Source organism: Sapajus apella, unplaced genomic scaffold, assembly GCF_009761245.1.
Source record: "Sapajus apella isolate SASKATOON/1434 unplaced genomic scaffold, GSC_monkey_1.0 scaffold254, whole genome shotgun sequence".
Taxonomy (NCBI): domain Eukaryota; kingdom Metazoa; phylum Chordata; class Mammalia; order Primates; family Cebidae; genus Sapajus; species Sapajus apella.
This window is the reverse complement of record NW_022437194.1, coordinates 126439-198527: the sequence shown is the minus strand read 5'-3', so window position 1 is coordinate 198527 and position 72089 is coordinate 126439. Positions and strand designations below refer to the sequence as shown.

Below are 72089 nucleotides of genomic sequence, written 5' to 3'. Positions count from 1 at the left end.
CCATGTCGGCTCACCTCAACTTCCACCTCCTGCGTTCAAGAGACTTTCCTGCCTCAGTCTCCTGAGTGGCTGGGGCTACAGGCGTGCGCCACCATGCCCGGCTAATTATTTTTTTTATTTTTTAGTAGAAACGGAGTTTCATCATATTGGATAGGCTGGTCTCAAACTTCTGACCTCGTGATCCGCCTACCTTGGACTCGCAGTGCTGGGATTACAAGCATGAGCCAGCCCAACCTAAGATTCTTAAAACGACATATCCTTCAAAATAAAATGTGAGCCACATGTAAATTTTAAATTTCCTACTAGCCAAACATTAAAAACAAGAAACACACGAGGCGCACTGGCTCATGCCTGTAATCCCAGCACTTTGGGAGGCTGAGGCAGGCAAGATAATGAGGTTAGGAGATTAAGACCATCCTGGCCACGGTGAAACCCAGTCTCTACTAAAATACAAAAGCTAGCCTAGCGTGGTGGCACATTCCTGTAATCCTAGCTACTCAGGAGGCTGCGGCAAGAGGATTGCTTGAACCCTGGAGGCCAAGGTTGCAGTGAGCGGAGATCCCGCCATTGCACTCCAGTCTAAGCAACAGAATGAGACTCTGTCTCAAAAAAAAGAAAAAGGAAAAAAAAATAATTACATCAGCAGTCTACAATAATTTATTGTAATAACCATAATTATGAGTACTAACATACACTTAGATATATTAGATGTTTGAAATTACTTACAATTTTTAACTATTAATAGTATATTATGTAAATATGAGTTAAGAAGGTTTGGCCGGGCGCAGTGCCTCAAGCCTGTATTCCCAGCACTTTGGGAGGCCAAGGCGAGTGGATCACGAGGTCAAGAGATCGAGACCATCCTGGTCAACACGGTGAAACCCCGTCTGTACTAAAAATACAAAAAATTAGCTGGGCATGCTGGTGCGTGCCTATAATCCCAGCTACTCAGGAGGCTGAGGCAGGAGAATTGCCTGAACCCAGGAGGCAGAGGTTGCGGTGAGCTGAGATCGCGCCATTGCACTCTAGCCTGGGTAACATGAGTGAAACTCCATCTCAAAAAAAAAAAAAAGATGAAGGTCCAACAGTGCCGGGTGCAGTGGCTCACGCCTGTAATCCTAGCACTTTGGGAGGCCGAGGTGGGTGGAGCACCTGAGGTCAGGAGTTCATGACAAGCCTGGCCATCATGGTGAAACCCCATCTTTAAAAAAAAAAAAAGAAGGTCCAACATTATTTTATTGCATTATTATTTACTTTTTTTTGAGATGGAGTCTAACTCTGTTGCCCAAGTTTGAGTGCAGTGGCACTGCTATAGTGAACCCCAAGTTTGTCTTCAAAGAAACAGTATGTCAGTATGTTCAGCTCTCTTATTCTTTAAATCTCTATTTTAAAGCTTAACTTCCAGTAAACAACCTTCTCCACTGGTTCATGAGTAGTTCACATCTGTTCCCCCAGCCCCCCACTCCATCCTGACTCATCCCACTCACCTGATAACCCCTAGCTACTTTATGTGACACCCCCTTAAATCGTTCTTCCCACCAAAACACCCACTCTGCTACTCCAGCTTGGACCCTTGCTCTTTTTAAAATAGTCAATCGGGATTAGTCTAGCTTGTGCAGTCTAACCCTAGCCAATATGGGACGACACAGGACACAGCAGCAGGGACGACCCCCCGTCAGGCATAAGTACCCCGTCCCACCTTGTCCAAATGTGTGGCAGTTATCATTGCTCTGTCCTTGTGCACTGCACCCTCTTATAGAAATAAACTGCCTTGCTGAGAGGACATATCTTTGAGTGCTATTTTCTTTGTGGCATCAAAATTTTACTTATAACAGCACAATCTCGGCTAACTACAACCTTTGCCTCCCTGGTTCAAGTGATTCTCCTGCCTCAGCTTCCCAAGTAGCTGGGACTACAGGCACACACAAACACACCTGGTTATTTATTTATTTATTTTTTTTTCTGGTAGATACAGGGTATCGCCACGTTGGTCAGGCTAGTCTTGGACTCCTTACCACAAGCGATCTGCCTGCTTTGGCCTCCCAAATTGCAATGATAATAGGCATGAGTCACCACACCTGACCCAAACATCATTTTTAATTTGACAATGCTTCCCATCTAATTCAACGTATCAAATACATTTATTTCTTATACATTTAGATGCCGCATTGTCCCTCTGTGGCATCCAAAACTTAGGGGTCAAAAACAAAAGACAACTTATTTTTTTTGAAACAGACTCTCACTCTGTCTCCCAGGCAGGGGGTGCAGTGGTGCAATTTCAGCTCACTGCAGCCTCCACCTCCTGAGCTCAAGCGATTCTCCTTCCTCAGCCTCCCAAGTAGCTGGGAGTACAGGCGCCCATCACCAACCCCCGCTGATTTTTGTATTTTTAGTAGTGACAAGGTTTCACATGTTGGCCAGGCTGGTTTTAAACTCCTGACCTTAAATAATCTGCCCAACTTGACTTCCCAAAGTGCTGGGATTACAGGTATGAACCACTGTGCCCGGCCTTTTTTTTTTTTGATATAGACTCTCCCTGTTTTGCACATGCTGGAGTGTGGTTGAACAGTCTCAGCTCACTACAAACACTGTTCACTGCCTGGATTCAAGTGATTCTCCTGCCTCATCCTCCTGAGTAGCTGGGACTACAGGTGTCTGCCTCCACACCTCGCTAATTTTTTGTAGTTTTAGTAGAGATGGGTTTTCACTATGTTGGCCAGGCTGGTCTTGAACTTCTCACCTTGTGATCCGCCTGCCTCAGCCTCCCAAAGTTCTGGGATTACAGGTGTAAACCACATCATGCAACAAAAGAAGACAATTTTTAAGGTGAAATTTGATATCGGGAAGTCTGTCAAATATGTCAAAGGGTTAAAAATACTTTTTGGACCAGGCATGATGGCTCACCCCTGTAATCCCAGCACTTTGGGAGGCCAAGGCGGGCAGATAACGAGTTCAGAAGATCAAGGCCATCCTGGCTAACATGGTGAAAGCCTGTCTCTATTAAAAACACAAAAAATTAGCCAGGCATGGTGGTGGGCACCTTTAGTCCCAGCTACTTGGGAGGCTAAGGCAGGAGAATCACTTGAACCCAAAAGGCAGAGGTTGCAGTGAGTCGAGATCACACCACTGCACTCCAGCCTGGGTGACAGAGTAAGACTCTGTCTCAAAAAAATAAATAAATAAAAACTTTTTGACAGCCAGGCATGGTGACTCATGCCTGTAATCCTAGCAATTTGGGAGGCTGAGGTGGTCAGATTACCTGAGTGGTAGGGACAAGCTGTGAAGGCTGGACCCCTTCACCCCTCTGATTGCTCTGCAACTGCACTCCTGAACCTCTACCTAGGAACCACACCAAGGCTGCCAGATGGGTGGCAATTATGCAAAGCCTGATTACAGCCATCTGGGCAGCTCAGGGGAGAACAGGGAAAACATGTGTTGGTTATCCATACTTGTAAATTCCTGTTTGACATATATCTGTAAAAAATCCTGGTTTCTGTCTTTTTTTTTTTTTTTTTTTTTGGTTTTTTAAAAAATTTTTTTTTTTTTTCAAAAAATTTCATGGTTTTTCATGGTAGATGTCTTAGATAATCCTTTGAAGATCCTTTAGTCCAACTTAATGAAACCTACATCCTTCGCGTACTGACGGAAACACTGGCGGCACATATTGAGACCATATTGCCGGTTTGAACAGACTCAACAAGAGCGAGAACCCTGGCCGAATTTTCGCGGGTTTCTCCAGTACAGCTGCTGGTGACCCATCTTGCTCTCAGAAAGGCAACGAGGTAAAAGGAAGGAGCTACCTCTGTCTTTTTTTTAAAGACCGCCATTACAAAAGTCACAGGATGATGTATTGTAGGTCTGTTACAAGTTAACAGACTATCTCTGTGCCTGTTACCAGTAAATAGATTAAGCCCCTCTCATCCACAAACCCCTCCTAAGCTCAGGGATGCCTCCTCTGACTGTTACTGAGCAGCCTGGCAGGTAAATAAAACTTTTTTTACCTGACTTTGTGTCTATTCTCATTTCTCTCGGCTACCCTTACACTGAGTTCAGGTGTTCAAGACCAGCCTGACCAACATGGTAAAACTCCATCTCTAGTGAAAATACAAACATAAGCTGGGTGTGGTGGTGGGCACCTGCAATCCCAGCTACTCTGAAGGCTGAGACAGGAGAATCATTTGAACCTGGAAGGCTGAGGTGGCAGCGAGCCGTGCCACTGCACTCCAGCCTGCATGACAGAATGAGACTGTCTAAATAAATAAAAATGAAAATACTTTTTTTTTTTTTTTTTAAATAAAGACAGGGTTTCACCATGTTGGTCAGGCTGTTCTTGAACTCCCGACCTCAGGTGATCCACCCGCCTTGCCCTCCAAAGTGCTTGGATTACAGGCGTGAGCCACTACACCCGGCCGCAAATACTTTTTTTATATTTGTGGGCTGTTTATGATTTCCAACACTGACTAAACATAGTGTGCCTGAACAAATGTCTTACCTTGATGTCAAGCGACTATAGACAGATATGCTCTGAAGACATTTTATTTATATCTTTTCTTTTCTTTTTCTTTTTGAGAGTGAGTCTCACTGTCACTCAGGCTGGAATGCAGTGATGTGATCTCGGCTCACTGCAACCTCAGCCTCCTGCGTTCAAGCAATTCTCCAGCCTCAGCCTCTTGAACAGCCAGAATTATAGGCGCATGCATGCCACTGCATCCAGCTAATTTTTGCCTTTTTAGTAGACTCGGGGTTTCACCATGTTGGCCAGGCTGGTCTCCAACTTCTGTCCTCAGTTGATCCACCTGCCTCAGCCTCCCAAAGTGCTGCGATTACAGGTGTGAGCCACGGTGCCCAGCCAGAAGACATTTCATTCTGCTACAATTTAGCAAAATATTTGAGTATATCTTGAAGTTGTCTTTTGATTTCTTTTTTTCTTTTCTTTTTTTTTTTTTTTTTTTTTTTTAGACATAGTCTTGCTTTGTCTTTCATGCTGAAATGCAGTGGCGTAATCTCAACTCTCTGCAAACTCAGCTTCCTGGGTTCAAGAGATTCTGGTGTCTCAGCCTCTCAAGTAGCTGAGAATAGAGGCCTATGCCACCACATCCAACTGACTTTTCTATTTTTAGTAGATATGGAATTTTGCCATGTTTGCCAAGCTGGTCTCAAACTCCCGACCTCAGGTCATCTGCCCACCTTGGCCTCCAGAAGTGTTGGGATTATAGGCATAAGCCACCACCTGGCCTATATTTTAATTTTTAAAAAGGCAGAGCACAGTCAAGCGCTATGACTCACGCCTGTAATCCCAACACTTTAGGAGCCCAAGGTAGACAGGTCATCTGAGGTCAGGAGTTCAAGACCAGCCTTGCAAACATGGCAAAACCCTGTCTCTACTAAAAATAGAAAAATCAGCTGGGCGTGGTGGTAGGTGCCTGTACTCCCAGCTCCTTGGGAGGCTGAGGCAGTAGAATCGCTTGAGCTTGGGAGGCAGAGGCTGCTTTGAGCCAAGACCTCACCACATCACTGCAGCCTGGGAGACAGAGGAAGATTCTGTCTCTAAAACAGTTTTTTTTTGACCCCTAACTTTTGGATGCTACAGAGGGCCAATTCAGCATCTAAAAGTATGATAAAAACATGATATATAAGTGTATTTGATATGTTGAATTAGATGGGAAGCATTGTCAAATTAAAAATGATATATGAGTCAGGTGTGGTGACTCACGCTTGTAATCCTAGCACTTTGGGAGTCCAAAGCAAGGAGATCACTTGGGGTCAGGAATTTGAGACCAACCTGACCAACATGGTGAAACCCTGTCTCCACTACAAATACAAAAAGTAGCCAAGTGTGGTGGCGGGCGCCTATAATCCCAGCTACTCGGGAGGCTGAGGCAGGGAGAATCGCTTGAACCCAGGAGACAGAGGTTGCCATGAACCAAGATAGTGCCATTGCACTCCAGCCTGGGCCACAGAGTGAGACTCGGTCTCAAAAAAAACAAAAGAAAACAAACAAACAAAAAGCAGCTCATGTATTATCTGCTTCTGAAGTGTAGTATTACTAAATGCAGAAAAGCTTTCATGCATTACAGCAAAGCATGTTTTACCAGGTAAAGAAAGCCTTTAATAGTCTGCTTACTGAAGACAGTAAAACACTTTATAATCTAGAACACAAACTGAGTCTTCTTGCCATTTACACTGAAGCAAGACTTCAAGATTTGAGCATTGGGTTGATAGTCTCACAATTCAGAAGGGACCATCCAAACCCTTGCAATTGTAAACCCATAGGAGATCTTAAGACAATGCTAACCAGGAAAGTTTCTCCTCAAAGGAGATGACAATCTTGATGTAGACAGCTTTTTTTCCCCACAAGATTAAAAATCAAGACTGTCTGATATCATGACAGTCTTAGTTCACAATTTTCTAATGGCTCTATAAACAACAGATATAAAAAAGGGGGTCTCGTGTGCCCTCATGAAATATAATTGTATGTAGAGAATTTTGCAGCCAACATTATCTAAATGAAACTTTTTTTTAAAAATTTTTCTTCTTTATTTAAAGGCAAGAGCTGGATTTTTTTTTTTTTTTTTTTTTTGAGATGGAGTCTCTCTTTGTCACTCAAGCTGGAGTGCAGTGACAGTATCTCGGCTCACTGAAACCTTTTGCATCCTGAGCTCAAGTGATTCTCCTGCCTCAGTCTACCAAGTAGCTGGGATTACAGTCGCCCGCCAGCACGCCCAGCTAATTTTTGCATTTTTATTAGAGACGGGGGTTTCACTTGAGGTTAGGAGTTCAAGACCAGTCTTGGCCAGGCTGGTGTTGAACTCCTAACCTCAGGTGATTCGACTGCCTCAGCCTCTTAAAGTGCTGGGATTACAGGTGTGAGCCACTGCACACAGCTGGCTAGTAGAAAATTTCAAATTCACATGTGGCTCACATTGTATTTCCAAAGACTGTGTCCTTTTTTTTTTTTTTTTTTTTTTTTTTTGTATTTTTTTTACACTCTCAGCAAGAAAGGATTGTGTCCTTTAAAAATCTCAGGTTGGCCAGGCGCAATGGCTCACGCCTGTAATCCCAGCACTTTAGGTGGTGGAGGTGGGTGGATCACAGGATCAGAAGTTCGAGACCAGCCTGGCCAAGACGGTGAAACCGCTCTCTACTAAAAACACAAAAAAAGTAGCCCAGCCTAGTGGCGGGCGCCTGTAATCCCAGCTACTCGGGAGGCTGAGGCAGAGGATTGCTTGAATGCTTAAGGCGCAAGTTGCACTAAGCCGAGATTGTGCCACTGCACTCCAGCCTGAGTGACAAAAAGAGACTCAGTCTCCAAAAAAAAAAAAAAAAAGTCTCAGGTTAGCTGAGGGCGGTAGCTCACGCCTGTAATTCCAGCACTTTGGCTGAGGTGGGCGGATCGCCTGAGGTCAGGAGTTCGAGACCAGCCTGGCCGACATCGTCATCTCTACTAAATGCAAAAAAAATTAGCCAGGCATGGTGGTGTATGCCTGTAATCCCAGCTACTTGGCAGGAGAATCACTGGAACCCGGGAGGTGGAGATTGCAATGAGTTGAGATGGCTCCATTGCACTCCAGCCTGGGCGACAAAGCAGGGCTCCGTCTCAAAACCAAACCAAACCAAACAATCTCAGGCTCTCTGCTCAAAGGACCAGGAGGCTGGAAGGTTATAAAAGCTGAAATTTGGGCTGGGCGCGGTGGCTCACGCCTGTAATCCCAGCACTTTGGGAGGCGGAGACAGGTGGATCACCTGAGATCAAGGGTTCAAGACCAGCCTGGCCAACAAGGTGAAACCCTGTCTCTAAAACAAAAACAAACACAAAAGCTGAAATTTGAAAATAATTGTTATTCTATTATTTCCATGTGTGAGCAGCCATATAGTATATTATTACAAATACACAAGACCTTACACGCAAGGCTAAAGGCAAACACCCTCTGAAGTAACCCTAGCTCAGCTCACGGAGCAAGCCCTGCCTGAAAAGGCTGCACCTTCAGCTGTCACTCTACAAAATCAGCCAGCCTTTGGCCTTCTGTCACTCAGGGCCCTAGGGGCCAGGAGTCTTAAACCTTATCCAATCAGCGACGCTGCCCTGGGAACCGTCCAATCAGGCACTCAGCTGGAGCGGAAAGGGCGGCTTCGGGGATGTGGCGGCGGCTTTGTCTGTTGCTGCAGCCGAAGTTACGGGTCTAGTCTTCGCTGTTATGTGTCCCCTGCTGGTAGAGGCCCAGTCTCGGTGGTTTTCTGATCTGTTGGTACTGGAGATCCACAGCTAAGAAGTCAGGATCCCCTGGAAACCTAGAAATGATGTGAGTGCTGGATCCGACCTCCGGAGAGAAGGGAAGGGTCTTGTTGGAACTGGTGGGAAGTGGCTGCGGCGGACTCAGGCCTCCCCGTAGTCATCTCCACAATCTGTGGCCCGAGTTCTCCTTGCCCAGCTCAGCCTCAGTCCCCTTCAGCAATAAGATGGCGTCTGCTCAGTGACGGTGCCCTGGCCTGGAGCCCTCTCTGGGCAGATCTGCAGCCGCAGCGTAGCTTGTCTTCCAGATTGTCTCTCCCAGGGACCACGGTGGGGTGGGGGGGGCGGGGAGAATCCTGACTCGGGGTGCGGGATGGAAAGATCTTTGGTTTGGTTTATGGGGTTCTCAGTTTCTCTTTTTTTTTTTTTTCTATTAAATATTTATGGAAGTTATTGCGAGAATGTTTTTTATGACTGGGTGATTTCGAGCAGAATTCCAAGGCTTCACTTTTAAAATGCTACCAAGAAAAACAATAGCAAAAATCTCTCCTGAATTTTGGCTGTAGAGAATGAATACATTTCCAATCAGGCACAGTAGCTCACGCTGTAATCCTAGCACTTTGAGAAGCCAAGGCCGTTGGATCACCTGAGGTTGGGAATTTGAGACCAGTCTGGCTAACGTGGTGAAACCCCTTCTCTAGTAAAAATACAATAATTAGCCGGGCGTGGTGGTGGGCATCTATAATCCCAGCTACTGGGGAGGCTGAGGCTGGAGAATCCCTTGAATCTGAGAGGTGGAGGTTGCAATGATCCAAGAACACACCATTGCACTCTAGCCTGGGTGACAGAGTAAGACTTTGTCTCAAAGAATAATAATAATAACAACTAAGTAACTAAATAAATAAATTCCAATAGAGTATTGCAACAGAAGGAAATACCTACTATAAGATCTATATAGATTGCAAAGTTCAGGCCAACAAGGGCTTTCTTTTATAGGAAAGAAACAAGATTGCAAAGAAGGTGGAAGGAAAATGGCAAATGGGAGGTAAAAAAAATTAGATTCTAGATTAATATTTTACCCTGTAATTAGCATGTCCTTAGGAAGGACATAAAACGGGGTTGTATTTTGACTCAGATGGAGTGTAGTCCAATGTTCAGGAGCCTGTGGGCAGGAGATAAACTTAAGTGAAGTTTGATTTAAAAGTATTTTATTTTGACCACTGAAGAAAAATTCAGCTGATTTTTAAAAATGAGAACAAGGAGAAAATGTGCAGTCTATCTCTGGCTATGTGATAGGTAAGAAAAAAGAGCACCAGCTAAGTCATAATTGAAAGCATGTTTTTTCCATAAACTGTTTCTGGAGAACACAAAGGATAGAGAATTTTATTAATCACAGCTATTTACCAGGATTATCTATGTGCTTCATCTTTCCCCATTTTTTTCTTTCTCTCTCTCTCTCTCTTCCCTCCCTCCCCTGCATCCTTCCTTCCCTCCCTCCCCCCCTTTTCCCCTCCCTCCCCATACCACATCCAGCTAATTTTTGTGTTTTTAATAGAGACTGGGTTTCTCCGGTTTGCTCAGGCTGGTCTCAAACTCCTGACCTCAGGTGATCCACCCGCCTTGGCCTCCCAAAGTGCTGGGATTACAGGCCTGAGCCACCATGCCAGGCCACATTTCCTACATTTGATTTTTTCTGGGTTTTATTTTTTCACAGTAAGCTGGTAAATGTAGCTACAGTGTTTTGCTGAGTTGTGTGACTAGTTTATCAGATTATGAAACTTGAGGGAAGCTACAGGAGTCCACAGTTTTTACAGAGTAGCTCAGAGCATAGATAGGCCTATGGGGATTGTGACTGAGATCTGGCATTAGGACAATGTTGTGAGACTGAGCCCTGAATCAGGGTCTGTGCTGACCCTGGATGCTGTCAGAGTTCAAATTCAAATGTTAGTCAATGAGTTAGTGTTGGAGAATGGCTTGGTGTTCAAGAAACTCTACAGATTTGGTCCAAAAAAAAAAAAAAAAAAAAAAGATATCCTAGAAGCCTGGCCTGCAAAACTCTGATTGTCTGGGAATGGAAGTCTCTGCTCTCCTATACACAGGCTGTCACACTGCTCATTGTCCTCTGATTCCAGGTCTCCTCCCAGGGTGAGAGAGGATAAAAACTTAGAGGAAAGAAACTCCGATAGCTGACCCCCTTTCTCACAGCTGTCACCACAGGATTCCCACTCGTTTACAGGCATACCTACTGGATATTAACATGTCCACACCTTTCCCAGGACTAGACACCACCCTGAGACATTTTACAACAGCATTTTTGATTCTAGTGTTTCTTGGCAAAAACCTACAAAATGTCTACAAGTCTCCTGGCATATCCCCACCCCCAGACACTGAATCTGGAACAGCAACCCGTTTTCCTTACCAACTGGGTCCTGGACCACCTGTTCTTAATCTCATCTGCTTGCATAAACAGGAAAATACATCAGAGTATACCTTCACCTGAGCCGCTATCTGTAGCACAAACAAGTTCTTTCACCTACGTTGTGCTGTTTCCCCGTCACAGATTATTATTTGTTTAACTTTTATTTTTGGCTCAGGGGTATACATGCAGGTTTTTTATATAGCTAAAATTGTGTCATGGGGATTTAGTGTGCAGATTATTTTGTCACTGAGATACTAAGCATAGCACCAAACGTCCTTTTTCTCATCCTCTTTGCCCTCCCATTTTCCAACCTCAACTAGGTCTCAGTGTCTGTTGTTCACATCTATGTTCCTGTGTTCTTATTATTCAGCTCTTACTTAGAAATAACATGCATTTGGTTTTCTGCTGCAGCATTAGTTTTCTCAGAATGGTTTGCAGCTTCATCCATGTTGCTTCCAAGGGTGTGTGTGTGTGTGTGTGTGTGTGTGTGCATGCAGTTGTGTTTTAATGACCACACAGTATTCTATGATATTTATGTGCCATATTTTATTTTATTAGAACTATTGTTTTATTGTATTTTTGAAGACACGGCCTCCCTTTGTTGCCCAGGCTGGAGTGCAGTGACATGATCCCAACTTACTGCAGCCTGATTCTCTGGGGCTCAAGCAAACCTCTTCTACTTTAGCCCCCGAAGTAGCTGGGACTCCAGGTGCACACCAACAGGCCTGGCTAATTTTTTTGTTTTTGTATTTTTTGTAGAAACGGGGTCTTGCTATGTTAACCTGGCTGGTCTCAAACTTTTGAGCTCAGGCAATTTACCTGCCACGATCTCCCAAAGTGCCAGGATTACAGGTGTGAACCACCATGCCCAACCATACCATATTTTCTTTATCCAGTATACAGTTGATAAGCATTTAGATTGATTCCATATCTTCGCTATTGTGAATAGTGCTGCAATAAACATGCATATGTCTTTAGAATAATTTATATTTTGCTGGGTACTTGCTCAAGTATGAGGTTTCTGTGTCAAATGTAATTCTGTTTTTAGTTCTGTGAGGAATCATCACATTGCTTTTCAGAATGGTTGAGTTCATTTACATTCCCACCAGCAGTGTGTAAGCATACCAGTTTCTCTGTAACCTTGGCAGCATCTTTTATCATTTGACTTTTTAATACTAGCCATTCTCACTGGTAGGGGGTGATATTCATTGTGATTTTTCTTTGAATTTCTCTAATAATTAGTGATGAGCATTTTTTACATGCTTGTTAGACCCATGGATATCTTCTTTAAAAAAAAATCTTTTTTGTGTTTTGTGTCTACTTTTTATTGAGGTCTTTTTTTTTTTTCTATAAACTTAAGTTTCTTATAAGTTATGGGTATTGGACCTTTGTCAAAAGCATAGTTTGCAAATATTTTCTTTTATTCTGTGTATTGTTTACTGTGTTGATGGTTTCCTTTGCTGTGAAGAAGCTTTTTAGCTGAATTAGGTTCCATTTGTCAATTACTGTTTTTGTTGCAATTGCTTTTGGAATCTTTATTTTAAAATTTTTTCTAGTTTCTATTTCTAGAATGGTATTTTCTATGTTATCTCACTTTTTTTTTAATTTTTAAGTTTTCCATTTAAATGCTTAATTTATCTTGAGTTGATTTTTGTATATGGTTTAATGAAAGCTTCCAAGTTCAATCTTCTACATAGTGCTACATAGTTATTCCAGCACCATTTGTTAAATAGGGAATTCTTCCCAGATTCCTTTTGTTAGCTTTGTCAAACACCAGATGTTGTAGGTATGTGGCATTATTTCTGGGCTCTCCATACTGTTGCAGTAGTCTATGAGTTTGTTTTCGTACCAGTATGGTGTTGCTTTGTTTACTGTAGCCCTGTAGAATAGTTTGAATTCAGGTAATGTAATGACTTAAACTTTGTTCTTTTGCTTGTGATTGCCTTGGCTATTTGGGCTTTTTTTTAGTTCCACATAAATTTTAACATATATATTTAGTTCTGTTAAGAAATACTTTCTGTATTTTGATAAAAATAGCATTAAATCTGTAATTTCTTTGGCAATATTACTATTTTGATAATATTGATCTTGGCCGGGTGTGGTGGCTCATGCTTATAATCACGAGGTCAGGAGATCAAGATCATCCTGGTTAACATGGTGAAACCTCGTCTCTAAAAAAATAAATAAATAAACAATAAACAAAAAAAGAAAAAATAATAATAATATTGATCTTTTCTATCCATTCCATTTGTTTGTTTTATTTCTGACTTTTTTTTTTTTTTGATAGAGACGGAGTTCACCTGATCTTGAACTCCTGACCTTTTGATCTACCTGCCTCGGCCTCCCAAAGTGCTGGGATTACAGGTGTGAGCCACCATGCACAGCCTCATCTCTTACTTCTTTAAGCAGTGTTTTGTCAGTTTTGTCATAAAGATATTTCACCTCTCCTGTTAGCTGTGTTCCTAGATTATTTTATTCTCTTTTTAGTGATTGTGAATGGGATTTCAAGATTTGGGCTGTAGCTTGCCTGTTTTTGATTTACAGAGATGCTACTAATTGTTGTACATTTATTTTGTATTCTGAAATTGTAGTGAAGTTTTTTTGTCAGTTTAGAAAGCTTTTCCGCTGAGATTATAGGGATTTTCAGATACAGCATTATGTCATCTGCAAACAGAAATAAGTTTGATTTCTTCTTTTCCTGTTTGCATGCCATTTATTTTTTTATTTTGCCTAATTGCTCTGGCCAGGACCTCCAATTTTATGTTGAATAGATATGTTAATAGAAGGCATCCTTTTCTTGTTCCAGTTAAAAAAAAAAAAGGCTGGGAGTGGTGGCTCACGCCTGTAATCCCAACACTTTGGGAGGCTGAGGTGGGCGGATCACCTGAGGTCAGGAGTTTGAGACCAGCCTGACCAATATGGTGAAACCCCATCTTTAAAAAAAAAAAAAAAAAAAAGATTTCAGGCTATGTATATTCAGCATGTTGGCTGTGGGTTTGTGATATATAACTCATTATTTTGAAGTATACACCGTCCATGCCTGGCTTGTTGAGGGTTTTTTTAACATAAACATGTAAAATGTTATTGAAAGCGTTTTCTGGGCTGGGCGTGGTGGCTCAGCCTGTAATCCAAGCACTTTGGAGGCCAAGGCGGGCAGATCACCTGAGGTCAGAGTTCAAGACCAGCCTGACCAACATGGTGAAACTCCGTCTTAAAAAAAAAGAAAGAAAGCCTTTTCTGTATCTATTGACATAATTTTATGGTTTCTGTCTTTAGTTCTGTTTATGTGATAAATCACATTTATTCATGTGCGTTTTTGTTTTTGGTTTTGGTTTTGTTTTTGTTTTGAGACAGAGTCTCTGTTGCCCGGGCTGGAGTGCAGTGGCGCCATCTCAGCTCACTGCAACCTCCGCCTCCCAGGTTCAAGCGATACCTCCTGCCTCAGCCTTTCAAGCAGCTGGATTATAGGTGTTCACTAACATGCACGGCTAATTTTTGTTTTGGTTTTTTTTTTTTTGAGACAGAGTTTCGCTCTTGTTACCCAGGCTGGAATGCAATGGCGTGATCTCGGCTCACCGCAACCTCCGCCTCCTGGGTTCAGGCAATTCTCCTGCCTCAGCCTCCTGAGTAGCTGGGATTACAGGCACGCGCCACCATGCCCAGCTAATTTTTTGTAATTTTAGTAGAGACAGGGTTTCACCATGTTGACCAGGATGGTCTCGATCTCTTGACCTCGTGATCCACCCGCCTCGGCCTCCCAAAGTGCTAGGATTACAGGCGTGAGCCACCGCGCCTGGCTATTTTGGTATTTTTAGTAGAGACAGGGTTTTGCCGTGTTGGCCAGGTTGTCCTTGACCTCCTAACCTCAGATGATCTGCCTGCCTTAGCCTCTCAAAGTGCTGGGATGATAAGCGTGAGCCACAGTGCCCCACCTCATGTATGTCAAATTAACTTTACATCCCAGAAATAAACGCTGTTTGATCAGAGTCTTTAAGCTTTTTGATGTCCTGATCAATTTGCTTTGTCAATATTTTGTTGAGAATTTTTGCATCTCTGTTCATCAAGAATATTTGTCTATTTCTAGACACAGGTCCATGAAAAGAAAAAAAAGAAAAAAATGAAAAAGAAAGAATACTGGTCTAAAGTTTTCTTCTTTTGTTTTCTCTGTGAAGTTTTGGTATCAGAATAGTACTCTTTTTAATTTTTTGGGATAGTTTTAGTGGAAATGGTACCAGCTCTCCTTTGTACATCTAGTAGATTTCAGCTGTGAATCTGTATGGTCCTGTGCTGTTTTGGTTGGTAGGCTACTTATTACTAATTCAATTTTCAAGCTTGTTATTGATCTATTAAGGGCTTTGATTTCCTTTTTGTTCTGTCTTGAGAGGATGTATGTGTTTAAGAATTTGTCCGTTTCTTCTAAATTTTCAAATATGTGCATAGAGGTGTTCATAGTAGACTTTAGTATACTTTTTCAGGGTCAGTGGTTATGTCTCTTTTGTCATTTTTAATTTTGTTTATTTGGATCTTTTTCTTTTTGTTCATTAATCTTGTTAATGACTTATTTATTTATTTTTTCTGGGACAAGTGTTGAGAAATGTTATTATTTTATTTTTAAAAAATTTTTACTCCTGCAATTCTTGATCATTTGTATAGCTTTTCATGTCAAAATCTCCTTCCGTTCAGAAATGATTTTGGTTATTTCTTGTCTTCTGCTAGCTTAGGGGGTGATTTGCTCTTCATTCTCTCAGTCTTTTATTTATGATGTCAGCTTGTTAAACTGTTTGTTTGTTTGTTTGTTTGTTTGTTCGTTTGTTTTGAGCCAGTGTGATCTCAACTTACTGCAACCTCCACCTCCCGGGTTCAAGCGATTATACTTCTCAGCCTCCTGAGTAGCTGGGATTACAGGCGCCTGCCACTATGCACAGGTAATGTTTTGCATTTTCAGTAGAGACGAGGTTTCACCATATCGGCCAGTCTGGTTTCACATTCATAACCTAAACTGAGATCTTTCTAAATTTTCGATGTAAGCATTTAATGCTATAATTTTTTCTCCTAACACAGCTGTAGCTGTGTTGCAAAAATTCTGGTATGTTGTATCTTTGTTTTCAGTTGTTTCAAAGAATTTTGTGGTTCCTGCCTTAATTTCATTATTTACCCAAAAGTAATTCAAGTGTAGCTTGTTTAATTTCCATATAATTGTATGATTCACCTGGTGTTTTTGTATTGAATTACATTTTTATCAAAACCTGTGGGTGTTGTAGTCCCCCATTGTTATGTTGTCAGTATCTCATTCTCTTAATAGGTTTCTAACAACTTGATTTATTTATGTGCACCCATCAATTTACTATAATACTTTTCTGTCTTCTGCTTTTTTACCGTAAATATTCTTTCAGGTTTACAATTCAGATGTCCAAGAGTTCAAACATGTCCAGTGACCTGGTTGTTTTAGGAGAAAATATAAATTAAAAATAAGAGACTTTATTCACATATGTGAAAATAGGGGAGGACGTTTTGTTCATCTTGGTTTTATTAAAGCATTTAGATTATATGTAGATTTTTTCTTCTATTGCATTGTTTTTGCTTTGGCAAAGGTTTAAGGTAGAGTAAAAGCAATACAGAATCATAAAGACTAAAAGATACAGAGTAAGTTCCTTTGACAGAAACATGATTATGTAAGGTAATTATTTCCAGGCTGAAGTACTTACAATGCACAAGCAAGAATAGTTCAGTGTGTAAACTTGTTGTATTTGACCGGAGCGTAGAAAGTTACCACAAGACAAAAGTATGCCAGATTGCAGGGTCATTTATTATGCCGGCGACCACAGAGGACTCATGTCTCTCCAACCTGTGGTGCCAAAAGGAGTGTGCCATGATTTTTTATACCCGAAAAACCACCTTGGGAGTGGGGGTGAGGGGCGGGGATGGGGATGAAAAGGCTTCAGACATTCCGAGGGCTAGTGGATTCTGTAAATTACCTCCTGGGCAGAGATGAGGGTGGGGGTCTCCGGACATTCCAAGGGCCAGGGGACTTTTGTCATTCCGTTTGTTACTTAAGTGGTTTACAGAAGTCAAGATAAACATTTGTTTACACATTATCTGGTTAAGGTGGAAATCACAGACCTTAGTTACTTATTACAAGTCACAGGAGCCAGGATGGAACTAGCTTGGGCTGCTTAGTCTGGCAATTGCCGGTAAGCAAAGGCTAGCAATTCTGGCAGTTACTGATAAGAAAAGGTAAGCAGCTTTACATAGTTTTGAAGAACAAACTAGCAGTTCTATTTACAGAGGCCAAGGACAGTAGTTATTGTAAGGAGAATGGGGCAGCCATTTCAACTTATCTAAAAACAGTTTTGCATTTTATAAAATAGTTTTGCTCCGGTTCTGGCTCTAGGCCAGCACAATATCACAAACTGAATGGTGAAGTCTGTAGTTTTATGTTTTTTCTGTTTATTACTTTAGAACAATTAGCATAGTTATGCATACTGTTTTTAGACAACCTGCATTTATATACATTAAACAGTATATTCTACAATAGTATGAATATTTGACAACCATATTTACTTTGAATAATTCCCTTAGTTTTTTAAATATTGTTACTCATACTTTTGAAACATAAAGTGTTTTAACTGTATTATAGTTATAATTTTTCAAAATCCTACATAAAGATAATTATAGATAAGCATAATTTTCGTATCTTATATTTTACTAAATTGAAATGCTGCTTTTTGTTTTGTTTTGTTTTTAAGATGGAGTCTCACTCTGTCGTCCAGGCTGGAGGGCAGTGGTGTGATCTTTTAGCTCACTGCAACCTCCACCTCCTGGGTTCACGCAATTCTCCTGCCTCAGCCTCTAGAGTCTCTGAGATTACTGATGCCCACCATCATGCCTGGCTAAGTATTGTATTTTTAGTAGAGACGAGGTTTCACCATGTTGGCCAGGCTGGTCTCAAACTTCTGACCTCTGGTGATCTGTTCACCTTAGCCTCCAAAAGTGCTGGGATTACAGGCATGAGCCACCTCACCTGGCTTGGAATACTGCTATTACAGGACAGATAGGTCATGTGGTCACGCAAAAACAATAATAGCTCTTCAGTTAGCTATGATGCAAGCTCTAATGATTTCTACTCTATAAACAGTCAGATTTCAATTACTCATCAAAAAGTGCTGGTGGATGCACATGCATTTAAAAGACTTAAGTAGTGCAAAAGGTTGCCTTTGTTTTTTGAATCTCCTGACAAGTTCTCTAGTAACCCAAAGGTGTGAAAAAGAAAGCAGCTGCCTCACCACCCAGACATTGATTTGTTCAGATGTTTCAATGCTTCATGATACAATAAAACCACAAAAATTTTCTTAACAAACAAAAAGTGTCAGTGGAAATTGTGAGATGCATTCCAATATAGATCCCCATTCAATGGCTAGGAGATAAGAGAGGAGCAGACATGAAAGAAACATCTTATAAAATTCTTATGAGAATATGCCCCCTTTCTTCATAATGTTAATGCTTTTTGTTTGTTTTTTGAGACGGAGTCTCGCTCTGTCACCCAGGCTGGAGTGTAGTGGTGCAATCTTGACTCACTGCAACTTCTGCCTCCCAGGTTCAAGCGATTCTCCTGTCTCATCTTCCTGAGTAGCTGGGATTACAGGCACTTGCCACCACGCCTGGCTAATTTTTTTTTATTTTTCGTAGAGACGGTGTCTCACTATGTTGGCCAGGCTGGTCTCGAACTCCTGACCTCCAATGATCCACCCACCCTGGCCTTCCAAAGTGCTGGGATTACAGGCATGAGCCACAGTGCCTGGCACATTAATGTTTTTAATGCTGATAGTAGCTGTTCATTTTGAGTGGTTAGAGAACAATTTTTTTATAGAGATATATTTTCTGGCCGAATTGATCAATTTTATATCTAATCTGAGTTTTTTCTTAAGATGCTTTTAACTTTTTTTCTCTCAATGTAATCTTTCTCCAGATGAGAGCTGTTTTTTGCCCAGGCTGGAGTGCAGTGGCACAGTCTTGGCCCAGTGCAACCTCCGGCTCCCAGACTCAAGTGATTCTCATGCCTCAGCCTCCCCAGTAGCTGGGATTACAGGTGCCTACCACCATGCCTGGCTAATTTTTGTGGGTTTTTTTGTTTTTTTTTTTTGAGACGGAGGTTAGCTCTGGTTACCCAGGCTAGAGTGCAATGGCCCGATCTCGGCTCACCGTAATCTCCGCCTCCTGGGTTCAAGCAATTCTCCTGCCTCCGCCTCCCGAGTAGCTGGGGACTAGAGGCGTGCGCCACCATGCCCAGCTAATTTTTGTATTTCTAGTAGAGACGGCGTTTCACCTTGTTGACCAGGATGGTCTTGATCTCTTGACCTGGTGATCCACCCTCCTTGGCCTCCCAAAGTGCTGGGATTATAGGGGTGAGCCACCGCGCCTGGCCTAATTTTTGTATTTTTAATAGAGACAGGGTTTGCCATGTTGGCCAGGCTGATCTTGAAGTCCTGACCTCAAGTGACCCTTTCGGTGACCAGCCCTGACGCAGACCGTGGGGGTTGCAAGGTATGGTGGAGACAAAGAAATGAGAAAAGACAAGTTAAGAGGGCATAAAGTGGGGACCAGGGGGCCAATGCGAGTATGGAGGTGCGAAGGCCCGGAGCTCTGGAGACCCACACCATTTATTGGTGTACAACACAAAGCACTAATGTATTAGGGGTGTGAGGGGAGATTGCTAGGTTGGTTTGGCATTTCCTTTGAAACATGTAGAATAAATTATTCTCTAGATTTAATCGTTAAACAGCTAGAGAGGTCTTAGAGAGGAGCCAGCAATTCTGGTTGAATTCTTGTGCTTCCAAGAGTCGTTCCTCCCTTGAGCACAGAGCCTGGAGAACAGCGTTCCATATGCTCTTTTTTTCTGCATCAGATAAGCAGGTCATACCAGGACCTTCCTTCCAGCATGTCACCCTTTTTTCTTTTGCAAAATCTTCATAGCCATCACTGCTTGTTCTCTGTGGTTGAACTCTCTACAGGCTTGCCACTTGCATCTGCAGACTATGTGAAGACAAAGAAAACAATGATCAATACAAACTTTTTTTTTTTTTTTTTGAGACGGAGTTTCGCTCTTGTTATCCAGGCTGGACTGCAATGGAGCGATCTCGGCTCACCGCAACCTCCGCCTCCTGGGTTGAAGCAATTCTCCTGCCTCAGCCTCCCGAGTAGCTGGGACTACAGGCGTGCGCCACCATGCCCAGCTAATTTTGTTTTGTTTTGTTTTGTTTTGTTTTGTTTTGTTTTGTTTTGTTTTGTTTTGTTTTAGTAGAGACGGGGTTTCGCCTTGTTGACCAGGATGGTCTCTATCTTTTGACCTCATGATCCAGCCGCCTCGGCCTCCCAAAGTGCTGGGATTATAGGCGTGAGCCACCTCGCCCAACATCAATACAAACTTTTTAAGAGCTGATCCTCCAATGGCTTTTATTCATCTCATGGGATTGAGAGAGGACAGCCCATCTGCTGCTTTTTGTAGAATGTCAGCCCCAGGCTTTATTGTTAGGTGTGCCTGGGAGGCTTCAAGAACTTGTTCTTTTAACCTTGCAATGTCCAGAGTTAAATTTTTCTCTCTTCTAAATGGCATCTAATCTTTTCCCATTTATGTTCAGTCTCATTATAACTATGAGGAGTGACACAAAAGTCAGAAATATTCCAATCACATTGCATCTGAATTCTATATTCCAAACTCATAATTTGATATTTCTTCCATATTATCATCTGATGAAGGTCATTTATTTGATTTACTATTTTATGATCAATTTTAGTCTGAGAATTTTATAGTTTTGTGGAGTTTTTCTGCCAATTATCAACAAATTCAGCTGTTTGAACAGAAGAGTGTAGAGCCAATCCAGCTACTGCAGCTGTAGTTGTGAGTGCAATTAATCCTATAATGGCAAAAATAAGAGTGATTATAAATCTCTTTGACCTGCTAAGAAGCTTTCTAAGAACATCTATGACAATATGGATAGATGGAGATGCTTCCTAAGGCTGATTTAAAGACACTGGGAATCCATACTCCCTTTCTAGCTCTTATAAGCAATATAGTATTTTTTTTTAAGTGGAATTTATACAAGTAAATAAACCACAGTTCTGGCAAGGTGATAGATTTTGCTATATAATCAATGTTTACATCTTCCACAGCCAACATAAAAGGTGGCTGAACGCAACTCTATATCCAAATTATTCTATTAGACACAAAAGTGAGTATTTCTCACCAGACCCTTTAATACTGTATTTTATTATATTTTTCCTTCCCATATATATAGAGGATCTTGGGCCACACTTAGTTTTCATTGTTCAGAATGTTCATTACTTACAGTGGGAAATATTAACTTTGGACGAAGGAATACGATTCCTCCGTTAGCCCAGATTAGGGGACATTTACTTCTGTTTGAGAGTGATGGCTTTAATTAACTTTCCATTGTTTCCAGTAACTTATTATACTTGGAATGCAGTTAGACCTGCCAGTACAATTTGTTTTAAAAATTTCCTTGGGTGACCAATCTATAATTGTACCATATAAATTGTTTAGTAACACTTTAGCTTGGTTTGATATGCATTGTTCCCATTCCCAAAGGTCAGCATGTTCATGCCATATTTTGTTTGCATACAGACCTGTCAGGACAAAGATTGTTTATTTTAAGGTTCAAGCTATTATGCCTCATGCTTTGTCCCATGACCACATGTAATGTGGCCAAGGATTGATTTGTTTTGTGACAATTTTTAGCCATGCCTGAGGTCCAGTTTTCAGGCAACCTTCAGCAGGTCCAAGACATATAGGAGGATCTTTAAATTCTAATGACATGGTCATTTTCATTCTTTCTTCTTCGGGATGTAATGGCCCCCTATCATCTGTAAGTTCAGGCATCCAAGCACTGTCATTAGCATATATTTCCATAGGTGGGTCTGTCCAACCGACAGACTGGACAAAAGGGGGAAAAGAAACGTAAGACCAATAAGTATAATTTGGGCCTGCTTCTGAGTATTTGGACCTTTTGTGGCCTAATACTGCTGTTGTCTACTCTCATTCCTAGATACTGAATTTGAGTAGTAGTTTGGATTTTATCTGGGACGATGATTAAGCTCACCTTTCTCAGCGGGGAGACTCATAAGGGGAGACTCATCGCTGAGGAGAGTACCACAATCATAGCTACCATTAGATTACTAGTAGTCATAGGTCTCTGCAACAGTCTCAGGGTTTCTTCAGCCATTTGTGCAAGCTTCTTAATCTGAACCCAGGTCAGAGGGGTGACTTGGCGAGTGTTGTGGGTTCTCTTTTGGTCTTCTGACAGAGTTATCCTTGCCATCACTTGAGTCGAGAGATCCACCTCCTGTTCCCAGAATAAAAATGGCTTCCTCTTTCGATTGGGCAGGCTTATTGTAGATTTTTAGGTGCTTAGTTGGCACCCACACCAGTAACTGGTTTTTACCTGGGGAGACACAAGCAAAACCTCTTCCCCATGTAATAATTTCCCCTTTTGCCCAATTCTTTGTCTGAGAATCTTTCTACTATACTAATTGTCCTGCTCTATTATTTATTTCCTGTCCTGTAAAATGTGGTTCAGCTGCTGTAGTTTTTTGTTCCTTTTGTAAATTCAAAATATTTAAAGCTAATAGAGCTAAGTTCAGTTGCATATGTGAAGTCTTATATTTCTGATGTCCTACCTTTAATTTTTGCAACTGGCATTTAAGGGTAAGATTAGCTCTTTCTACTATTACTTGTCCTTGTGAATTACAATGAATTTCTGTAAGATGTGTGATATTCCATCAAAGAAAAGCTTTTTCATAGCATGACTTGTGTATCCTGGTCCACTGTCTGTTTAATCAGGAATGCGCATAACCACAATACAGGACAATACGTGTGTTTTTACATGAGCTGTTGCTTCTCCTGTTTGGCAGCTGGCCCACACATAAGTGTCTACTAAAACATGCACAAAAGATAATGTTTTGTCAAATGGCATTTGGTGATGAGCCTCTAGAGTTTACTCCAGCCCCCTGGTGTGGTAGTTGTAAAACTTGACAAGCTGGACAGTGCTGGATTATGTGCTTGGCTTGTTTCCAAAATGAGTTGTATCTTTGTCTTAAGCCTGCAGGGTTATGATGAGTGAGATTATGGAAAGCTTGTGCATCAGCAAAAGCTGCAGTTATCAAGACATTTGCTTGATGATTAGATTTAGTTAAAGGTCCTGGAAGTATGGTATGTGCTCTGATATGAGTAATGTAAAAAGGGAATTGCCTTTGTTGTATGCCCTGCTGTAAAGAATGAAATAAGAAATTTAGCTGGCTGTCTGTTATTTATTAAAGCACATTCCATGCTTTGAGCAGCCTGTACCACATAGGCAGAGTCAGAAACTTTATTTAATGGCTCTGTAAATTCTTTTTTTTTTTTTTTTTTTTTTTTTTGAGACGGAGTTTCACTCTTGCTACCCAGGCTGGAGTGCAATGGCGCGATCTCGGCTCACCGCAACCTCCGCCTCCTGGGTTCTGGCAATTCTCCTGCCTCAACCTCCTGAGTAGCTGGGATTACAGGCACGCGCCACCATGCCCAGCTAATGTTTTTGTATTTTTAGTAGAGACGGGGTTTCACCGTGTTGACCAGGATGGTCTCGATCTCTTGACCTCGTGATCCACCCGCCTCGGCCTCCCAAAGTGCTGGGATTATAGGCTTGAGCCACCGCACCCGGCTGTAAATTCTTTTAAAGCCTCAGTAACTGCCTCTAATTCTGCTCTCTGAGCTGAAAAATAGCCTGTTTGCCATACTTTTTGTCGTGGCCCTACAAAAGCAGCTTTTCCATTGCTCAAGCTATCCGTAAAGGCTGTTACAGCTCCTTCAATTCAAGCTGTTCGATTAATAGAAGGCAAGATCCAAGTAGTCCATTTTAGAAACTGAAATAATTTATTTTTTGGATAATGATTGTCAAGTATTCCAGTAAAGTCTGCTAAATTAATTTGCTAATTTTGAGAATTAACGTAGGCCTGATGAATTTGATTTTTGTCCATAGGTACAACAATTTTGTTAGGATCATACCCATGTAATTTTGTTGTTCTAAGCCTTGCCTGTCCAATAAGTATAGCAATTTGGTCTAGATAAATGGTCATTTTTTGTGTGTGTTTTGAGGCAAAAACAGCCATTCTACCAGATCTTTGTTTTGAACAATTACTCCAGTAGGAGAATGTTTAGTGGGAAAAATTAAAAACTGTAAAGATTGTTGAGGATTCACACATTGAACTTGAGCTTGTTGAATTTCTTATTCAACCAAATTAATTTTCTCCAATGTCTCCCTAGATAAAGAACAGTCACTGTTCAAATTTGGATTATCTCTTAGGGTAGAGAACAGATGAGACATGACATAAGTAGGTATCTCCAAAGTGAGTCTAATTCAATTAATAGTTCCTAATAATTTTTGAAAGTCATTTAAGGTTTTTAAATTATCTCTGAGTATTTGGACCTTTTGTGGCCTAATACTGCTGTTGTCTACTCTCATTCCTAGATACTGAATTTGAGTAGTAGTTTGGATTTTATCTGGGACGATGATTAAGCCCACCTCCCTCATTGAATGCAGTAATAATTTAAACATTGTAACCGCTTTTTTTTTTTTTGTGACAGCTCTTCTTATGTTTCTGTGGCACACAAAATGTGTATATAATGTATGATATAGCAGTTTTTAAAATGGTCCCTGACTGGTTGGATTTCTTTTACAACAAAGGTCTGACAAATTGTAGGGCTGTTTAACATGCCCTGTGGGAATATCTTCCAATGATATCACTCAGCTGGTTCTATGTTATTAATTGCTGTGACAGTAAAAGCATATTTGTCATAACTCTGGGTGGCCAAAGGAATAATAAAAAGGCAATCTTTAAGATCAACTACTGTGAGAGGCCAGGTTCTTGTAATCATAGTAGGAGAAGGGAGTCCAGGCTGTAAAGCCCCCATAGGCTGAATTACTGCATTTACTGTCTCAAGTCTGTTAATATCCTCCATTTTCCTAGTTTCTTTTCTTTTTCTTTCTTTCTTTTTTTTTTTTGAAACGTAGTCTCACTCTGTCACCCAGGCTGGAGTACAATGGTGCAATCTCGGCTCACTACAACCTCTGACTCCCTGTTTCAAGTGATTCTCCAGCCTCAGCCTCCCAAGTAGCTGGGACTATAGGCACACACCACCACGCCCAACTAAGTTTTTGTATCTTCAGTGGAGACGGGGTTTCACCATGTTAGCCAGGATGGTCTTGATCTCCTAACCTTGTGATCTGCCCACCTCGGCCTCCCAAAGTGCTGAGATTACGGGCGTCAGCAACTGTGCCCGTCAGCAACTGTGCCCAGACTGATTTTTTTTTTTTTAATGACAAACACAGGTGAATTTCAGGGAAAAAAGGTAGGCTCTATATGTCCCTTTCACAGTTGCTTCTGAAGAAGTTCCTTTAAGGCCTCCAGCTTATCTTGTTTCAGTGGCCACTGTTCTGCCTAAACCAGTTTGGTTGTTAACCACTTTAGTGAAATGGGAGCTGAAGACTCAATAATGGCTGTTCCTAAAAATGATAATCTAGGCATGCCTGCCTTGTTCATTCCTAAATGTTTAAAGCTTCTGTTATGCCATTCTCATATTTTCCCAGTCCTTTTCCAGGAATATATCTCCTATTTTATATTATCTGCTGACTAGAACTGCTATATTGGGCTAGCAGGATAGAAATTTTCATGCCCTGGTGTCGCGTGCCTGTAATCCCAGCTACTCAGGAGGCTGAGGCAGGAGAATTGCCTGAACCCAGGAGGCGGAGGTTGCGGTGAGCCGAGATCGCGCCATTGCACTCCAGCCTGGGTAACAAAAGCGAAACTCCATCTCAAAAAAAAAAAAAGAAGAAATTTTCATGCCCCATTGCTGAGACAGTTCTCTTCTCCATAAAGTAACAGGCAAATGAGTAATTATTACACACTTTATACTGAGTACCATTATATAGCCAGGTTCCCTTCTGTGTCCCTTTACATTCTTAATAACTGTCGAGCAAAAGAATAGCAGTAACTTTGCATCCTACCTCAGTAACCTAGTGTATACCCCAAGAGCATTCTCCAAAATCAGTTAATGTCCCTGCTGCATAAGTCCAAATATTAAGAGGAATAAGTCCCATGATGAGTTTCCTCATGCTTCGGCTATGTGTGGACCAGTCAGCTTCCAGGATGTGGCTGGAACAAGGCTTGTTGTCCTTCTTAAGGTGATTCTGCAGTGGTTGTCTGGATCTGGTCTAGCTTCCCACGTTTCAGCTGCTGCAGGCTTTACACAGCTGTGATGGATCCAGGCTGGAATTCCCTCTACCTTTATGGCTGTGGGAGTGGTCAGGATCATGGTCTTGGGTCCTTTCCACCGTGGCTTGAGAGTCTACATTACAGTTCTTTTTTTTTTTTTAATGCAGTTTATAAAATTTAATAAACTAAACACAGTAAGTTATTTTATCAAATCTCTTTAAGTTTTTAAAGCCACATTTCTGTTTCTGTACTCTTAAACAGTACAAAAGAAAATCTTAATGCATATAGTGACATTCTGCAGGCAAGGCATTTTTTTAAAAATCAGCATTATTGTGATATAACTGACACCTAAAATTGTATATACTTAATGTGTACAATGTGATGATTAGATATACATACACAGTATGAAGTGAATACCATAATAAAGTTCATTAACAACAATCCCCACGCATAGTTACTTTCTAAAAAGTTTTGGTGAGAATGCTTAAGATCTACTTTCATATGAACATTCAAATAAAACATACAGTATTGTCAACTATAGTCACAACATGATGTGCATCAGATCTTTGGAATGTATTCATTTTATAACTGAAATTTTGTACAGTCTGACCAACATCTCTCTATTCCCCCACTTTAGTTCCTGGTAACTACAATTCTTTTTTTTTTTTTTTTTTATTGCATTGTAGGTTTTGGGGTACATGTGAAGAACATGCAAGATTGTTGCATAGGTACACAAATGGCAGTGTGATGTGCTGCCTTCCTCCCAATCACCTATATCTGGCATTTCTCCCCATGCTATCTCTCCCCAACTCCCTACCCCTCGCTGTCCCTCCCCTATTTTCCCGCTACAGACCCCAGTGTGTGATGCTCCCCTCCCCGTGTCCATGTGTTGTCATTGTTCAACACCCACATATGAGTGAGAACATGTGGTGTTTGATTTTCTGTTCTCGTGTCAGTTTTCTGAGAATGATGGTTTCCAGGTTCATCCACGTCCCTACAAAGGATACTTCCAGGTTCATCCACGTCCCTAGAAAGGATACTAGCTCGTCGTTTTTGATGGCTGCGTAATATTCCATGGTGTTTATGTGTCACATTTTCCCTGTCCAGTCTATCATCGATGGGCATTTGGGTTGGTTCCAGCTCTTTGCTATTGTAAACAGTGCCGCAATGAACATGTATGTGCGTGTGTCCTTATAGTAGAACAATTTATAATCCTTTGGATATATACCCAGTAATGGGATTGCTGGGTCAAATGGAATTTCTATTTCTAGGTCCTTGAGGAATCGCCACACTGTCTTCCACAACGGTTGAACTAATTTACACTCCCACCAACAGTGTAAAAGTGTTCTTATTTCTCCACATCCTCTCCAGCATCTGTTGTCTCCAGATTTTTTAATGATCACCATTCTAACTGGCATGAGATGGTATCTCAATGTAGTTTTGATTTGCATTTCTCTAATGACCAGTGATGATGCGCATTTTTTCATATGTTTGTTGACCTCATGTATGTCTTCTTTTGTAAAGTGTCTGCTCATATCCTTTGCCCACTTTTGAATGGGCTTGTTTGTTTTTTTCTTGTAAATCTGTTTTAGTTCTTTGTAGATTCTGGATATCAGCCCTTTGTCAGATGGGTAGACTGCAAAAATGTTTTCCTATTCTGTTGGTTGCTGATTCACTCTAATGACTGTTTCTTTTGCCATGCAGAAGCTGTGGAGTTGGATTAGGTCCCATTTGTCTATTTTGGCTTTTGTTGCCAATGTTTTTGCTGTTTTGGTCATGAAGTCCTTGCCTACGCCTATGTCCTGAATGGTTTTGCATAGGTTTTCTTCTAGGATTTTTATGGTGTTAGGTCTTATGTTTAAGACTTTAATCCATCTGGAGTTAATTTTAGTGTAAGGTGTCAGGAAGGGGTCCAGTTTCTGCTTTCTGCACATGGTTAGCCAGTTTTCCCAACACCATTTATTAAACAGGGAATCCTTTCCCCATTGCTTGTTTTTGTCAGGTTTGTCAAAGATCAGATGGTTGTAGATATGTTGTGTTGCCTCCGAGGCCTCTGTTCTGTTCCATTGGTATATATCTCTGTTTTGGTACCAGTACCATGCTGTTTTGATTACTGTAGCCTTGTAGTATAGTTTAAAGTTCGGTAGTGTGATGCCTCCCGCTTTGTTCTTTTTGCTTAGAATTGACTTGGCTATGTGGGCTCTCTTTTGGTTCCATATGAAGTTTAAGGGGTTTTTTTCCACTTCTGTGAAGAAGGTCATTGGTAGCTTGATGGGGATAGCGTTGAATCTGTAAATTACTTTGGGCAGTATGGCCATTTTCATGATATTGATTCTTCTTAACCATGAACATAGAATGTTTCTCCATCTGTTTGTGTCCTCTCTTATTTCGTTGAGCAATGGCTTGTAGTTCTCCTTGAAGAGGTCCTTTATGTTCCTTGTTAGTTGTATTCCTAGGTATTTTATTCTCTTTGTAGCAATTGTGAATGGCAGTTCTTTCTTGATTTGGCTCTCTTTTAAGTCTGTTATTGGTGTATAGGAATGCTTGTGAATTTGGGGTCCAAGCAGTGTTTTGTGCCCTATGTGAATCAGATACCACCTCCTCAAGCTCCTCTATAAAACCTGTAAATCCAGCACTTTGAAAGACTGAGGCCACTTGAGGTCAGAAGTTCAAGATCCGTCCGGCCATCATGGTGAAACCCATCTCAACTCAAAATACAAAAATAAGCTGGGGATGATGGCAGGTGCCTATAATCCCAGCTACTTGAGAGGCTGAGGCAGGAGAATCGTTTGAACGAGGGAGGCAGAAGTTGCAGTGAGCCAAGATAGCACCACTGCACTTCATCCTGGGAGACAGAGCAAGACTGTCTAAAATTAAAACAAAAAACCTTCATTCACTGCAGACGTGGCAACCCATTTTCTCCCGGACTCCTGACTGCACAGAGAGCTCTTCTCTTTCTTTTGCCCATTACACTTCTGCTCTTAATTTCACTCTGGAGTGTCTGTATTTAGTTTTCTGTGGCCTTGGGACAATGAACTTGAGGTTTCACCCCATACAACAACACTGCTTCACAAATACAACTTCAAAACCCATTTTTGGCTGGACACGGTGGCTCATGCCTGTAATCTCAGCACTTTGGGAGGCAAAAGGGGGCAGATCACCTGAGTCACGAGTTTGACACCAGCCTGACCAACATGGAGAAACTCTGCCTCTACTGAAAATACAGAATTAGCTGGGCATTGTGAGGTGCTGGTTTTCAAAGGCAGGGATAAATTCAGGAAAGCAGAAGCTACAGGTAAAATCGTGAAGCTGGCCAGACATGGTGGCTCATGCCTGTAATCCCAGCACTTTGGGAGGCCCAGGTGGGAGGATCCCTTGGGGCCAGGAGTTCCAGACCAGGCTGGGCAACAAAGCAAGACCCCCGTCTCTACAAAAAACTACAAACATTGGCCGGGCATGGTGGTGCTTACCTGTAGTCCCAGTTGCTTGGGAGGCTGAGGTGGGAGGATTGCTAGAGCCCAGGAATTGGAGGCTGCAGTGAACTATGATCGTGCTAAAAAGAAGGATATCAGAAAAATGTTGGATGGCTGGTTGGGTGCAATGGCTCTCGCCTGTAATCCCAGCACTTTGGGAGGCCAAGGTGGGAGGAGCACCTGAGGTCAGGAGTTTGAGTCAAGCCTGGCCAATATGGTCAAACCTCGTCTCTACTGAAAATACAAAAATTATCTAGCGTGGTGGTGTGTGCCTATACTCCCTAGCTACTCAGGAGGCTGAGTCAGGAGAATTGCCTGAATCTGGGAAATGGACATAGCAGTGAGCTGAGATGGTATCACTGCTCTCCAGCCTGGGCAATAGAGCAAGGCTCCGTCTCAAAAAAAAAAAAAAAGGAAAGAAAATGTTGGATAGCATCTACATCTTTGAAAAAGGAACAGATCAGCAGGCTGATGAATAAGATCTAAAAGTCTATGAATAAGACCTACAGAAATAAGAAGATAGATGCCAAATGATTCGAGACTTCTTCATAATATTTTTTAAACGCAATAAAATACGTCTTGTGTTGACCAAAAGGTACAATGTTAGAGTTAGATGGGAGGAGCGGGTTTTTGAGATCTATTGCCTAGCAAGAGTATTATTCATTAGGAACCATAGTTACTAATAATGTATATTTCAAAATTACTTAAAAAGTAGATTTTGGTTGGGCCCAGTGCCTCACACCTGTAATCTCAACTGTTTGAGAGGCTGAGGAGGGCAGATCACTTGAGGCTAGGAGTTTGAGACTGGCCTGGCCAACATGGCAAAACCCCTGTCTCTGTAAAATTACAAAAGTGGCTGGGTATGGTGTCTCACGCCTGTAATCCCAGGACTTTGGGAGTCCAAGGTGGGTGGATCACGAAGTCAGGAGTTTGAGACCAGCCTGGCCAGCTTGGTGAAACCCATCTCTACTAAAAATACAAAAAAAAAAAAAAAAAATTAGCTGAGCATAGTGGTGCGTTCCTGTAATCCCAGCTACTCAGGAGGCTGAGGCAGAAGAATCACCTGAACCCAGGAGGTGAAGGCTGCAGTGAGCAGAGGTCTCACCATTGCACCCCAGCTTGGATGACAGAGTGAGAATCCTTCTCAATTAAAAAAAAAAAATAGCCAGGTATGGTGGTGGTTGCCTGTAGTCCCATCTACTCGGGAGGCTCTCTTGAGCCTGGGAGTTGAGGCTGCTGTGAGCTGTGATTGTGCCACTGCACTCCAACCTGGGCAACAAAGCAAGACTGTCTAAAGAAGTACATTTGGGGCCAGGCACAGTGGCTTAGTGGCTTACGCTGTAATCTTAGCACTTTGGGAGGCCGAGGCTGGTGGATCACCAGGTCAGGAGATCAAGACCATTGTGGCTAACATGGTGAAACCCCATCTCTACTAAAAATACAAAAGATTAGTTGGGCGTGGTGGCACATGCCTGTATTCCCAGCTACTCGGGAGGCTGAGGCAGGTGAATCAGTTGAACCTGGGAAGCAGAGGTTGCAGTGAGCTGAGACTCTGCCATTGCATTCCAGCCTGGGCGAGAAAGCCACACTCAATCTCAAAAAAAAAAAAGGTACATTTTATTTTATTTTATATTTTGTATTTTTTTGAGACAGAGTTGCCCTCTGTTGCTGAGGCTGCAATGCAATGGCACAATCTCGGCTCACTGCAACCTCTGCCTCCATGGTTCAAGTGATTTTCCTGCCTCAGCCTCCTGAGTAGCTAGGATTATAGGTGTGCGCCACCTTGCCCAGCTGATTTTTGTATTTTTAGAAGTGGGGTTTCATTATGTTGGCCCAGCTGGTCTTGAACTCAGCCTCAGGTGATTCGCCAGCATCAGCCTCCTAAACTATTGTCATTACAGGCTTAAGCCACTGTGACTGGCAAAAAGTAGACTTTAAATGTTCTCACGACAGAAAAATGGTACATTTGTGAGATGGTGGATATGTTAATTACCCTCATATAATCATTCCACAATATATACGTAGATCAAAATGTCACACTAAGCCCCACAAACATACACAATTATTATATCTGTTAAAATAATTAAGTTTATCTCTTCAAAAACATTAATAAGAAGTCCCAGCTGGGCTTGGTGGCTCACGCCTGTTATTCCAACACTTTGGGAGACTGAGGTGAGCAGATCACAAGGTCAGGAGTTCAAGACCATGCTAACCAACATGGTGAAACCTCGTCTCTACTAAAAATACAAAAAAAGTTAGCCAGGCATGGTCGTATGCACCTGTAGATCCCAGCTACTCAGGAGACTGAGGCAGGAGAATTCCCTGAACCCAGGAGGCAGAGGTTGCAGTGAGCCAAGATCACGCCACTGTACTCCAGCTTGGACATCAGAGTGAGACTCCATCCAAAGAAATATAAAAAAAAATCTCAAACTTGTAATTTTACCTCTTGGAGCCTCAACTTCTCAAATTTGAGATGAGGTTTTACCATGTGGGTCAGGCCAGTCTTGAAGTCATGACCTCGGTGATCCACCCGCCTTGGCCTCCCAAAATGCTGGGACGTCAGGACTGAGCCATTGCTGCTGGCTATCCATCACTTAGGCCTTTGCCTAGCTCAGGGACTCTGCATTTTTCCAGCAGAGGAAGCAATCAGATATACACTTGTCTCAGATGAGCAGAAGGATGACTTAGAGTTCAGTAAGTTCTCGGTGCCCACAAGGAATTTCCTAGCAGGCAAATTGGGTGAGAGACACATAGCTCTTTTTTGTTTTGTTTTGTTTTGTTTTGAGTTGGAGTCCCACTCTGTTGATTAGGCTGGAGTGCAGCGGCACTATCTTGGCTCACTGCAACCTCTGCCTCCTGGGTTGAAGCAATTCTCTTGTCTCAGCCTCCCAAGTAGCTGGGATCACAGGAAACTGCCACCATGCCCAGCTAATTTTTTGTACTTTTAGTAGAGACAGGGTTTCACCATGTGGACCAGGCTGGTCTTGAACTCCTGCCCTCAGGTGATCCATCTGCTTTGGCCTCCCAAAGTGATGGGATTACAGGTGTGAGCCGCTACAGCCAGAACTTACAGTTTCCCAGGATGGTCTCTGAATGCCATGAAACTTTTATTTGTTGTTAAAAAATTTTTTTTGACACAGGGTCTCGCTCTGTTGCTCAGGCTAAAGTGCTGTGGCACAATCATAGCTCACTGTAGCCTCTAACTCCTGGGCTCAAGCAATCCTCCTGCCTCAGTCTCCGAAGTAGTTGGAACACAGGTGCCAGCCACCACACCTGGCTAATTTGTTTATTTTTTATTTTTTTAAATATAGATGGGGTCTTGCTCTGTTGCCCACACTGGTTTTGAACTCCTGGCAAGCAATCTTCCTCCCTTGGCCAACCAAAGTGCTGGAATTACAAGCACAAACCACTGTGCACAGCCGAGATTTTTTTGACTTAGTCTTTTTGTACATATGATATTTTATTCATAGAATCCATAAATGGTAGAGAAATTTCTGAGTTGAAGGAAATATATATGATACAAAACTTGATATATAGACTAGAGTTTCATAGCTCAACTGGAGGGACTAGTTTTAGGTAATCCATGGACTCCCTGAAATTGGGGACACCATTGGAAATATGTGTGAGCTCATGGACAGTTTCCTTTGATTTTCAGTCCTCAGAATGTCTCTTGGACTCAAAATGCCTTAGGGCAGAGGATGCATGTACCCCTAGTACAGAATCTCGGACAGTGAATGTCAGGAAACATTCAGCAGAAAAGCTTTGCCAAATGGAGTGCTTTGATGTAACTTTTTCATCAAGTCAGTGTACCTGGGATCTCTTGTACATGTTAGTCTCACTCTTGTAAGGTTTCATCGTTTCTGCTTTCCCTACTTTTCTTTGCCACCCTGCTCCCTCTCCCACCAGACAGGACTCTGAAATGCGCATGTCCAGATGAGACCCCAGCATGATTCAGCCTTTGATTTGAGAGGATACAGCCTCTGCTGGGACAGGAAACAAGGGTTGCGGAGTCCCTGAAGATGCTTTAGGACAATGGTCTGAGGTTGGGACGGTGGCAGGAGATTCACTTCGGGTCTCCAGGACAGGAGCTCAGGCTGGCAGTTACATGTGTTTTTCTTCAAACTGGTTGCCAGGTTGGAATGACCGATGACATCAGAGAGTCCAGCCTTCCTGATTGGAGGGACTGAACTCTGTGGGCACTTTGAAACTCAGGTGGACAACAGTATCTTCTCAGAGCTGTTCTCCAATCCTGACTTCTTCCCAGCCTTGAGAATAGATAACACATTCTTCTGGGTCCTAGTGGAGAGTGGAAGAAGGCTTTGGCCACAACAGGAACTAGCTTCCCTGGGAGGGAACAGAGTTTGGGGGAGATCGTGGCCAGCCATCAATGGCAACCCCAGGTTGAGGAGTAGAGCCCCCAGCCTAGCACCTCGGGGTACTCCCTCCTGGAGGTGGTGGATGATGAAGTTCTGGGACTGTCAGGTGAGGGGACTAGAGGAAGAAGAGATGAGAGAGGATTGACTAACAACAGGGGTAGGGGGTGGGTGGCTCATGCCTGTAATCCCAGCACTGGGAGGCTGAGGTGGTCGGATCACCTGAGGTCAGGAGTTTGAGATAGTCTGCCCAACATGGTGAAACCCCATCTCTACTAAAAAAACAAAAATTAGCTGGGTGGTAGTGGTATGTGCCTATAACCCCAGCTACTTGGGATACTGAGGCAGGAAAATTGCTTAAGCCTGAGAGGCGAAGGTTGCAGTGAGCCGAGATCCTGCCACTGCACTGCAGTCTGGGTGAGACAGTGAGACCCTCTCTCAAAAAAAAAAAAAAAAAAAAAAAAAAAAGATAAAGCAAGGGCCCAGAAGTCAGGAAGGAGCACTTGAGGAGGGTATATGAGAAGAAAGGAGGGACTCGGCCAGGCGCAGTGGCTCACACTTATAATCCCAACACTTTGGGAGGCCGAGGCAGATCACGTGAGGCCAGGAGTTTGAGACCAGCCTGGCCAACACGGTGAAACCCCATCTCTACTAAAAATACAAGAATGAGCTGGGCATTATGGCAGGCACCTATAATCCTACGACATGGGAGGCTGAGGCAGAAGAATCACTAGAACCCGGGAGATGGAGGTTGGGATGCAGTGATACGAGACCATACCACTACATTCCAGCCTAGGCAACAAAGCAAGATTCTGTCTTAAAAAAGATAAAAAGGGGGAATGCAGAGAGCCAGGGACCAGAAAAAGAAATGAGACCAACCCAGTCATCAGGAAGGAGCACTGAGGGAGTGTGTGGGGGAAGCAAGGAGGGACTCAGGCCAGGTGCAGTGGCTCACACCTCCAACCCCAGGTCTTTGGGAGGCCAAGGCATGAGGGTCACCTGAGGGCTAGGAGTATGAGACCAGCCTGGCCAACGTGGTGAAACCTTGTCTCTAAAGTACAACAATGAGCTGGGTGTTATGGTGGGCACCTGTAATCCCAGCTACTTGGGAGGTTGAGGCAGGAGAATCACTAGAACTTGGGAGGTGGAGGTTGCAGTGATAGGAGATTGCACCACTACACTCCAGCCTGGGCAACAAAGTGAAAAAAAAAAAAATGAGACTCAGAAAGCCGGGACCAGAAAAGGAAATGATGCATTCTGTGGACAGAGAGATGGAAGAATGGGGAGGAGAAGGAGAGGCACATGGCGGTTTACAAAGGAGAAAGACGGAAAGATGGCTTGCAGAAGCCAACAGTCTGCGGGGCTGGGGAGGATGGAGAGTGGTTTGGGGTTTGGTTTCAGGGTTTAAGGTGATCAGTTGCAGAAGCATTACACGGTGGCCTGTTCTTTTTTACTCAACCCCTTGGGTAGATCGCAACCCCCCACTTAGGTTTCTGTACTGGAAATGGAAGAGGGACTGGTCGGACGAATCAGAGGAGGAGCCAGAGAAGGTGCTCGTCCCTGATGCTGAGGAGACCTGCGTGGTGGAGACCCTGTGTGGTCTCAAGGTGAAGCTGAAGCGACGGCTAGTGTCGCCCATGCTCCCTGAGCACCACGAGGTCTTCAACAGGCTGCTTGGTAGGAGGACACCCCAGAGAGCACCTCCAATCCTGTTCTTTTCAAAAAGAGGAAAGTTCCCATAACCATACTTTTCCCATGAGAAGAATGTGCCCCCCTAGTGGGTGAGCTCTCCATGCAGGAGGACTCAGAAGTGATCACTCCTGAGGGATGCTTAGGAGGCCATAGAGGATTCAGCTAGATTTGATGAAGGTCTGATCGGGATAAGAAAGCTTGGTTTCAGGCCAGGCGCCGTGGCTTATGCCCGAGATCCCAGCACTTTAGGAGGCTGAGGCAAGAGGATTGCTTGAACTCAGGACTTTGAGGCTGCAGTGAGCTATGATTGTACCACCGCACTCCAGCCTGGATGACAGAGCAAAACCCTGTCTCAGAAGAAAAACCAAGGCCAGGCATAGTAGATCATGCCTATAATCTGAGCACTTTGGGAGGCCGAGGTGGGTGAATCACCTGAGGTCAGAAGTTTGAGACCAGCCTGACCAACATGGTGAAACCCTGTCTCTACTAAAAATGCAAAAAATACTGGGAGTGGCTGTGCATGCCTGTAATCCCCACTACTCAGGAGGCTGAGACAGGAGAATTGCTTGAACTTGGGAGGTGGAGGTTGCAGGTGAGCTGAGATCATGCCATTGCATTCCAGCCTGGGCAACAGAGTGAGACTCCATCTCCAATCAATCAATCAATTGAAATAAAAACAAAATCAAAGAAAGAGGTTTCAGCTGTGCCCTCTGAAACTTACTGTTTCTTGCTGACTTTGTTTTTTTTTTTTTGAGACAAAGTTTTTTCCTGTTGTCCAGGCTGGAGTGCAATGGCACAATCTCGGCTCACTGCAGCCTCCTCCACCTCCTGAGTTCAAGCGATTCTCCTGCCCCAGCCTCCCGAATAGCTGGGATTGAAGCCACATACCACCACACCCTGCTAATTTTTTGTATCTTTAGTAGAGATGGGGTTTCACCATGTTGGCCAGGCTAGTCCCAAACTCCTGACCTTGTAATTTACCCATCTCGGCCTCCCAAAGTGCTGGGATTACTGTCGTAAGTCAATGTGGCCTGCCTCTGCTGACTTTTCTAAACTTAACTGTCTCCATCCCTAGAGGGAGATACCAAAGCCATGGTCACACCCTGATGTGACCGTCTCATGAGGAAATGACTGGAATTACTTTATGACTCTGCAGTTGTCCCTGTGTGTCTGCAGGGAGGGCATCCTGGCTTCTTCCCAGCTCTCCATCCCATAGATTCCCACACCCAGGGCCTCCTTCAGCCACTTCTCAGGGTAGCCTCAGAGCAGGAGCTCTCCCTTGCCCAGTGAAAGTCATTCTTTCCTGTCCCATCCACCTCACCCAAGCCACCATCCTGAGGCTTTCCCCAGGGAGGCGCACTTCTCCTCGCTGTCCTGTTGCTCCCAGGGAAACTGTTCTGCTTCTCACACTAGCATGCTCTCTAATCACAGAGGATCCTGTCGTTAAAAGATTCCTGGCCTGGGACAAAGATCTGAGGGTGTCGGACAAGGTAAGGTTGTTCTCCAGGTAACTGTGTTTCTGTTCCAACACATAGCCAGGGAGAGGGCGCAGCCTCCACACCCACAGTTCCCCTCTCTCTCCCTTCACCATCACCCACCTGATGCTCCACCTCCACAGTGTTTTTTTTTTCCTGAGATAGAGTCTTGCTCTGTTGCCCAGGCTGGAAAGCTGGAGGGCAGTGTCATGAAATTGACTCACTGCAGCCTCCACCTCCAGGGTTGAAATGATTCTCTGTCTCAGCCTCCAAAGTAGCTGGGATTACAGGTGTGCACCGCCACACCTGGCTAATTTTTGTGTTTTTAGTAGAGAGAGGGTTTTCCTCTGCTGGCCAGGCTGGTCTTGAACAACTGACCTCAGGTGATCTGCCCGCCTTACCCTCCCAAAGTGCTGGGATTACAGATGTGAGCCACTGTGCCCGGCCACCTCCCAAGGTCTTCAGTTTTGGTGCCCACCATTTTTTTTTTGAGACAGAATCTTGCTTTGCTCCCCAGAATAGAGTGCAGTGGCATGATCATAGCTCACGGCAGCCTTTAATTTCCTGGGCTCAAGCAATCCTCCTGCCTCCGCCTCCTGAATAGCTGAGACTACAGGCACAGGTCACCTTGCTCCACTAATTTCTGTAATTTTTGTAGAAAGAGGGGCCTGCTGTGTTGCCCAGGTTGTTCTTGAACTGTTGGGCTCACTTGATCCTCCTGTCTCCGCCTGTCAAAGTACTGGGGTCACAGGCTTGAGCCAATACTCCTGGCTATTCCTGGTCTTTTGATGATTTATCAGCATTTCCGTTGGATCTCTGCTGGTCTCTTGCAGAGTGACTGAGCGGCCCCTCCCTCTCCTACAGGTCCTTTGAGATCTGAGCCCTGGGCTGCAGTCTGGCCGCAGCCCTGAAGCTCCTGGCCTCTCTACTCCTAGCACTTTGGGAAAGTTCTCTGCCTGGCACAGAAAAGACCCTCCTGATGCCAGCCAATGTAGACACGCTCCCTGCAAAGATCCCATTGGAGCTCACCATCCTGGGCACATCACCCACATCCCTTCCTCTGGCTCCTCAGACTTGCATCCCACCATCAAATACCCCTCTACCCCACAGATTCCGAATAAGCACAGTCACCCCAACACTGAGGTCCCTCTGATAGACAACCCCTCCCCAGCCCCCCATTGCCCTATCTCCAGGATCTTCCTCTTCCAAGATGTGACCTCTCTCTCTGTGTTCCTTTCAGTACCTGCTAGCTATGGTCATAGCATATGTTAGCCGTGCCAGCCTCTTCTCCTGGCAGTACCAACATATTCATTTCTTCCTGGCCCTGTGAGTGGCTTGCTTCCTCCTATTCATCAATGTCCAACACCTTGGGACAGCGCGGGGGGGGAGTGGGATTCCAATCTTTCATTTATTATTTCACCTATTTGTCCTCCTTACTCTGTATTGAAAAGATAGCATTATGCCATGGTGTTTTTAGACTGTTTTATCTAAAAACAAACTCAGGCCAGGTGCAGACTCACGCCTATAATTCCAGCACTTTGGGAGGCTGAGGTGGGCAGATCTCAGCCTGAGGTCAGGAGATCGAGACCAGCCTGGCCAACATGTCGAAACCCTGTCTCTACTACAAAAGTACAAAAATTAGCCACGCACAGTGATGTGCACCTGTAATCCCAGCTGCTCCGGACGCTGAGGCAAGACTTGGTTTATGTCTTGTGCAGCTAACCGCGTTGAGGACCCAGCATGAGACTTAACCATTAGGAAGTGGGATTACAGATCAGGCTTCTGGACTGGTGGTTTGTGATGTTGTCATATGAGAAACACAGCTAGCATGGTTACAAGTTTAGATCTTAAGTGACACAAAAGGCCCCAGGTGCAATGAAGTCCAAAGCCACATTCTCTGAGGGTGCTCTACTCTCTGGGCAGACCCACCCAAAGTCATGGCTATGAAGCAGATCACTGGGGCTGGCCTTGGGTGTATTAATGTGGGAAGTGAATAACCTACCTGTCTAGAAAACTGCCTCCTTGAAGTGTGACATCCTCGCTCTCACTTCCAGAACACTGGGCCCAGGGGAGATGCAGATTTTCAGCAGGAAGCTTATTCCAATGCTAATGGAAGACACTGGGAAGGAAGAGAGGAACCATTTGTGCAGATCATCTGGAAGAACCTAGAAGAACCTGGACTGTTCTAGAAGGAGCTGAATAGAGTGATCATGCTGTCCTCCTAGGAGTGGTAGGTGGGAGGTACTTCTGGGCGTCCATGTAGGACAGTGAGAAACCAGCGGTGTTTCTTGTTCCACCCCTTCCTGCGGCACTACCTCCCTTTTTAGATTGCTGTATTCAACCTCTCTGGGGTGGAACTTGGAGGTCCTGCTTCCTATGGACTTGGTTGCCATAGTCCGGGAGCATTTGAAGGCACAGTGCAGGTGCTCAGATTGGCACAGAATTATTTGTAAAATATGAGTGCCACAGGATTGTAACAGATAGCTTCATGCGTACTATGCATTTTGTTGGTTTGTTTGGAAAATGTTGGCCATTGAATTATGAGTACATTTATTTCAGATAGTTTGGAAAGTGTTATACTTTTGAAGACATGCTGTTCCTGTAGAGTTTTTTGATGAGAGTTATAGCTGTTACATATACATAAGTATAATTTTCTTTCCATTTTTAATAAATAATTTTGTTTATCCTAAATCTTTTATTATCTATTATTAGATGTGCTCCTTAAGTAAACACTCTTATCTATGATGCTTAGATAATAATCTAGTATATTTATATCTGTTAGGTAGTTCTCATAAATTCTTGTACTAGAAATTTTTATTTGCTGTTTCATGTTTGTTACTGAATTGTGAGAATCTAGTTGTGATTTTTAACATATCTTAGGTCTATATTAATAGGTCTAATATATACTATACATTTTATTGGTTTATTTTGAAAAGGTGGGCATAGAATTCTTACTATATTTATTTTAAATCATTTGGAAATCCTGGTATTTTGAAAAGATATTGTTCCTATAAAGTTGCATGTTGGGTATTATAGCTGTTATATACACATAAATATAATTTTGTTTTCTTTTTTAAGAGAGGATTCTTTTTATCCTAAGTCTTTTATCTTTAAATCTTTGTATATATTATTACATGTGGTGCTGAAGGAATGACACTTTTTTTCTATGATACTTAACATATCTATTACCTTTATAGCTACGTGGTAGTTCCCCTAAATTCCTGTAAAAATAAATTTTCATTTGATGTTAAGTGTATGTTTTTGAAATGTGAGAATTCAGATGTGATTTTTTACCTCATATTGACATGTTTATATGTTACTTTAAAGAGGATGTATGTGACAAGCCCTGAGGAGAGATGTGAGGACTCTGGACACTGGGTTCAGAATTGTACTGCTTCCTCACTTGCTCAGTCAGCTATGCTCTATGCTCGCATCCTACACATACGCTGAGCCTGATGCAAAAACTAACACTGTGAAAAAAAAAAAAACATGAATACATTAATGTAATTTTGACATTACACTGACATAGTTCACGTTTTACCAAATGTGTGTCAGCTAATTCACATTTGAGAGTCTCATATTGTAGCAGAACAGACTTTAAGAGCTAAGAGATTTGTCTCACAGTGTCTTTTAATAAATAGTTAATTCCTTCCTTAAAAAAAAAAAAAGAGGATGCGTGTTTTAAAGGAGGACATGCACTGTGTGTTTTCAAGAGAACAGTGCAGTGCATGTCTTGGGGACATGTAATAAAGATGAAGTTTTTTCACCTTTACAGAGTATGATCATATTGCTCTGGATTGCTTATTTGCTATCAAGTGACTTTTTTCCTTAATGGGGTTGTGGTTATTTGAACATATTTATTAGCTCTGGAAGATAATCCTGTATTATTTTTCATGTAGAAAAAAACATAAAGCTGGGTGCAATGCTCACACCTATAATCCCAGCACTTTTAAAGTCATGGCAGGAGGATCACTTGACACCAGGAGTTTGAGACCAGCCAGGATAACATAGCATCTACATCTATTTTTTAAAAATATTTTTAAAAAGAAAAAAAAATAGAGGCCAATCCCATGCTAGAGGTTTTTGTTTGTTTGTTTTGGTTTTTTTTGAGACGGAGTCTCGCTCTGTTGTTCAGGCTCGAGTGCAGTAGTGCAATCTTGGCTTACTGCAACCTCCACCACCTGTGTTCTAACCATTCTTCTGCCACAGCGTCCCAAGAAGCTGGGACTACAGGTGTGTGCCACCACGCTGAGGTAATGTTTGTATTTTTAGTAGAGACAGGGTTACACCATATTAGCCAGGCTGATCTCAAACTCCTGACCTCAAGTGATCCACCCACACTGGCCTTTCAAATTGTTGGGATTACAGGCATAAACTACCATGCCCAGCCCCTAAGCTAGAGTTTTAAAGCAGGAAATGAGGGAAAGATATTGAGAGAATAAAACCAGGTGGTAAAAAAACTTTAGGTTTTTATTTTTTCGTTTCCAAAGTGGCTCACACCTGTGATTCCAGCAGGAGTTCCAGACCAGCCTGGCCAACATGGTGAAACCCCATCTCTATTAAAAACAGAAAAATTAGTGGGGGATGGTGGTGCCCGCCTGTAGTCCTAGCCATTCGGGAGGCTGAGGCAGGAAAATCACTTGATCCTGGAAATTGGAGGTAGCAGTCGAGCAGAGATTGTGCCACTGCACTTCAGCCTGGGTGTCAGAGCGAGACTCTGTCTTCCAAAAAAAAAAAGAAGGAAAGAAAGTTCCTGCAACATTTGAGCCATTAAAGACAGGCACTATGCCATGCAATTCTTTTTTGTTTTATTTTTTATTTTTGGAGTTGGGGTCTTGCTCTGTCACCCAGGCTGGGATGCAGTGGTGTGGTCATAGCTCACTGTAGCCTCAGACTCAAGCTCAAGTGACCCTCTTACCTTGCCTCCCAAAGTGCTGGGATTACAAGCAGGAGCCATGACAGCTGGCCTGTGTGACACAATTCTGATGTCAACTCCCTGTTGTTAATGTCAAATGCCACAGGTTAAGGCCACAAGCCCCCATTAGGCTGCCCACACTTTAGATGCAAGCTGCAAGTTTGGGTGTCCTTAGACCACATGTACTTCTCACCAACTGGCTACAAATTCAAAGGTTCTCACAGTGTCCTCAGGTTTGATAATTTCTCTGTAACAACTCAAAGAATTCAGAAAAGCAAGATACTTTTTTTTTGAGATGAAGTCTCACTCTGTTAAGCAAAAGTGCAATGGCACAATCTCAGTTTACTGCAACCTCTGACTCCCAGGTTCAAGCGATTCTATTGCCTCAGTCTCCCGAGTAGCTGGGATTACAGGTGGACGCCATCATACCTGGCTAATTTTTGTATTTTTGGTAGAGAGGGTTTCACTGGGTTGGCCAGGTTGGTCTCGAACTTCCAAACACAGGTGATCTGCCTGCCTCAACTTTCCAAAGTGCTGGGATTACAGGCATGAGCTACTGTGCCCGGCCAAGCACATTTTCATTACAGTTTTATGTAAGAAAAACTGACAAAAGTTGACACCAGCCAAAAGCAGAGACACATAGTATAAACTCCGAGAGGGTCCTGAAGATGACATTTCTGCGTCCTCAGGATGCATCATCGTCTCAGCACACTGATGTGTATCACCAACCAGGGAAGGTCACCCTGGCTTCTATGTCCAGGGGTTTTATTACATCAGGCGGTTTGATGCAATCATTGGCCAGGCAGTTGAGTCCATCTCCAGCCCCCCAGTTCCTTTCTGGAGGTCGGGCTGACATCATGTGGCTCAAAGTCGCAACCTTCAAATCACATGGTTGGTCTTTCTGGTGTGGTTGGCCCCCTGGCCAAGTCATCTGGTTAGCATGCACTCAGGTGTGACCCTGGGGCAGCCACCATGAGTAACAGACACACCTATCATTCAAGAAATTCCATGGATTTAGAGGCTGGCTACCTCCAGGAATCGGAGACCAGACCAGAACCAACAGGGAAAAGAAGACCAGGGAAGTGTCAGAACAGCAAAGAAATAAATTCCTTTTTATTTGTGTATATATAATGTATATAAAATATACATTTAATGAATCAATGTATTAAATATGTAGATTTATAAATAGAAATATGTCATTTTCATATAACATATATAAACATCATACATATTTAGAGAAATATATGTTTCTCCCTTTATTTATGAGTTGAGTTGGAGTTTCACTCTGTCACCCAGGCTGGAATACAGTGGCATGATCTCAGCTCACTGCAACCCAGCAGAACAGGATTGGAGCACGGGGTTGGGGGAGTGGGGCACGGAGGGGACCCAGGAGGACCGCGGGGGAGGAGGCGGGAGGAGCGGGAAGTGCCCCTGCCGAGCCCCCTCCCTAGGCGAAGGCTGAACCCGGGCAGTGTCCTTTTTTATTTTATGTTTATTTTTAATTTTTAAAACATTTTTTGAGACTGGGCTTGGCCATGTTGCCCAGGCTGGAGCGCAGTGGTGCAATCCTAACTTCCGAGCTCAAGCGATCCTCCCGCCGCAGCCTTGCAAGTTAGCTGGGGCCTCCACGCCTGGTTAATTTAAAAAAAAAAAAATTTTTTTTTAGATATAGGGTCTCACTTCTTTGCCCAGGCTGGTCTTGAACTCCTGGCCTCAAGCCATCATTTTATGTTGACCTTCCAAAGCACTGATTACAGGCATGAGCCACCCAGACACTCCTCCCCCTAGTCAGGCCAGAGCGGCTTGCGCGGCACAGAGCTGGACCCGGGGATGGGGAGGAGGGGACAGTTTAGACATCCTGAGGTCATTCTGCCAAGGCAGGAATGTACCTTGGCCCCAGACCTGTTTGGGGGCCTAGGAGCTAAGCTCTGCCCTTCCCTCCACAGTCTGGACCCACCCTGGACATGCAGGTTCTCTCCAGCCTCAAGAACATCTGCCAGGACTGGCAGCTGTGGCATTTTGTCAGCTGGGTGTGGTACAAACGGGAAGTGACCCTGCCGGAGTGGTGGACCCAGGACCTGCACACAAGAGTGGTGCTGAGGATTGGTAGTGCCCACTCCAATGCCATTGTGGTGAGTGCAGCCAGGAACAGGTAGGGCAGGTGGGTGGGCGTGGCTGCTGAACAGCATGGGAGTCCCAGGTGCCCCCCACAGCCTGGTGCCTGGGATGGGATGGTGGGGGGCCCTTCCTTGCTCTGCCCTGGAGGCTGTGCCCTGTGTACGGGGATAGGTGGCCTACCCTACCCCATTGGGATGCCATTCTTCCCATCTGGCTGGCAGGCCTCAGCTCTATGCTGCAGGTTATGAGGGAGTGCCTGATAGCAGGGCCCCTCCTCACATGCTGACCTGCCACCCCCTCCCCATATCTCCAGTGTCTGCAGTGGGTGAACGTGGTCGATGCGCTAGAGCATGGGGGTTACCTCCCCTTCAAGGCCAACATCAGCAGCCTGGTCCAGGTGGGGCCCCTGCCCTCCCGCCTCCCCATCACTATTGCCATCAACAACACACTCCCTCCACTCGATCACCAGGGATCATCCGCTACATGACTGACACCTGCAAGTGGGTACCATCCTGCCTCCACCACACACCTGCACCTTCCCGCCCCACCCCATGGTCTTCCTGCTAGGGACAGGTTTGCCTTCGCAGAGTGGAGGGGCCTGGATCTGGGGAGGCCACAGACATATGAGCTTAGTTTAAACAACCCACAGCAAGGGTCCAGCAAACCACAATTCTCCCACCCTAGATATCCCAAGGGTTACTTTGTCCAGAACACAGACTTTGACTTCAGTTCAGCGGGACTATAGTGGTCTGAGCGTCTGTTCACGACACCCATCAACTGCATCGATGACATCACCATCACCACCAGCGTGGAGCAAAACAGTGGTGAGGGCTTCCGATAGGATCCTTTCTCAGCGGGGCCCAGGGTTGCTCTGTTTGTTTCCTGTTTGGAAAACTCTCGCAGGAAAAAGGTTCTCTCAGCATCTCTAAACCTCACAGGTTCCCAACCACCTACGAAGCTAAAATCCAGACTGTCCGAGCGGGCATTCTCTCCCAAAATCACCTGTGTGGTTGACCTGGCTTGGAGAAGAGGGGTCTTGCCTAAGGTCACACAGCTTAGGGTGGCAATCCTGTCCCTTGCCCATGGAGCTGCCCTCACTCCAACTCCCCCTGGGACACATCGTGCTCAAGGAACAGGCAGCTTACCAGGTACTCCTCGAGGCCCAAGGCCCCAGGCTCCCACCAAATCCCTGAGCAAATAATAAAGTGTTGCCAGTCTGTGGTTTCATGTTGAGCTAATTATATACTCAAGTGCTGCTTAACTGTGTGCCTTGATGATTGCCTGTCCCCATCCTTTAATGACCCCTGATGCCCACATGGCTCATGAGTGAAGGTGTCCCCACCCAAGATGCCCCCTCCCAGGGTGTGCTTCCAGGACTCAGCTCCTGGACAGGGACATTCAGCTATGAGGGATAGGGTGGGACCAGGGCAGGGGCTCTCCTGGCTCCTGATGTCTGCTCACCTGACCCCCAGCATTGCTGCCACCTGCTATAGGTGACTGAGAAGTGGGCCCTGGGCACCTTCAGACTCAGTCCCAATGATGAGGACATCCACACAGCCAGCGAGTGCCACCTGAAGGTACGACGCTTGCAGCCCCACTGCTTTCCTGGCCTCCAGTTTCCACCTGGCCCTGGGCCACTTTGAGCATTAGCACCATCATTCTGTTTACTTCGCCATTGGCAGACAGCAGTGGAGACCTCAGGACATGGGCCAGTTGTGGTGGCTCATGCCTATAATCCTAGCACTTGGGGAGGCTGACGTGGGAGGATCACTTGAGGCCAAGAGTTTGAGACCAGCCTGGGCAAGATAACAAGTTTCCATAACTACAAAAAATTGGAGAAAAAAAAAAAGGGCTAAGCAGAAATGGTGAGAGATTTAGGCAAGACCCGGGGCCCTGGGGTAGAGAGGGAGGTTGGCAGGGCTGATGAACGCTGCCCTGCCTGGATTGACTCCTCTGGGCATATAGACTGTGACCCTGGGCCTCCCTTCACCTCCAAGAGCTCATTGGCAAACTGCTGGGAAGCTGCACACGGGATGCAGCGAGAATGACCAGGTGCCTCTAGCCCCTCCATCTCACTCCTCCATGCTGTCCCAGCCTTGGGGAGCCCAGGGGGCAGTCAGAGCTCAGCAGGGTCCTGGCTCCCCAGGGAATCAGCTCGTCGGCCTCCCTGAGCGTCACCTCCTGCTTGCACAGGTGGTCATGGACCTTAGACTATGGATGCGGCTCCATGCTCTCCGGCCTCCTCTGGGAGCTCATCAGGACCATGGTGCATCCAACAGAGATATGAGTTCCCATATATCTAGGACACCTAGGGGGCAGAGAGAGGTGTGATGGCAGCCTGAACAGCAGACTAAGTGGCAGGGGTGAACAGGGTGGGGGTGCCAGGCCCTGGGGGACAGGGGTATTGCAGAACTCCGGGATGGAGGCAGAGCAGCCAGGAGTGGGGCATTTCCTGCAGGCCCCAATGCTCCCATGCCAGTCTAGCTCAGCAGGCAGGGAAGACTCACCTTTTGTGGGGCCTGGTGTGGTGGCTCATGACTGTAATCCCAGCACTTTGGGAGGCAGAGGCTGGTGGATCACCTGAAGTCAGGAGTTTGAGACCAGCCTGGCCAACATGGTAAAACCCTGTCTCTACTAAAAATACAAAAATTAGCCAGACATGGTGGTGTCCACTTGTAATCATAGCTACTTGGGAGGAGGAGCTGCTGAGGAGTCTCCACGTGTTGTCAGAAACCCCTCCTCTTCGTCAACTCCCTGTGATCCCTGTTTCTCAGACTTGGAGGGAAATAAGGGCACACAAATTGTTACCATGGAGGTGGGGCAAGGCTGCTAGGAGGAACAGGGAGTGTCTGCTACTGAGTTCAGGGTTTCTTTAATTTACTTTTTTTTTTTTTTTTTTTTTTTGAGACAAGGTATTGCTCTGTCGCTTAGTCTGGAGTGCAGTGGTGCAATCTCTCCTACCTGCAAACTTTGCCTCCCTGGTTCAAGTGATTCTCGTGCCTCAGCCTCCCAAGTAGCTGGGATTACAGGTGTGTGCCACCACATGCAGCTAATTTTTGTATTTTTTTTTCAATAGAGATGGGTTTTACCATGTTGGCCAGGCTGGTCTCTTGAACTCTTGAGCTCAGGTGATCTACCTGCTTTGGCCTGCCAAAGTGCTGATATTACAGGTATAAGCCACTGCGCAGACCTAAATTTTAAATTTTTAACTGTTTTTTTTTTGAGACAGAGTTTTGCTCTTGTCACCCAGGCTGAAGTGCAGTAGCACTTGGCTCAGTGCAACCTCTGCCTCCAGGATTCAAGCAATTCTCCTGCCTCAGCCTCAACAGTAGCTAGGACTACAGGTACGTGTCACGCCCAGCTAATTTCTGTATTTTTTAGTAGAGACAGGGGATTACCGTGTTGGCCAAGGTGTTCTCAATCTCCTGATCTTGTGGTCCACCCACGTTGGCCTCCCAAAGTGCTGGGATTACAGGCTTGAGCCACCGTGCCCTGCCACATTTTTTCTTTTTAAATTGTCTTTAGAGACGAGCTCTTGCTCTGTCACCTAGGCTGAAGTGCAGTGGCTCAGTAATAGCTCACTGTAGCCTCAAACTCCTGAACTCAAATGATCCTCCCACCTCAGCTTTCTGAGTAGATAAGACCACAGGTGTGCACCACACCCTGCGAAGTTTTTACATTTTTTGTAGTAATGGGTTCTCACTATGTGGCCCAGTCTGGTTGAACTCCCGGCCTCAAGTGATCCTACCCTTTTGGCATCCCAAAGTGCTGGGATTATAGGCTTGAGCCGCCGTGCCTGGCCTTGAGTACAGAATTTCTTTAGGGGGTGACGAAAATGTTCTAAAATTGGTGATGGATGTACACTAAAGTGTAAACTTCAAATGGGTAAATTGTATGTGAATGATATCTTAGCAAAATTGGTTTATTTAAAACAACAACAGGCTGGGTGAAGTGGCTCATGCCTGTATTCCCAGCACTTCAGGAGGCTGAGATGGGTGGATCATCTGAGGTCAGGAGTTCGAGGCCAGCCTGGCCAACATAGTCAAACCTTGTTTATACTAAAAATACAAAAAAATTAGTAACTTGAATGAGGGGCAGGGCATCCCGCTTGCTCTGAGCAGCTCTTTATGAGCCCTGGCTATTTCTGAGGTCCTCAAACGAAACCCCCCAAGTCATACCAGGTCATACCCAACATGGGCCTCCTCCCCTGTTCTAGCCCCCGCTGGGAGATGCTGAGTGACAGAGGCTCAGGCTTTCGGTGTTCCTGGCAAAGCCTCACCCCAGGAGCCCCACAGCTTAGGCCCAGTCCGTGGTTCACACGGCCCCATTTCATCCTTTTTCCCTTGAGAGCAATTTGTCCCTGGGAGATCCTGGATCCCTCATTCAGGTGCAGTGCTGCAGGGCAACACTTCTTCCCAGGAGTGACCCAGTTCTGCAGGGTCCCAGTGTCACCGGGAGGACTTGACCCGGCCTCCACCCGAGCCCCTGCTCCTCCTCTCCCACAGGGAACATGACGTCCTCTTCCCAGGGTACACCCACCTGCGGAGGGCCCAGCCCCTTCACTGGAGCTGCTGGTTTCTGAGGTGAGCTGGATGAGGTACAGGGGCCATGCTGGAGGGCAGGACCCTGGCTGCCCTGACCCTCCTGCCCCTGGCTTCCCACAACCATGCCATGGTGCTGACCCTAGACTCTGAGCGGCTGCTGGACGTGTGGAAGCTGATCGGTGTCCTACTCCTGGGGAGGTGGGTGAGGCTCCAATGCCCTAAGGGCCTGGTGGGGGTGGCTGCTGCATAGCCTTAGGGATTCACACATGAGCTGGGAAGGGCAGAGAGGGATAGAAAATCCGGTTATCTGCTCAGAGGGGGACCCTGCATGGAGCCCCAGCTCTTGCTAAGGTGGGGATGTCCAAGCCAGTGAATGTGTCTGAGCAGGGCTGGAGCTCTTCAGTGAGGCTCCTAGTGTGTCCAGCCCACTGCCCTCAGCCTGACATATGGGGACATGTGTCAGGAGACAAGGGTCCTGCACCCAAGGCTATCCAGTGCTTGGGAATAAGTGTTCTAGGGGCATTAGGGGACAAGTGTTGTGCACCCAAGGCAACTGGGCCAGGGAAGAGGCTGAGCTCCAGGCGGTTGTGCTGGCAACTAGGATTTTGTTCTCTTCTGTGTGTGTTTGTGTCTGTCTGTCTGTCTGTCAGGGCTGCCTGACAGGAGCATTGGTCACCATGAATCCCTGTCCCTGCAGCGGGGCCATGTCGGGCAATCTCCTGGGTGTGGACGGAGAACTGCTCTGAGCAGGTCAGATACCCTGCCCCTCCTCCCTAGGGAGAGTCACACTCAGCACCTGCCAGGACACGCAGACACACCAGAGGGAAGGGGCCTGTGGCCTCTGGTGAAACCATCATTCATTGCCTATGGGCGCTGAGCTTATCCAGGCCAGAGGTCACCCATGGCAGGGGTGCCTGGTACTGAGAGACTCAGGGCTCCTACCTCCCTCCTGAGACTGTACAAAAGATCCCTCCCCCCAGCTCCCACCCCGCCCTGATCCTCTTTCCATGGAGAGGGGTCAGGCAACCTGGTTGGGGGAGAGGAGGCTACTCCCTGTGGTCCAGCCCAGCCCTGCTTCCCCCAACCCCCGGAACTCAACTTTGGGGCCATCACTATTTTCAGCATGGATATCACCAGTGAGCGTGACTTCGTGGGTGAGTCTGGAGGAGCCAGTCCCCTGCCCTGTGCCTCACTTCTGTCCCCCAGCCCGGCTTCTCTCCAGTCTTCTCCTACCCCTGTATGGTCAGACTGCTTGTGGTGATGATTGTAAACTAAAGTGTAAACTTTAAATAAGTAAATTGGGCGGGGCACCGTGGCTCACACCTATAATCCCAGCACTGACCAACATGGTGAAACCCCATTTCTACTAAGAATACAAAAGTTAACTGGGTGTGATGGTGGGTGCCTGTAGCTACTTGGGAAGCTGAGGCAGGAGAATCGCTTGAACCCAGGAGGCCAAGGTTTCAGTGAACTAAGATCACACCGGTACACTCCAGCCTGGGCGACACGAGTGAAACTTTATCTCCAAAAATAAAATAAAATAAAAATAAATAAATGGGTAGATTGTATGTGAATGATACCTCAGTAAGGCTGGTTTATCTTGTTTTTTGTTTTGTTTTGCTCTGTTGCCAGGCTTGAGTGCAGTGGTATGATCTCGGCTCACTGCAACCTTCGCCTCCTGGGTTCAAGTGATTCTGGCTCAGCCTCCCAAGTAGCTGGGACTACTGGTGCACGCCACCACACTCAGGTAATATTTTTGTATTTTTAGTAGAGATGGGATTTCACCATGTTGGCCAAGATGGTCTGAATCTCCTGACTTCATGATCTGCCCACCTTGGCCTCCCAAAGTGCTGGGATTACAGGAGTGAGCCATCACACGCAGCCAAAGCTTGTTTATTTAAAACGACAACAATAACAAAAAACAGGCTAGGTGCAGTGGCCCACATTTGTAATTCCAGCACTTTGGTAGGCCAAGGCAGGAAGACTGCTTAAGCCCAGGTGTTTTAGGCCAGCTTGGGCACCATAGCAAGACCCCATCTTTACTCAAAATGAAAATTTAGGTTGGGCACAGTGGCTCACACCTCTAATCGAGAACTTTGGGAGGCCAAGGCCGGTGGATCACAAGGTCAAGAGACCAAGACCACCCTGGCCAACATGGTGAAATCCCGTCTCTAATAAAAATAGAAAAATTAGCTGGCCATGATGCCACCTACTCAGGAGGCTGAAGCAGGAGAATTGCTAGAACCTGGGAGGTGGAGACTGCAGTGAGCCGAGATCTCACCACTGCACTCCAGCCTGGCAACAGAACAGACTCAGCCTGAAAAAAAATGAAAATTTAAGCAGGTCCCCCCCACCACCTAATCTCCTCTTATTCCCTGTATGGTCAGGCTGGGTGAGTACCGGAGAGGTCTGGTGACTGGGAACCTTTTCTTTCTCCCAGCTGAGTTCCTATTCTGGGCTTCATTCTGCATGACCCATCTCAGCAGGATGGCCAGGGACCTCATCCGCTACGGCACCAAGGAATTCAGCTTCATGTAACTCTCAGATACCTACAGGTAAGCCCCGAGCTGCCACTTCCACCTGCCCCTCCCCACCTGTGTGTTCCCCACCCCCCTTAGGCATGGCTTCCTTCCTCCCTGCCCTTCGCCAGACCTGGCCAGTGAGCTGCTGGACCAGCCAAGGGCCCAGCCCCTTCAGTGCCTGCATCTCTGTCCACAGCACCAGAAGCAGCTTGATGCCCCAGAAGAAAAACCCCAACAGCTTGGAGCTGATCTAGAGCAAGGCGGGGTGTGTCTTTGGGCTGGTGAGCAGGGCAGGGAGAAAGGAAGGGTGGATGTGAGGTCCCCAGGGGGCAGGATTCTAGGTCCAGCCCCTGTGCCTCCCTCTTCTTGCAACATGCCATGCTCCTGATGACCCGCAAGGGACTTGCCAGCACCTGCAACAAAGACCTACAGGTGCGAGGCTGGAGACGGTGTCTGGGGGAGGCCTGCCTGCCTACACGCCACGTGCCAGTTCCTGGGGCTCTGGCACACCCAGGCAGGGGCCCCCAGGATTGCCGTACCTACTCCCATCCTGTGCACTCAGCCCCATCTGGGGCTGCTTTTGGAGCTCTCAGCCCTTCCTTTGGGTACTGAGTATTCTTCCCATGGAAGGCATTGGGGATGCCTCAGTGTGGGGTGGGGCTGTGGGGACCCTTGGTGCCAAGGGGCTGCTAAGCCCTCACCTCCTGCCATGTATCTCCCAGGAGGACAGGAAAGCTTTGTTTGAAGTGTCAGTCACCATGAGTGCTGTGCTTCAGGTGGCCATTGGCATCATCTCTACGCTGCAGGCAAGACCACACCCACCTCCCTCTCCTCCCCTAGATCCCAGGCACTGGGGTGGGCTTGCCAGGAGGGTGGCCTTTGGAGGAGGCAAGGTGGGGCCAGAGGACCTGGGCAGGGAAGGAGAGATGTGCTCACTCCTACTCCTGGGGAACAGGGAAGGAACAGAAACTGCTGCCATGCAGTGGAAGTAGATATGAGACTCAAGGGACCTGGGGCCCATCAACTGACCCAACCAGAACCCTTTTAAAAAAGAAAATTTATATAACAGGTTGGCATGGTGGCTCATGCCTGGAGTCTCACACTTTGGGAGGCTGAGGCAGGTGGAGCACTTGAGTTCAGGATTTTGAGACCAGCCTGGCCAATATGGCGTAATCATGTCTCTTAATAAAAATACAAAAATTAGCTGGGTGTGGTGGCCCACACCTGTAATCCCAGCTACGTAGGAGGCTCAGGTAGGAGAATTGCTTGAACCCAGGAGATGCAGTGAGCCGAGATCGTGCCACTACATTACAGCCTGGACGACAGAGTGAAACTCCATCTTCAGATATGTAAATTAATTAATTAATTAAATATCTTTAAAAAATTATTTTTTAGAGAGAGGGTCTCTCTTTGTCACCCAGGCTGGAGTGCAATGGTGCGGTCATAGCTCACTGCAACCTCAAACTCCTGGGCTCAAATGTTCCTCCCACTTCAGTCTCCAAAGTAGCTGGGACTACAGGTGTGCACCACCACGCCCGGCTAATTTTTTGATTTTTTTGTAGAGACAGGGTCTTCCTGTGTTGCCTGGGCTGGTCTCAAACTCCTGGCCCCAAGCCATCCTTCCACTTTCATCTCCCAAATTGCAGGAATCACAGGCATGAGCCACTTTGCCTGGCTGATTTCTTTTAAAATCAATTATTATGGGAATTTCTGTCTATAACAGCTAGAGAATGCAGAATGAACCCTATGTACTGACACCCAGCTTCAACAATAATCAGCTCACGAACATTCTGGCTTCAGCTGTCTTTACCCACAGCCCAACCCTCCTGTAATCCCAGCACTTTCGGAGGCCATGGCGGGTAGATCACCTAAGGTCAGGAGTTTGAGGCCAACCTGACCAACATGGTAAAACCCCATCTCTACTAAAATGCAAAAAAATTATCTGGGCGTGGTGGTACATGCCTCTAGTCCCAGCTACTTGGGAGGCTGAGGCAGGAAAATCACTTGAACCCGGGAGGTGGAGGTTGCCGTGAGCCAAGATCGCACCATTGCACTCCAGCCTGGGCAATAAGAGCTAAACTCTGTAATATTAAGGCTGGGCACAGTGTCTTATGCCTGTAATCCTAGCACTTAGGGAGGGCAAGGTCCCACAGCTCGTGGTAGGACCTCCACTCATTAAAGGTACCTGGCGTAACAGAGACTACTGAGTCATTCACCGATGACCAGAAGTGAAATGTGGAGCCCAGACCTTCAAAAGGCTGGGATGGCACTGAAAGGAAAAAGAGGGATAGTGTATGCTATAGACTGAATGTCTCCCTCAAAATTTATGTTGAATCCTAATACCCAATGTAATGGTATCGGAGTTGAGGACTTTGTGAGGTGATTACTATCGAGGGAGGAGTCCTCATGAATCGGATTAGTGCCTGGTAAAAGAGGCCCTAGCGTGCTCTCTTACATCTTCTACCACCTGAGAACACAGCAAACAGGCACCATCTAGGAATCAGGAAGCGGGGCTTCCCCAGACAACAAACCGCCTTCCTGAACCTTGACCTTGGGCTTTCAGCCCTCAGAAATGTGAGAAATAAATTTCTGTGGTTTATAAGCCACCCAGTCTATGATATTCTCTTATATCAGCTCAAACAGACTAGAATAATACAGTAGCTTTCCAGGGCAACAGGATCAAGGGGAAGGAGGACTGACTTTATTTGTTAAAGATGTCAGCAACTGGCCAGGCATGGTGGCTCATGCCAATAATCCCAGCACTTTGAAAAGCCAAGGGGGGCAGATCACCTGAGGTCAGGAGTTTGAGACCAGCCTGACCAAAATGGTGATAATGAAAAAAAAATTAGCTGGTTTTGGTGGTGCACACCTGTAATCCCAGCCACTCAGGAGGCTGTGGTAGGAGAATCACTTGAACCTGGGAGGCAGAGGTTGAAGTGAGTGGAGGTTGCAGTGAGGTGAGATTGTGTCACTGCACTCCAGCCTGGGTAATAGTGACTCCATCTCAAAAAAGATGTCAGCAACTTAAGTATTTTTATAGGCAGGGCAGAGGGGACCAATGAAAAAGAGTAGGACATCCTAATCTGAGGGAAGGGTTTGGCTCAGGAGGGAGGAAGTACACCTCTTCCTTGGATACTGGAAGGGAAGATGTTGCTGATGAAAACTCCAAAGGAAGAAAAGGTCTGTGGAGGATGCTCCATCACTGGGTTTGAGTTTTTTAACAAAATTGGTGATGAAGACATCTGCACAGAATCCGAAAAATAATTAATGCAGCCATGGCACCTTAGGGCGCTAGAAAAGGCACTGCACCTGACCTTCCGGGAAGCTGATCTGAGAGGCATGTGGGACGTCTTGGTGTGGGGATCTGTGTGGAGATGCATCTGGAGACAGTGAGTCTTACTTCCTGACTTTGTAAACATGCAGCTCAGCAGTCTCTGCGAGTCAGCTCCCTGCAATTTGCTTTCCAGGTATTGCTCTCGGGCGTTAAGACTTCCACAATGGGGAAGATAAAAGAAATACATTTTAATTTGTAAGAAAATGAAGTATTCAAAAATAAAATCACCTGCTCTATCCAGGGTATCATTTGCTTTCCAGCCTGTCTTAGCAGTTACAGAGGATAACTGCTAAGCACACTTGACTCATTCATTTGAAGATTTCATGTAAACACAATTAACAACCCATCTTAAAAAAAATCTTGAGAGAAAAGTATTTAATTTCTTGACTAAATTCAGCTTTCAGAAGGGATCAGTGATTCTGTTGATGGTGATTGAGAAGGTTAATATGTAGATGTTTTCTTGGCATGTGAGAGACATGTTTGTGTTGGTGGGGGCAGAAGGTGTGTGTAGAAGGAGAGCTGGAGTCCCAAGCCACCACACTGCTTGGGCTGGTAACATGTATTTCCCAAGTTCTTCTCTGCCAGGCCGAGTAAAATGTGTTGATAACTGACATCTGTGCCTCTATCAAATTAAACCTGAAGTGCCTTTCTCTTTTCATTTCAAATAACTTTGCTCTTTCTTTGCTTATACCATTTAAAGTGAGATTTGTACCAAAGTGTTAAAATGTATTTAGTGTAATCCTTAGTAACATGAATGTATACATTACAATCTTTCATTTAATCATATCTTTAAGTCTTTAGTAACAGTATACTCTTGCACTGGAAATCTTTCAGCTGACTCTTCAATCTTTATCAAGTTTTCAGTTCATTAGTCTGTTTAATCTCTTATGCCACGTTTACACTTCTTATGCCATTTAGATTATCAATTAATAACCATTGAGAAGTATAATTATTATAATTGTTACATTGAAGTCGGAAGAGTGACACATTTAATATTACATTCTCTAAAAAATCTTAAGCTTAATTTCAGGAAAGATTCAGTTTTATTCATATAACTGTGTACAATTAGTCAAAACTCCTCCCACCCCAATCCCTTATCAAAATCAATGTTCATAAACCAACAGGTGAGTTTTTTGTGTGCCCAGCAGATGGCCATGGGCAGGAATGATCACAGGAATAACTCATCCAACCAGCTGGACTGTGGAGATGTTTCTAAATGTTTGATAGAGATCCTGCTATTCACGTAGCTGTGGGGAATGACTTGGCTAACTGACATCTTTTCTTTAGGAACCATGGAGCACGCAACACATCCCGGTGCTGTTCTCAGTCTTCTGTGGCCTCTTGGTCACCCTTTCCTACCATTTGAGCTGGCAGAGTAGTGACCCATCTGTGTTCATAGGAGTGATCTACGCCTGTGCTGTGTCATCACTGAGCAGGGGGCATGGTTCCCGCAGCTTTGTGCCCTGACTGAGGTGGGGAGATGGCAAATCACTGCCCATTGTGATTTGACTCTCATTATTAAACTAGCTGGTCATTCACCAGAGGAGGGCAGGAGAAATACAGGACCAGCCGGAAACTAATAACAGTTAAAAGTGAACATCCAGCAAACATTTTAGCTTTGTTCTTTTGATTTTGGAATAAAATGTACAGTGGCAGGAACAGATGGCCAATAGCCCTGTTGTGGCTTTCCCTTGGGTGAGTTGGGTGAGAAGCTACCACCGCAGCAGTACCCTCTCTAGATCCGTTAAGCTGCATCAATGCAATTACTTTAGGCAGTTACCTGTGGAGACTAAACCAGCAACTCTGAAAGGAAAGGGTTTTGTTCTATTTTGTTGTTGCGGTGGTGGTTCTCAATCTGGCCAAGACTCTCTGGATTTAAAGTGAGATTTGCATCGAAGTGTTAAAATGTATTTAATGTGATCCTTAGTGACGTGAATGTATACATTACAATCTTCCCTTTAATCATATCTTTAAGTCTTTGGTAACATGTACTCTGGCACTGGAAATCTGTCAAGTGATGCCAGAGTGAGTTTCAGATACTGACAGTACCATCTTACGTAATGTGTTTAAATTTATGAAAGATTTTGATTTAAGATAACCATACTCTTGGAGGACCAGAGACACCATAATCTTAGGCTATTAGGTGCGGCAGTATCAAAGGCATGAAAAAGGGAAAAAAGAAAAGTTAAATGGTTCTCACAATTTTTAGTGTCAATTGTGTTACTGCAGTGTTCACTTTCTGCTGCTAATTGTTTGTGAAAATGAAGCCTTAGTGGGCTGGCAGAGATGGAGGACTGTTCCCTTGTCCCACTGCTGACAGTAGAGGTGATGATGCTGATGCTGCTAAGGTACTTGACTGCCCTCATTAGGGTGAAATTTACAAATCAAAACACTATCTTTATGATCACTTGAACATGCACCTCTTTTTATTATACATTTTTAAATGAAGAGAGCACTTGCTTTTGTCATGTGTGGGTGTGAGATCTAAGCTGAAGTTATTTACCAAAAGCACTGTCCCAGGAATGTCTTTGATAAAGTAAAACCTATGTGTTTTTCCACTTTCAGGTCCTTATCATATGCAGACTGTTTCCTAAGTTTTTACATCAAAATCTGGAAGAGTCAGCTCCTGACACTCTTCCCAAGGAAGATGAAAGATTTGATGGTGAGACATTTGCATTGTGTAATGTAGTATAGGAGGACCTTATCTTTTCAGCAGAGCTCAGGCTCTCAATGGGGCTCTAGGCAGGTGGACATGAGAAGGACTAGGACAGAAAGAGACACCTCAGCTTGGTACCTGGCACACTGGGCTTTTGAGCTGCCTGCCAGGTGTAGCCTTTTAGAGCATCTTGATGGTGGCTATTATGCACATATGGCATGGGTGCTTAGGTGGCCCTCAGTTGGCTGCAGTTTGCCAGGATAGTCACATGAATCACATTCAGTCAGTTTTGCCTGTTGCTGGCACCAAACAGCAGATGGGCTCTGCAAAAATGAAAGCTTGTCAGATAAACGTTTAGCCAACCTGCCTTCCTGATGTGGTCCACATACAACTCTTCTCCATAGCTTCTCCCCGCAGCGCCACACTGAATTCAGAGAACTCCATTTCAAAGTTGATGTCTGCACAGCCATTGCTTGGGGCACTTGGGCTTTAGACTTACGGCTGGGTCACAGAGAAGCGGGTAACCATACTGTGGGGAGCATGGGAGAAGAAAAGAAGGGAGAGGGAGACAGAAGAGAATCCTACAGCTATAAAATCATGATACCATTTCCTTGTTTACCAGAAAAATGGCTCTGGACAGCTTCAAACTTTTTCTTTTCTTTTTTTTTTTTTTTTTTGAGACAGTGTCTCGCTCTGTTGCCAGGCGCCAGGCTGGAGTGCAGTGGCGCGATCTTGGCTGATTGCAACCTCTGCCTCCCGGGTTCAAGCAATTCTGCCTCAGCCTCCCAGGTAGCTAGGACCACAGGCACACACCACCATGCCCAGCTAAATTTTTGTATTTTTAGTAGAGACACGGTTTCATCATGTTGTCCAGGATGGTCTCAATCTCTCGACCTCGTGATCTGCCTGCCTCGGCCTCCCAAAGTGCTGGGATTACAGGCTTGAGCCACAGCACCTGGCCCAAACATTCTTTTAGCAAATGTAGTTTCTTTGGTATCAACTTACAAACATTCATACATTGAAAAACAATGCTCATTAATTGTGTAAGCTCCCATACATCTGAGTACTGAGCTTGGAGCTGTCTGATGTCCTTGACTCACATTTTTCCTGGTTTTCTTAGGAATGAGAGATAAAAGGAAAAGGGAATAATCTGTTGACCGAACCAGGACTGTGTCTCATTTGTCTTGATATCCACAGAGCCAATGCATGGTGTTCTAGTGGGTGCTCAGTACAGTTCATGGAATTTAGACGAGTTTAATTGCAAGTCTGCCATTTCAAGGCAATGTAGGGGACTCACAGCCAACATGATAGCCTTTAAAAAAATTCATACTCAGCTTTTGTGCCTTTAAGTGTGGTCACAATTTAAGGTAATACATTAAGGCTTTTTTTCCACCCTAAGGGAATCAAAGGACAAATCACTTAATATCAGTAAGGGCATAGTTTATGAATTTTAAGAGCAGAGATACATTTAAAAGCAAGTTAAAAGTCAAAGCAGCTGGGCCCGATGAGATGGCCGCTAAAAAAAAGAAATATTTGACATAAGCTAGCACCCTCAACCTGACCGCTAATATTTATACTCAGAGACTTACAGGCAGAAGGTCAAACTGACATTCCCACAATACTTTCTGTAAAAGCTGTAGGTTGGTCCAGAGTCTACTCAAAAGTCTCCCCATGGATGTCTGAAAAACTATGCCCTTCAGTCTTCCTTGATTTCATGACTAATGAAGATGCGTCTCTACTTTCTGATTTATTGTAGCTAAAAATAATGTACGAATTACAAAGAAATTTGCCCAGCAGAGGTCGATGCTATTTCATTGGTATAATTAGATGTGATGGGTTAGATTTTTGCCTCCCTTGGTTTTCATACCCTTTGAAATGCTTTGTACAGTGTGGAGCGCTAAATCACCTAACACAACTTGTTAGGTGATTTAATAAGATGTTTGTGTTCATTTCTCTGAAAAGTCTCTGGCCTAATTATAATATTTTAATAGCTGTATCACATTCAGCTTTTAGAACTTGATATGTGATACCTTCTGCAACACAAGGCAAGCATGACACCCCCTTCCTCGTTGTCTCTGATTGTGTTTCTCTATATCTCTTTCCACCTCATATGTTCTGTCTTTCTCTTTTCTTAAATTTCAGTTTGTATGAGAAGCCCTTAGGGAGCCTCATTAGATGCCAGTTCTCTAGCCCTCCCTCTCCCATTCTGATTCATTTGGCCTGTCAGAGGGTCTGAAGATCTTCATTTTAACAAGAATGTTCACCCAGGTGATTCTGTTTAGGTGGTCCACATATTGTGCTTCAAGAAACATTGATCTAGAAACAGAGATATACCAATGGGCCTATACATTTGCCTTTGAGCAAGATAAGTTATGCATACAAAGTTTATCACCCAAATCCATTACTGTATAAAAGATATAAACTTTCTACTAATGGTTTGCCTGGTTAGTCTTTTTCTACATGTTTTATTAGTACAGACGGTAAGTTTTTGTTTGTTTTCTGTTTTTTATTTTTTATTTTTTTGAGAGAGAGTCCCACTTACTCTGTTGCCAGGCTGGAGTGCAGTGGTGTGATGTCTGCTTGCTGCACCTTCTGCCTCCTGGGTTCAAGTGATTTTCCTGCTTCATCCTCCCAAGTAGCTAGGATCATAGGCATGTGCCACCATGCACAGCAAATTTTTTTTTTTTTTGAGATGGAGTTTCACTCTTGTTACCCAGGCTGGAGTGCAATGGCACGATCTCGGCTCACTGCAACCTCCGCCTCCTGGGTTCAGGCAGTTCTACTGCCTCAATCTCCTGAGTAGCTGGGATTACAGGCACGCGCCACCATGCCCAGCTAATGTTTTGTATTTTTAGTAGAGACAGGGTTTCACCATGTTGACCGGATGGTCTCGATCTCTTGACCTCGTGATCCACTCACCTCGGCCTCCCAAAGTGCTGGGATTACAGGCTTGAGCCACCGTGCCCAGCGCACAGCTAATTTTTTCATTTTGAGTAGAGATGGGGTTTCACTAAGTTGTCCAGGATGGTCTCAATCTCTTGACCTCGTGATCTGCCTACTTCAGCCTCTCAAAGTGCTGGGATTACTGGGGTGAGCCACCACTCGCAGCCCAGACTGCAAGTTCTTAACTTTCACATCTTTATCATTTTCAACTGGAAACACCTCATGGCAGAAATAAACATGAATTCCCTCTAGAAGAATCCCTTATCCAAGTGTTTCCCAAACCAACTTTTTTAGGGAAAATGCAGAGCTTACTATAAAAAATTCTTCAACCTACACATGGAAATAAGGAACCAGCAGAAACAAGTCTATAACTACTTCAGATGTTGGAGGTATCAGACACAGATTTTAAAACAACTATACTTATTCTTAAAGAAGTAAAAGGCAAATTTTAAAATTTATAGACAATAGAAAATATTTAAAACAATCCAGCAGGTTTGAAAGCCAAATAGAATTTTCAGAACAAGCAAACAAGTGGATCAATTGAAATATACACTATACCACCACACCATCCCACACATGGGAGATTAGATACATCTGAAGAGAGAATTAGTGAATTGAAAAATAGAGAAGAAAATATTCAGAACATAACACCAATTGACAAAAAAAAAATCAAGAAATATGAAAGAGAAATGACTTGAAGGATAGATTGAAAAGATTTAAAATATATCTACTCAGAATCCCCAGAAAAAGAGAGACTGAAACATAATCTATTTGGTGACATAATATCTCAAAGTTTACCAGAATTGATGAAAGACACTTATCTTGAGATTCAGGAATTTCAGTGAATCACAAGTAGGGTAAATTAAAGAAGAAAGAGTCCACACCCGCCAAGCCATAGAAACTGCAGCATTCCAAGCACACAGACCAACTTAAAGCAAGTAAACAGAATGAACACATTACATTCAGATGAATGACAGACTGCAAGCTCCCTTATCAAGAGCCATCATGGAAGCCAGAAGACAGTTGTTTGATATACTTAACGATGTGTAAATAAAGTAACTACCAAGCTAGAACTTTACTCCTACTGAAAGTATCTTTTAAGGATAAAGGCAAAATAAATTTTAGAAAAATAAAAGCTCAGAAACCCTCATTACATGTAATCTGAAGGTATTTTTCAGTAGAAAGTGATCTTGTGGTAAAAGTAATTTGAGGAGAAAAGACAAAAAGGAAAAAAGAAAAAGTGATCTTGGATGGAAGGTCTGATTTGCAAGTGAACAAAAAGAAAAGGTGGCAGGTACATTGGCAAATCTGAATAAATATTAGCTGCATAAAACCATGATAAGGCTATATAGTTGGCTTTAAAATATAAAGTAGATTAGCTGTGCATGGTGGCACGCGCCTGTGGTCCCTGCTACTCGGGAGGCTGAGGCAGAAGAATCACTTGAACGCAGGCAGTGGAAGTTGCAGTGAGCTGAGATTGCACCACTGCACTCCAGCCTGGTGACAGAACAAGACTCTGTCTCCAAAAAAAAAAAAAATATGTCTGTGTGTGTGTGTAAAGTAGAATTAAAATACATGACTATAATAACATACAAGTTTGGACGAGAAGAGAAATGAACTTCAAGTCGTCAGAGGTCTTAGTAATGTCCAAGAGAAGAATAAAGATATAGATCGAATGTCCCTAATCCAAAAATCCAAAACCTGAAATGCTTCAAAATCCAAAACATTTTGAGCACCAATGTGACACACAAAGGGAGTATTTTGGATTTCTGATTTCGGATGAGGGCTGCTCAGCCTGTACTGTTAACTTCAGTTTGTGGTAAATTAGGTATGCATGTTGGAATGTTTTGTGCAACTACTAAAGGAATAGAAACAAAGCATGTAGGTTCCAATTGCAAACAAAAAGAAAAAATGGAAAACTAAAAAATAGAAGTTATTCATAAATAACAAAATGAAATTGGACTACTATGTCATACTATACTTAAAAGCAATTCCAGGTAAATTATAAGCCTAAATATGAGAAAATAAAACCTGAAAGCACTTAGAGTCACAATAATGGAAACTTTCATGATATTAGTGTAGGAAATAATTTTTTAAAACAACAAAAAAAAAAGCAACCTAATAGCAGTCAAGGGATATTTGCAATAACTATATATAAGTCATTAAATTTCATTCACTAAATTAATGTTTTGAGCAATCACATGGCATTGTATGTGTGTATATGTGTATGACGTCACAAGATGGAAAATTATTTAGCCACTATATGATATTAGTAAGCCTATACAATTTTTTATATATATATATAATATATATATATTCTCTGATGGGCCAAGAGCCCTCTGAGAAGTGAGAAGACACTAATACTGTCAGAAGCCCAGCGTTTACTGATTGTGGAAGACAGATGACTGAACGTACTTATACGGAGGAAGAAATTCAAATAAATGGCTCCTGGAAAGCACCTCAGGAGCATTTCCAAGATGATTCAAATGCAATGATGAGCACTCTTATCAACGTCTGCCGGGACATGAGGGAAAACCAAGGGCAGGTGCTGCCACAGCAGTTTGTAGGGGGAAGGAAGGATCCCGGGAGCGGCAGCAAGTTGGGGAAGTGAGAGAGACCCAGCTGGCAGATGGGCTGTGATTCCAGCTGTGACCTTACTTCAGGATGTGACGTTTGGCAAGCCCCTTTGCCTCTTAGGGCCTCAGTTTCCCCAGCTGTAAAATGAAGGGGTTGAACATATCACTGCTGTGGCCCCTTTCAGCCCTGTGCTCATATGGGCCAATGGATCCCGCAGTAGGCAAAATGCTGGGGAACTGAAGTTTCCAGGTGCTTAACCAGAGGGAAAGCTTCCCACTGGGTTAGGACCACAGGCCCCACAGGCTGAGCTGAAGGCCAGGCCCACTCCACAGTCTCTCCATAACTTTGATCAGGCTGCTTTCTTTCTGTGTCTTGGTTTCATTCCCTGGAAAAGGAGATCATTATGGTGATAAGATTGAGTTTGGATTTAGATCTCATTGTATTTCTATTTGTCCTATCTGTTATTTGTATAGCTTTCTCCCTTTCTCTGCCTTCTTTTGGACTGAATATTATTTATGATTCCACTTTGTTTTCTGTGTTGGCTTGTTAACTATAACTATGTTTTGCATTTTAGTGGTTGCTTGAGTGTTTATAGTAGACATTGTTAGCACAGTCTGCCCAGGAGACATTGTACTATTTCTCACTTTAAGAACCTTTACAGCAGTGTAATTCCACTTCTCCTCTCCCATCTTTGTACTATTATTATATGTTTTACTTCTACATGATTTGTAAATATTACACTACATTATTAATTTTGCTCAACAGGTCAGTATTCTTGTGTGTGTGCATGTGTGTGAATAAAATCTTCTTACTCTATATAGCTGAGTAGTATTGTATTACATGGCTATATTACCATTTGTATTCACCTATTGAAAGACATCTTGGTAGTTTCCAGTTTGGGGCAATTATGCATGTAGCTGCTATAAATATTTGTGTACATATTATTGTGTGAACAGAAGTATTCAATTTACTTGGGTAAATATCTATAAGGAGGATTTCTGGATTACATGGGAAATGTATGTTTAATTTTATAAGCAACTTGAAGACACTCTTTTGTACACAGCCTTTACAGGATTTCAAATTTATGTATAGGCTATGATAACTTTCAAAAGAGATGGCCAATTTTGCTAAAATTTGACACAGAATGCAGGGATATCTAGATGTACTTTAACTTAATTTGATTTGGGATTTCAGGATATCTCCATGAAACAAATGTTATCTATTAAAATGTTCAAATGGCTATAGTTTTGCTATATAAATACATCTTTTTGTGAATGAATGAATAAATGACAGTGGGAATGGAACGGACATGGGAATGAAGTTGAAGGGATGGATGTGAATAACAGCTGAAATAGATGCCTAAGGCTGCTGTATTAGCTGAAGTAAGGAGTATAGTGATAAAAGTAGAGTGAAGACTGTAACATGTGCCACCTGTGTAGTTACCTAAGAGTACTCTTGATTTCATGTGGATTCAAGTCACTGTTTAGGGTCATTTTGTTTCAGTTTAAAGGAATCCCATTTTACAGTAGATCTGCTAGGAATAGATTCTCTTCATTCTTGTTTATCTGGGAATGTCTTAGGTTCCTCTTCATTTTTGAAGGCTAGTTTTCCTGGACATAGAATTCTTGATTAACCTTTCTCTTCTGTTCTTTGTATATGTCATCCCATGTCTTCTGGGATCCATAGTTTTTTATGAGAAGTTAGCTACTAATCTTATTGAGGATACTTTTGGCATGATGAATAATTTTTCTCTTGTTTTGAAGATTCCTTCTTTGTCTTTCAACAGTTTGACTGTGCTGTGTCTGTGTGTGTAGCTCTTTGAGTTTATCCTACTTGCAATTTGTTGGGCTTCATTTGATGTGTACGTTAATATTTTAAAATCAGATTTGAGAAGTTTTGGCCATTATTTCCATATATATATATACAGAGAGAGAGAGAAAGAGAAGAAATATATATATAAAGATATATATAAAGAACTATGTATAAAGATGTATATATAAAGAAATATATAACAAAGAAATATATAAATATATATATAAAGAAACATATATAAAGACATTCTTTATATTTCTTTATATAATGTATATATTTAATTATATTATATATTTTAAATATATATTATGTATATTTATATAAACAAAGATATATAAATAAATATACATAATATATATAAATATATATTTATATATGGTGAAACTCCATCTCTATATATGGTGAAACCCCATCTCTACTAAAATTATAAAAATTAGCTGGCCATAATGGCATGCACTGGTAATGCCAGCTATTCGGGAGGCTGAGACAGGAGAATTGCTTCAGCCCAGGAGGCAGAGGTTGCAGTGAGTCGAGATCACACCACTGCACTCCATCCTGGGTGACAGAGCAAAATTTTCTCTCAAAAAGAAAAAAACAACAACAAACCATAAGCCATCATTTAAGGGGCTTTGTTTTTTGTGGTGTGTCGTGCAGAGATTTCAGATGAAAATTGAACCAGTCAAGGTTTTTATGACTGTTATTATGACTGCATTGTCCCAGCATGAAGACCAGAGGGCCAGAGCAACCTGCTGACATGTGCTGAATATTAGTTGATGAGCCTCTCTGAGGGGGCAGATTGTGCTGACACGTGATGGCAAGAGTGGGTGAGCATGTAGCCCATGCTCACACTTGGGAGCAGGACAGATATCAAGAGGAGTGTTTTGTGAAAATGGAATGTCTACTAACTGGATTCTTGAAAAGTGAGCAGAGACAGGAGGGTACTTCCAAGTGTGGGGCCTGCAGAACACAGAGACTCCTACACAGTGTGTGGGCAGGGAGATGCCATGGGGGTAGCAGGAATGACTGAGTCCAGCTGCAGGGTGGCCTTTGGCAAGCAGAGAAGAAACCCCTGCTCCTCAGAACCTGCTGCCCTCACCTCAGTGTGATACCACAGCCCCTGAGGCCAGGTCTGCACTGACAGATGACCCAGGATAATCAGCCCAACCTTCTGTCCAAGGCTGGCCTTAGACTTCTTGCTTTTTAGGTGTAAGGAACGGGGTGGGGGAATCTGGGGCCACCCCTCTGTCAATCATCTGCCCTCAGAGACCCTTTCTGAGTCCCCTGACACACTGGTACCCCGACTCATCCTCAATTCATCTTTTCATTAAACTGCTAATCTGGACTCTTCACAGAGCCTGTTCTAGGCTTCCAGGAAAAGGAGGCAATCAGTCTGGTCCTTGTCCTTTAGGTCCTCTGAGATAAATGCAGGAGCCTTTGCAGAAACAGACAGGAAACCACAGTGTGGTGTGAGCAGCCCAGCACCAGAAACACTACGGAGCACTCACAAAGTACTAGGCACTGTTCACACTATGCGCATTATTTCACAGAACCCTCCCTACAACTTAGGTGCATCACAGGGCTTCCTGGGCCCATCCTCATTTGTAAATCGAGGTTATTTTCTTTCTCCACATGGCCAGACTTTTTATCATATACCTGCATGAAAATGCACTTCATCCAGGAGAATATGCTCACAAGTATTACTTGGCCAATGCAAAAGGAAAGAAAAAATAAGTGTATTAATGGTGCCTTCAAGTCCTGATTGGCCAAAGCCCTTTGATTCTGGACTTTTCAGGAGTGGACAAAGTTGGGTCTGGGTCTGGGGATAAGTGAGCCTCCTGGGGATAGCCCTGGAGGACATCTATCCAAGGAAACTGGAAGTTGTCTTGCTGAATACATTGAGTCATTTAGCATCCACTTTGGTCCTCACCCCTTACCCAGCTTACAACAAGGTTTCTTGGCCCCCCTGAGTGTGATACACAGAGGCTCATCTTGCCTTGCCCACCATGCTGCAGGCTTACTGCCATTATTTGGGGCTTTTGTGAATCTTCATTCCAAGTCTTCTCCTTTGACCAAGAATGTGCTTTACTTGTTAGTACAGTTTCAGTTCCAGGGATGAAAATCTAACCCCTACAGGTTTAAACAAAACAGAGAAGGAATGAGGCATATATTGGCCCATTCAACTATAACGTACAAGGGTTGATGACTTTCAGCACAGCTGAATCCAGTGGCTTAAGGGATATCATCTTATAACCTTGTCTTCCCATGTCTTGACCAGTGCCTCTCTATTGAGTTATCCTCAGCCATGCTCTCCCCTCTGGTGGGAAATGCCATCCTATGGAAATCCCCACATTTATGCCACACTGGCTTCACCTCTCTCTTTCCTGATAATTTTAGCAAAAGTTCTTGGTATGTGATATGGTCTGAGTGTGTGTCCTTTCCAAATCTCATGTTGAAATGTGATCCCCAGTTTGGAGATGGGGCCTGGAGGGACCATGGAGGTGGATCTTGTTGAATCACTTAGCTCCATCCCCATTGCAGTGAGTTACTGTGAGATCTGATTGTTAAAAAGTCTGGGACCTCTCCCTCTTTCTCTTGCTTCCTCTCTCCATGTGACATATCTGCTCCCTCTTTACCATCTGTCATGAGTAAAAGCTTCCTGAGGCCTCACCAGAAGCTGAGTAGATCCTGGGGCCATGCTTGTACAGCCTGCAGAACTGTGAGTCAAATAAACCTCATTTCTTTGTAAATTACCCATTTGCATTGCTATTCCTTTATAGCAATGCAAAACAGATGAACAGAGTATGACTGTCTGTCCTGGCTTGGATCTTCTGCCTACTTCTCCATCCTTGCAGTAGGCAGAGTGGTGGAATCGCCGATGGCACGGGCAGGGATGGTGAGCCCACTCTGGAGTCACAGGGTAGCATCAGCTCAACCTGATGGATTGAGATGGGGAGTCATTTGTTTCACAAAGGAAAATGGGAGTGATGTTCTACAGAGAAGGAGAATATATTGACGATGCAAACAAATAAAAAACAAATGCCCAAGGCATCTCTTCCTTCTCTCTTCTTGACATCTGGATAAGTCCTCAGGTCTTAAGTAGCTTTTAGAGATGACCTAGGATACCCTCTTGATCTAGTTCAGAAGCCACCAACCACTTTCCCTCCTTTTTAGCTCTCACTGTTCTCAGCTAACATTTATCAAGTGCTTACTCTTTCACAGGCAGTGTTCAAATTGCTTTGTATATACTGGCTACATTAATGCTTCCAATAACCCTGTGAGCTAGGTATTTTGCTTTCATTTTACAGATGAGAAAACTGAGGTCCAGAGAGGTTAAGTATATTAGTCCAAGGTCACATAGCCTGTGTGTGGTAAGGCTGGGATGCCCACCCAGACTGTGACTCTTCAGAGCTCACCCTCTGAACTGCTGCCCTGCACTTCTAAACATCACCATACGATGGTCACATCGCTGGCCTGTATGTCTGTGCATTATGGATGTGATTATTTGCTGAGTGCCTGCCTGCTCCACTAGACTGTGAGTCTCACAGAGGGAAGACCCTGTCTGTCTCATCCACTGTGGGTCCCCAGTACCCAGTACCCCGCATAACACAGAATGGGACTTGGTGTCCTGACTTCCAATGGGAATGAGACTGCCCAACCTTGCCCTCTATTCAAGGAAGAGTTGAAGAGTCAAATACACGTTTTTTAAAACCTGTCTCTCCACTTCTTCCCTTCCTTGCTCATCACCTCTCCCTTTCCCCACCCTTTCTCCTCCCTCCTGCCCTTCCTTATCCTCTCTGCCCCTCTCCTGACCACATCTTTCCTTCCTCCTGCCCCTCTTTCTCTGCCTCTGTCCCATACTCTCTCCTCCCTCTCCGCATGTCCTGCCCCTCCCCAGCTAATTAAGTCGCACTGTGTAACCTGTTTTTTTGCATATGGCTCAGGGGCCATGGAGGGCCAGCAGTCATGTGTTCATTAAATGGCTCCATGTACATGGATGTAATGAGCGAGTTTATTACATCACTTGCTCCATCCTGTGCAATGATGTTGTATTCGTAGGGAAGAAAGAAAACCACTCAGGCCTGAGCGTCTGGTGTTGGAGGAGTGAACAGGAGAGGATTTACCCTCTCTGGCTCAGGAATTGGGCTGGAGGTAGGAAGGGAGGCCAGGCTGTGATGACTGTTACTGCCACCCTAACTGAAGTTCAGAACTCTTCACTGGTTTTGACTACAGCCACGGTTGATGGTCCCAACCTAGGGGCTCAGAACTGTTGGGTGCTGACTGCAAGGGGCCCTGACTTCACCTGGGTACCAAGTGCTATTTGTAGACAGAATAATTGGCCTGCCACATAACAGAGCACCATTTTACTCTCTGCATGTGCTTCTGAGAAACATTTCTGCATTTCTAGAAGCCTTTGTCCATTGCATATTTCCTCCATCATCAGGGTCTAATGGTAGTTGCTGGGGCAGTGATATAATAATAGCAGCCACCATGCCTCAAGTACCTACTGTGTTCCAGGGCCCTGGGCTTAGTGATTTACTTGGGATATTTCATTCAATCTCCACAACACCTGTTGAGGATAGGTACTGTTATCCCCATTTATGGATGAGGAAATTGAGGCTCAGAGAATTAAAGTGCCTTGTCCAAACACAAACAGCCAGATTATGGTGAATGGAATATTTGATCTCAGGTCTGCCCAACACCACAGACTTCACCACCACTGCTCTCTGCTACCTCCAATTTACAAGGCAGCTTGTAGCAAGTGGGGGTCCCACACTTTTATTAAATGTTAGAAACAGACCTTATGGTCAAAAAGATTATGATAAATGATGATCCCTGCAGAAAGCTCGCCTTCCATTCTGAGGTTAACTTGGAATGGGCTGTTAGGCATCTGAGCTGATTGAGGTCAAGGTGTGCCTGTCCATATGTACAAGGAAGAAGGCAGTGTCTTGAGGTCTGGCAGTAAAGGGAGAAACAGCTGGGGCTGGGGAGATTCTGGCTTTGGAATTGGGGAGGTGGGTCTGAACTGCGGCTTTGTCTCTAACTTACTGAATGACAGTCAACAAATTCAACACTCCACAAATGCCTATTGCACACCTAAGTGCTAGGCTGGTTCTGGGCACTGGGGACACAATGGTATCGCCATTGTATCTGTCCCTGCCCTCAAGCCTGTGACATTCCAGGGTAGGGTGGACAGAGGAGTCCCTGCCTCTCTGTGGGCTCAGTTTACCCATCTATGTAAAGAGCAGGCTGGCTCAAGTGTCTTCATGAATCAAGTAGGTAACTCAAGTAACCCAGGTAAGGTGAGATGAGGGAGACCAGGCTTCCAAACACAGAGACGGCTGCAGTTCAGCTCCTGCCGCCATTGCTGTAAGCATGCCTTCCAGTGCATCTGTGTGGTGATGGCCTCCATGTTTCAAAGACTTTCTGAAACCATGGTCAAAGAGGGTCTCACAGAACAACTAGTGCATGGCGGGGGATGACAATCATGAGCCCCTCTCAATGCAGGGGTACACTGGGCTGTCAGAGTGAAAGCTCCAGAAAAGATGGGGCAGCTCAGGGAGTGGTGGGAAGGCAGAACCAGCCCTGCCAAGCCTCTGTGCAGTGCCCACACTGCTGTGCAGATGGGTATCCCTGGGCAGGGAGAGGCACTGTCAACAAGAAGGAGCCTGAGATGGCCCTGGGCCCTCCTGAGTCACAGGGTTCAGGGTACGTGTGTGTGTGTGTGTGTGTGTGTGTGTGTGTGTGTGTGTGTGTGTGTGAAGGTGAGACAGGTCAGAGCAGGAGATTAGGGCAGACCCCAGAGGAAACCACAAGGTCCTTCACAGACCACGGTGATGCAGAGATGGCCTGCAGAGGTCTGGAGGGGCCATTAAGAGAAAATGGCAAGAGAAAAAAAAGCCACTGCACCAGACTCTTTTTCTATTCTTTCATTTTTAGTCTAAGTATGTCCTTAAGGCAAAAGTGAGTCTCTTGTAAGCCACATATTGTTGAGAATTGTTTCTTTATTTATTCTGCTATTTTGTGTCTTTTGATTAGTGGGCTTAACCTATTTCCTTTCTCTTTATTTTTCCTTGTTTGAGATGGAGTTTCACTCTTGTTGTCCAGGCTGGAGTGCAATGGCATGATCTTGGCTCACCACAAACTCTGTCTTCCAGGTTCCAGCGATTCTCCTGCCTCAGCCTCCAAAGTAGCTGGGATTACAGGCTTGTGCCACCATGCCAGGCTAATTTTTTGTATGTTTAGTAGACTCAGGGTTTCATCATGTTGGACAGGATGGTCTCGATCTCTTGACCTTGTGATTCACCCACCACGACCTCCCAAGGTGCTGGCATTACAGGCATGAGCCACCATGCCCAGCCTATTCTATTTACTTTTAAAGTAATTTTTATAGATAAGGACTTACTATTATAATTTTATTAATTGTTTTCTGACTGTTTTGTAGTTTCTTTGTTCCTCTCTTTGTCTTCCTTTGTGATTTGTTAGTATTTTTGGAGCGGTATGCTTCTTTTTTTTTTTGAGTAGTTTTGCTCTTGTCACCCATGTTGGAGTTCAATGATGCAATCTCAGCTCACTGTAACCTCTGCCTCCCTGGTTCAAGCAGTTCTCCTTCCTCAGCCTCCCAAATACCTGGGATTGCAGGCATGTGCCACCACTCTCAGCTAATTTATTTTATTTTTTTATTTTTTTGAGATGGAATCTTGTTCTGTTGCTCAGGCTGGAGTGCAGTGGTGAAATCTCAGCTTACTGCAAGCTTTACCTCACAGGTTCAAGCGATTCTCCTGCCTTATCCCCCTGAGTCCCTGGGATTACAGGGACCTGCCATGACTCCCAGTTAATTTTTGTATTTTTAGTAGAGACGAGGTTTCATCCTGTTGGTCAGGCTGGTCTCAAACTCCTGACCTCAGATAATCCACCCACCTTGGCCTCCTAAAGTGCTGGGATTACATGTGTGAGCCACCATGCCTGGCCAAAAATCCCTTTAACTTGAAAAATAGACACATAAGTCCAGAGAAGACACATTTGAGAACATGCCTGTGAAGCAGCCAGAATCAATAGCCTGGCTGATTGCTGTCAGTGTTCCCTTGTACTAAGTCAAAAAAGGATTTCATGAGATGAGTGTATACATACAATAAACTACAGTAGAAACATTTGGCATACTGAGTTGAAATTTCTAAGCTTGGTCTCTACAAAGAAAAATAAAACACTAAAGTTAAATCAAGAATTAGATATTCCCAAAATTAAGGAAATGCTTACTCTACTAAAAATACAAAAATTATCTGGGAATGGTAGTACATACCTATAGTTTCAGCTACTCAGAAGGCTGAGGCAGGAGAATCACTGGAACCCAGGAGGTGGAGGTTGCAGTGAGCCAAGCTTGCACCACTGCACTCCAGCTTGAGTGACAGAGTGGATGCTCTCTCAAAACAAAACAAAACAAAACCCTCTCTATATACATATATGTATACATACTAGAGACCCAAAATAGAAAATCAGAAAATCAAAGAGATATCATTTCTAAACATTGAGTCATGGAAGAAAAGTTTATAAAAAGAATGGAGAAAATGAAGATGAAATATGGGACTTATTGGACACCATCAAGTAGACCAATATATTCATAAAGAAAGTCTTAGAATAATATATTATTCTAAGAAGGAAGTGGTAGAGAGGTTACTTAAAGAAGTATCCACATTTCAAAGTGATGAAACAAAAAAACCACCAATCAAGAATATTTGACGTGGAAAAAT

At 44.2% G+C, this 72089-nt stretch overlaps 1 protein-coding gene and 2 pseudogenes across 1 annotated transcript; 2 read left to right on the top strand and 1 right to left on the bottom strand.

Moving 5' to 3' along the window:
• Positions 1-3561: 3561 nt before the first annotated feature.
• LOC116545291 lies at positions 3562-3803 on the bottom strand (annotated as a pseudogene).
• A 29860-nt stretch (positions 3804-33663) lies between these two features.
• On the top strand, positions 33664-39405 carry LOC116545284 (speedy protein E2B-like; the record flags this gene model as incomplete). The annotated part of the gene is given in 5 exon segments (XM_032271864.1): positions 33664-33969; positions 34929-35433; positions 36880-36938; positions 38164-38249; positions 38978-39405. Coding segments are annotated over 5 exon segments (1071 nt in total), but the record flags the coding sequence as incomplete, so codon positions are not given.
• Positions 39406-48564: 9159 nt separating this feature from the next.
• On the top strand, positions 48565-52014 carry LOC116545283 (annotated as a pseudogene).
• Positions 52015-72089: the final 20075 nt, after the last annotated feature.